Raw genomic sequence first — 72,089 nt, 5'->3', positions numbered from 1 at the left:
GAGGGATGAATGGAGAAAAACAACAGGGGGAGAAGATAGGGGAAGTGGTAAAACAGGGTTACGTCCAACACGAGGACCCACGGGCCCAGTGGCACTACAATATACCAGGATAGGTGTCGAGCAATGCATCTAGACACAGAGTTCAGGTACCCGGGGTAGAGTTCCAGTCTGGCAGGAAGGCTTGGGTGCTCCTGGTCATCTTCAGTGCTGTAAACTTTCCTGCTCCAGCTGCTCTCTGCAAATCCCCACAGAGCGACAGCCTCCCCACTTCACTAGCTACAACCTCCCTCCCTATTTCCAATGCAAAGTCCCAAGCCCCAGAACTCAGGGCCCCAGGCAGCTCTGGGATCCAGCTCCAGCTTGTTCTTCCCAGGTAATTCCTCCCTGGCACGGTGCTCCTCCTGGCTGCCATCCTGGGGCAGCCCCAGTCAACCGCTCTGTCCCTCCTGGGCTTTAGGCTTGTTCTTTGCTGCTGTGCTGCTAGAGGTCCCTGCTCACTGCAGGCCCTCTTGTGTGGATCTACAGACACTCACACACCCCTGTCGCTCTCACTACCTCGACTCTCCTCCCCCTGGAATAGCCAGCCCTTCCTCTGCCTTCTCATGAGTTCTGAAAGGGGCCGTGCTCTCTTAACCCCAAGGGCGGAGGTTACACGCTCCGCCCTGCCCCCAAAATAATTCTTGTTGTCTCCAACAAGGTGGTGAACTCTTGGCCATGGATCCCCAGCAGAAGACCCACGGCCTCCGTGGATTGGGAACTTCCCCAGCATCCTACCCACCACAGACCCCTGGGGCAACTCGCCTCTCATAGTACCCCAGAGTTCTGTAGATCACTGGGTTCCCCCACTGAGCATATGTCAGCACACACCTGCGCTTCCCTTCCCTGGAGGAACATCGAGGCTGGCTGTCGGGCATTGACTGAGGTGCCACCACTGAATATGGAGGTAAAATGATGGCTCCTTCAGGCATGAAACTGAGGGCGTCTGGGTTTAAAGTGGCCATTTGGGGTACAGGGTTCTCTTCCTGACGCTGTCCCTCTCTCTTTGGGAGGCCTCCGCAGCTTTGGCCAGTAGGGTCTCTGGGACGCTCAGTGTGGGTTCTCCCTCTTCAGCATCCCTTTGTGCAAAGAGAAGAGGGTCCAATACAGCGGGGGTCTCCCAAACTGCCATATGCCACTTCATCCTCACTCCCCAAGGAGCGGGGTGTCTGTGCAGAGGTAGATCTCCATCATCAGGACTGTGTCCGACTCGCTGGACGGGTAGATGCAGAATCTGTGGACACATCTTCATCAGGGAACAATACTTGTCCCACAAGTAACAGAGGATTCGGTGGAGAGTTTTGGTGGGGCCATGACTACCCGCCGGGTGTATCCTATATACTGGTAGGCCCCACACCGTCTCCTCTATAACGTACGGGTATGACTCCCAGTGATCAGCAATTTTGTTTTCCCTGTAATCCAAGGTTCTAGGCCAAAACTCGATCACCAATTGGGAGCTCCTGTTGCCTCACTCACCTGTCATATCGGGCTTTGTTCGGTTGATTCTGGTGACTCGAGACTTGCATTGCTATCTGATATGCCTCCTTCAGTTGATCCCTTAGGCGAGTCACATATCCCAAATATGTTTCCAGAAGCACCCCATCACTCTGAAACAGAGACCGACTGATAACTGGGCTTCTGCATGGTGCCAAGTGCACTTACAGGCATATATCAGGTGCTCCACATGCAAGCTCCAGTATTTCTTCTGCTGCTGAGGCATACCTCTTCAAGCCTCTGACAGCACCAGTGGCATGAGAAATCTGTAGTGTAGCTGTTGGTTCAGTATAAAAAAATGGTTACATTTTCCTTTCTTTCTTCAACTGCAGTTTTGCATCCCCTCAAGAGAGCAAGGGCTCAGTGTACCATTTTCACGGTTCTGGTCTAGTTAAAGCAGTACAGCCTTTGCCTAGTTGTGGTGGCAGTTATACCCGTATAAATGTTCCTATAGCAATATAGCTTATATGGTAAAAAAAGTCACACCCTTAAATGGCATAGTTATACCAGCACAAAAAGTGTTTTGACCAGACCTACGCTCATTCTTAAGAAACAATTATTTCCTCCCCCAGGCTACCACAAGTATATCATGGGACTTGGGGCTTTCCAAAGAATATCTCACAGATAGTCCTAGATCAAAACATATTCCTTTTTTTTTTTACTAATTTGTCTGATTTTTTTTGCGCTTTGATCAGCTCAATTTTTTTCAAGAAATTTAAAACACTGATGATGACTTTTTTCATGAAAACTCACTATTTTTCATGAAAACGTTCACAAGTTTTCTGATCTAATTTGTATCCTTTCTCCCCCATTTCCTCCAGCCAGTGGCATGTTTTGCACAAAAAACTGATGCCAGGTATAACCCTACTGCTAATAATAACCATAGCATCAGGATCTGTGAATAGTTTCTACAGTGCTTGAAAATTGACATGCCTTTGGGTGTACAAATATTTTATTTTTGATTGTGGCTGAGTCTTTAAATACTACTAATAGAATTTATTTAACTCTTTAGATCTTCAATGTGCTGTGGAAACATTAATTAATTAATGAAAGATCATTAAAGGGTATTAAATATGTCCTTTCAAGCATGGGAACCAACAAGCCTCCTTTGAAATGTTCTGAAATGTACTCTGCCCAGTGCAGGGATCTTAAGTATCTTTCTAATGTTAAATGATTTTTCTTTAACACTGATTGGGCAGTAGTCCACTTGTTACCAGCAGCTACAATCAAACTTCTCTTCCTGACATGTTATGGTGTGTGTCTAGTACACAGGAAATAGGGTTTGAAGCTCACAGCTAGGAGCAAAAGCTAAAATTGAGGATTTAATGAAGCTGGGATTGAGTGGCTAGGGTGGTTCAGTGAAGCAGTAAATGCAAACACATTATCACCTGAGAACTTGCTCCAATTTCACACCAATTAACTAGGAATGAGAGAGGAGGGCTTGTGCTGGATGCAGAGATGGCTGATAAGCTGAATGGGCAGAAATGGTTCATATGCAGAGCTCCTTGAGCCAAAATGAATAACACCAACTTCCAGCACTTTTCTGTCTTCAGAAGACAGCATGTAGCTGGAGCAGCTTTTATTAGCAGAATTTGCAGAAATAGGGCTGCCCTGTAAGAGACGGAAGGGGGGGAAATAATAAAGCATTTGCTGCTAATCTTAGTTCTCCGACAGAAGGGCATATGCCAGAGGCTGGGAAGTGGCAAAGAAAGCATCTGTGAAAAGCAGAGAAAAGAGCACAATGCAGAGAAACTTTTGCCTGAGCCTCTCTCTTGTCAGGCCCAAAAGTCCCTGTGCATTCTGCTCCAGGCCTTGTGACACATTTTGTCCCTGGTTCTAATACAGCCCAGTTCGGAGAGCACCCAAAGCTGTACTCAGGCTGTGTGACTTGCATTGGTCTCATTTCTGTCTCAGGTGCGACCACTTGGAAACCTTGTTTGACATTTCAGTAAAAAATGGATGGATTAAAGGCTAGTCTACACTTAAAACCTACAGCGGCACAGCTGTATCAGGACAGCTGTGCCGCTCTAGGAGTGCTTGTATAGCCGTGTGATGCCGACGTAATAAAACCACCGAAAACTCACCAGCCAACATAGCGCTATCCACATTAGCGCTTATGACAGCAAAAGTTTTGTCACTCAGGGGGGTGTTTTTTTCACACCCCTGAGTGACAAAGGTTTTGCCAGCATAAGTGCTAGTGTAGACAAGACCTAAGACAAAGTTGCCTGCTTATCGCTCGTAGGCGAGGCCCTATGGTGAGATGGGCCCAAATTCCATGGGAGGGGCCCTGGCTTTTAAAGGCAGCAGCAGGCTGGCAATTCATTCAGGTCAGTTCAAATATCCAGTGTACAGTATCACGGAACCACCCATCACTGTAGAATCTGTGGGTATGTCTACACTGCAAAAAACAAACCCTGCAGCAGCACGTCTCAGAGTCCAGGTCCCCCACCCCCACCGGGTTTCATGGTTTTTAAGGTATTCTTCATAATCACACGGGCTAGGAATACGCACACTATATATATTGTACAATTTTAAAATAGACTCTTAGCTTCTGAAGCTTAAATCAGTGCCAGGGAGGGATTCTGGAGCAAAGCCACAGAAAAAATACGTAGGGCAGTGCCAAGCGGTTGCGCCATGGATAAGGTCTGAGGCACAATAGCAAGACGTGTGGAGAAGTTTCCATTGTCTGATTTAATCTGTCTAGCCGGGTGTTGCTAGTGCACCCATCTGTGGTTTTTGAGCATCAGCACATTTACATACAGCAACCATTCAGCCATACGGCGCAAGGGAAGGGAATGCATCCTCCCCTTCCCGTTATACTGAGCAAGTGCGTGTGAATGTTTATTAGTCATTGTTATCATTGCTGTACCAGTCCCGCAAACAGAAGTTCATGTGATTCCATGTGGGTGCCAGGGGCTGTACTGTTTAGAACTGAGGCTTTAGTTGCTGTCTCAGGGAAGGCCATTACTATGGAAAGCTGTTGCAAAGAGATGAGCCTTTACAATGTGCTCTGATAGTTAAAATCAATGGTCTTGCTAGTGGATGACCCTGGAGGATTCCCCCTGGGCCTACAAGATTCACCCTTTGCACTGTCAAGTCTGGTGTGTCTGAGGAATGTGCTAGCTCATGGAGAGACAGGCAGCCCCCCCCATAGCCAGGGTCCAGCCAGGGAATCTCTGTAGACCTGTCCTGAGACTTCAGTTTCTAGGGCATTTGATATGGCTTTTACTCATGAATATTCACAAAAGGTGACAATCTTTCACAAATACCCCTGGGATGACTCAATGGAGAAACATGAGCCAACAAAGCGAGGCCAAGATCCACAAAACTATTTAGGCTCCATCCTAACTTCCATGGAAATCAATGCAAGTCAGGCACCTAAATACCTTTGTGGATCTGGGCCTAAATCCATTAGCTAGCAGCAGCAACAGACTCATAGACGTCTGATGTGAACCAACCACGAGAGGGGGACAAGCATCCATGCTGCATTCATGTGCGTTTCACTTCCCTGCCCATCCCAGCATGAGAAAGCTCATCCAGAGCTCCCCAGCAGTTCAGATCCTTTTAGGGGTCCTCTGTGGGAAATGAACCCAGAATTACAGGCTCTACAAGCATGAACCTCTGCTCTCTGGAGTGCCACGCTTAGCCGGCAGATTCTCGCATTCCAGTTGCTCAGGGCACAGTGGGGTTAGGAGGGAACGCGACCCTACCAATCGTATGAGTCTAGAAATAGCTACAAATACCCAGTAGCCTGCATATCCCATTACAAAAACAGTGGTAAATGTCCCATCTCATGTACTGTACCCAGCTCAGTACTCCAACACCTGTGCGAATCCACAGTGCCATTCCCATTGCAGTCTGCAGCCTGCAATTATCTTAATGGTAACAATTAAACTATTGAGATAAATGTGATGGGTTTACCGGGCATAGACAAGGCAACCTGCACGAACGTGCCGAGCCCGCTGGAGTGTGAAGCCTGGGAAGCTCAGTCGGAGCTGAGTGCAGCTTTCTGGCTGGCAGTTGTTACTAGGGCTGTGCTGAACGTTACACCTCTCTGCACAGAACAGGTACGGCAGGCGCTGGCTAAAGCTTCCCCATGTCACCCCTCTCACTGTGCCCTGGACGGGCTATCTTTCTGCGGAGGGGGGCGGGAAGGAGAGAGGAGATAACTCAGTCTCCAAACCTGTTCAGTCCTTGTCCGCTCTGCTAATTATTTATAGGCATTTGGTAAATTGCTCAAGCACCATTTTTAGTTCTGTTCTAATCCCTCCCCGCCAACCCTCGGTTTAAAACCCTGTGGAGTCTGCTAAATGACAGCTGTCACATTGCAGAGACCAGGTGGGTGAAGTAATCTCTTTTATTGGACCAGAGATGAGCTTTCGAGGACCTGAAGAAGAGCTCCATGTAAGCGTGATAGCGTCTCCCTCACCAAAACAAGCTGGTCCAATAGAAGCTGTTACCTCGCCCACCTTGTCTCGGATAATATCCTGGGCCCGACACAGCTACAACAACGCTGCACACAACTGTCGAAGTCTGTCTGCCTTACATGCTTCCGTGGCCCCAGTCACGGTGGGATCTTACGGTGGGATCCACAAAGGGGCTCAGGCATCACAATGCTGAATGTCACGGCACCTAACTCACAGGTGCTTAGAAAATCCCAGGAACAGCACTGTGATCCACAAACCCGAGTTAGGGGCCCAGGCTCACTGTGCAGTGAGTGGGGAGAGATAGACAGGGCGCCAAGGAGGCAATCCATAAAAGCCAGGACGCTAGGCGGGAGCCACCTAAGCTTGCCGATGGGAGCTCTCCACAACAGCAGGGATGATTGCTAAGCCCCGCCCCTCTCTTGGAAATAGGCAGGTGAATGCTCTAACCACCTGATCGGGCCCACACCTGACGTAAGCAGCCAAACACCTCTTTCCCTGGTTTGTGAATCCCAGCAGGGCTGAGGTGGGAGGTAGCCATCCACATGCATAGAGTGAGGTGGCAGTGAGCAGGGTCAGAGACCGCAACATAGGCGCCGAGGGAACTTTTATTTTGGAAACGTAGCACTGAGTGAGTTTAGGTGCATACAGCATGAGGCGGGAGATTTGTGGATCGCAGTGGAGCCAAAACTGACCTTAGGCACCTCCTCACCATCTTTATTGCATTGACCCTCACCACAGCCCTGTAGACAAGGCAGTGCAATTATCCCCATTTTACAGAAAGAGAACTGAGGTACAGAGAAGATAAGTGACTCACCTAAGGTCACACACAAAGTCTGTGGCAGAGCACAGAACTGAATGCAGGTCTCCTAAGTTCTAGGCTAGCACACGAACCAGTGGCCAGTCCTTCCTCTGCTATCTTAGCCTTTGATTGTAAGCTCTGTGGGACAGGGACCACCTTTTTGTTCTGCATTTGTACATCGCCTAGCACAATGGAGTCCTGGGTCCATGACTGGGGCTCCTAGGGGCTTGCACAATAATAATAATTTCTTTTCTGTTTAGGTTCTTATACCTTCGCTGTGCCAGTCCAGCACCTGATTATTATTTCATATTTTATCTTGCAGTACTGGCCAGAGAACCAACCAAGAGCAGGGTCCCACTGTGAACTGTGCTGTACAGACATATATGAAGACATGGCCTCTTCCCCAAAGAACTTTGCAACTAACAGTAAGGGAACTAATAGTTAAGGACATAAAAACATCTCACACAGTAATAAACTGGGGTTGTCAACTCTTGTGATTTTTTTGGGAGTCTTGCAACATTTAGTGTTTTTCTCAAAGTCCCAGTTCCGGGAATCATGTGAGAATCCCAGCTTTCATTTCTTTGTTGAAAAGAGCGTTTCTAGTTATCATGGTTGCTGAGAAAAGCTGGAAAATGTGATACTTGGAGGATCAAAAACTAGAAAGGAGGTAAAAAGACCCCAGAACACGTTATTTTTCAAAGCTCATGTGTTTAACGCCAATCTCATGATTTTTTAACATCGGGCATTACTGAGTCTGCTGACACAGAGAGCCAGTGTCTTTGCTCTGATCCAGTCCCTTTGCACTGCATCAGAGGGGCTGTAAAGCTGGCGGATCCTCCAGGCTGGAGGAGTGAAAGGGAGGTTCCAGCTAATGGAGAGCCAGCCAGTGCACGCATGATCTTTCATGAGTAGGACGTGGTGAGGGTAACTGCAGCCCTATGGTTCCATGACTATATTGAGCTGGTGTACAACTTGTGGCCTAGGCTCACAGCTGAGCAGTGTGCTTTAGAGCAGGCTTCAGGTGCAGAACCAACCAGGGAACTACTGCCAGTCTCCATATAGCTGCACCTGGTGAATGCTGGCTGAGAAGATCAGCTGTTATTCTTATCCTGTATAAAGAAATGAGTATTTCATCACAACGGCCACAACTCTGACGCCTGGATTGTCTGGGGTTCCATCTCAATTTATTGCCACTGTTATTAGTGGCAAATACCGGTCAATATATTTATGGATTGATGGAATTTTTTAATCAATTACCCATTACTGATGTTTGTTAAGAATAATGTTGTATGTGTAGTTTAACAGGGAAGGCGCACTGTTAAGCACGATGGATTTATGGTTAAATTACATCCATATGTGGAGTTGTGTTTGATCATGAGTCACTAATGTGCACCTACATTATTTTTTATATTAATTTCCGGAAGGTTTTTGTTCTGTGTGTATATTTTGAGATTGCTGATGAAAGATTTGTGATCAAATCTTCATTTCTTTGCAGTGATGAAGCACTGGAATGGGTTACCTAGGGAGGTGGTGGAACCACCATCTTTAGAGGTTTTTAAGCTGCGGCTTGACAAAACCTTCGCTGGGATTATTTAGCTGAGGTTAGTCCTGCTCTGAGCAGGGGGTTGGACTAGATGACCTCCTGAGGTCCCTTCCAACTCTATGATTCTATGATTCTATGAGTATGGTGAGCAGGGGAGGACTTAATTTAAGCACACATTTTTAACAGCGAAGGTGAGTAATCACTGGAGAAAACTACCAAGGAAAGTGGTGGATTCACCATCTCTTGAAGTCTCCATATCAAGACCTGATGCTTTTCTGGAAGAGATGCTTTAGTTAAACACAGGATACTGAGCTGTATACAGAGTGACTGAGTGAAATTGGATGTCCTGTGATACACAGGAGGTCAAACTAGATGATCTAAAGATCCCTTCTGGCCTTAAAAATCTATAAAACTATGAAAGAGTGAAATCTTAAAGTGGCACAAACGTAGTATAACGTGTATGGCTTGTATCTTAACAGTATCCTTTTAATTTTCTTTAGCTGGTTGCTTTCCCCACAAAGGATATCTACAGTGGTGAAACTGGCTTTGTCTCATGTTCCGCTTCTCCCCTGCTGTAAAAAGGGAAACATACAACTCCAAAGAGCTGCCTGCCTCTCTCTATGCAGACAGAAAGGGCTGGGTGTCTGTGCTTAATTACACCCTGAAAGAACTGCATTTAAAAGACAAGAGCCAGGTATTTAATAATACTTATCATTAGCATATGTAGGAATGCCTAGCAGCAAATTGCAACAACAAAGCAACTCCATTTTCTTTTATTCATTTGGGATAAATTAATTTAAAAAAATGAGTAAATAAAACCATTTGCACCAGATTCGTGAACATTTTATGCAGTGGCACCAGGCGGGATAGTAAGTGCTACGTGTGGATAGTAAGGATCTGTGGGACCAGGCCTCTAGATTGTCAGTTCTTGAGGACAAGAACCCTATCCTCATCTCTCTATTTATCTTTCTATCTAGGCAGTTATATTGTGTTCATCACCACCACAGCGTCTGAGCACCTACTTGTCTGTCAATTACCTAGTGCCCTGTGGGCATTATAAATGATAATTCCATTCCTAAAGCTTCAGAACAGTTTTAAAGAATTGGCCTGTAATCCACTGCCATATTGCTTCCTTCTCTCCAGCCCATAGGGACAATGTTACCTAAACAGGGTTAGGGTCAGAAGAACATAACTTCACAGTCAGCCTTGAAAAACCATGTGTTATGCCTTTAAAGACGGGTCTATGTACCCCCAAAGTGCATATAGCATGGGCCCAACCTTTTCTCTGCTGCGACACACCTTGATACCTTTGATTATTTTGAGGCATACCACCATATATCCCCAAATGAACTCACGAACATTCATGAGCCAATCCAGAACTCTTCAAGTCATTTTTCCAAATCTGCCGTGGCACGTCTGCTCAGGCCTGCCAGCACCCCAGTGTGCCACGGCATAGGCAGCGTGACCTGCCCAACCCACTGTCAGAAGGCAAGGATGGTCCGTTCTCCATGGCCCATTCAGTGCCTGGTCTCTGTACTAAGACAGGTCAACAGGAGGTGAGGAGAACACTAGGCATGCACCATTGTACAGCTCCACTGCACAGAAAAACCATGGCACCAAGTCGCAGAACCCAGGTCAATTGACTCAGGCTCATGGGGCTCAGGGGCTGTTTAATTGTGGTGTAGGCGTTGGAGCTTGGGCTGGAGCCCAAACTCTAGGACCCTGCAAAGTGGGAGGGTCCCAGAGCTCAGGCTACAGCCTGAGTCCGAACGTCTACACCCATGGGCGGTGGATATAATCGGCACAGCTGCTGCCGACCCACTGCTGGATGCCTGGGCCGTGGTGGCCCCGCCTCTTCCCCTCCCTGCTCCGCCTCTTCCCCAGGGCCCCGACCGCCTGCCACTGGCTGGCTGCTTCTCTCCTCCACTCCACCCTCCCTCTCTGGAGGTCCTCGCCACTCGCCGCATGTGTGGCCCCCCTCTTCTCCTCCATCCCCCTCCCCTGCAAGACCCTCCCCCACCCACCGCATCCCTCACCCGCAGCCCCCACGAGACCACCCCTGCTCGCTGCATCCCTCACCCCCACCTGCTGCATCCTTCCTCTCCTCCACGCTTCACCCCTCCCCGCCCTGAGACCCTTCCACCCGCCACTTGCAGAGTCCCTTCTAGCCCCTCGTCCTTGCCCTGTACACGTACTCTAAGCCTCAGCGCTCTGGGTTTTTCTTTGCAGTGTAGAGGTACCCTCAGTCCCAGAACTGGAGTGAGACCACCAGCTCACCGAATAGAAACCAACCAACCGCTCTCAGCTGGCAATGGCTTTTAGTCACAATTGACCTGGGCTGGATCCATAACTACAGCGGAAAAGCTCCGTATCCTATCACTGCCCCTTCACAATTTGCATCCCAATACTGAGCACATGCTTTTTATTCCGCTCTACTTGGTCCGTGTTGCCCCCTCTTGTTTTCACTGGTCGCTCTGCTTGAGAAGAGTTCCAGCCAGCAATTTGCTGCCAGCCCTCGGCTCCCATCCAAGTCAAAGGAGGCGTAAAGGCAATCAGCACCATGCAAGAAGTGATCAGTACCCCAGGGGATAAGGCTTTAGCTGCAAAGGGGTCCCCCCTTCCCTTGGATTTTTTTCAACCATGTTTTCAGTCAAATTAATATTGAGGTTTTTGTGACCCAGGTGAGTTATTACCAAATCCCTCCCTGCAGCATTTCAGTCTAAGAGCCAACGGCTGAAAGTTGAAGCCAGCATAGTTCAACCTGGAAACTAGATGGCACAGCCTGGCATTCTCTGGCTGTGTTAGGCAGGCACTATGACCAAATGACCACAACGGTGCCTTCTGGCCTTAAAATCAAATAAACTAAGAATAAGAATCCGGCCCATTGCCTCTGATAACAATATTCAACTAATACCAAGGCTGCCACCAAAATCCCTAGCATTCATTTGGTGGCTAGAGCCAAACAAATATTACAGACGACTGCCCTCTACTGCAAGGAAATATCACTGCAGTCATGTACGCTCTAGTTTGAGATTTAAGGCTTTTTCATTTTCAGCCTCAGTTAAATATCTTCAATCAAAATTATTTTCTCTACCCCTTCCTGCCACAAAATGCAAGAGGTTTCTTCCATATCCAGCATCTGGAAGGGACACTGTAACATTGCTACTTGTTTCTAGAACCTGTTGAATAATGGGGCGAAAAACAGCTGTGCAATTATATTTGTGAATAAGTGACTTGAATGATTCATGGCTATTTGTGTGTTTGTGCTAGTCGATAACTGTGCTATTTGGATGATTACTGGTATTCCTGAAAATATTTGCCCTGGAAGTTTACTGAGGGTCCTATTCATTTTAATAATTCATTACTGAATATTTATCATCATGTTTTCCAGTTAAAAAGTTTCCACCAACAGTCTGAAAATAATTCATCCAAACTATTAGGTGACTACTTCTAGCTATCTTAGATATTTATATGGCCCACAGTATCTGAGCACCTGACAGTCTTTAATGTATTTAACCTCACAACACTCCTCTGAGCTAGGGCAGTGCTGATATCCCCATTTCACAGATGGATAACTGAGGCACAGAGATGGCAAAACAACTGGGAGTAGAGACATCTGGATCCTGTTCCTGGCTGTTTCCCTGATTTGCTGTGTGATCAAGGACAAATTGAGGACCCAGATCCTCTAAGGTATTTAGGCTCCTAATGTTCATTGATTTCAGTGGAAGTGAGCAGCCTAAATGCCTTTGAGGCTCTGGACCTAAATGACTTTCCCAAGATCAAACAGGCAGCCTGAGACAGGGCAGGGAATTGAAGCCAGGTCTTCCAATTTGTTCACCTCTGCTACTGTCCTACCTGCTTAATTCGTTATCTTCACTGCATTATTTATTTTTATTTTTTGGTCACAGAAATGGACCAGATTTGCAAACTTTGCATTTGGATGCAAATCTGGGATAGATTTGATTAAATAAGGGTTTTATCCCCCTCATGAAATGAACCAAGATTAAGGACTAATTTATGACTTGAACTATATGCCCAAGCAGGAGAATAACGTGGAGAAATTCAAGAGGCTCTGCATTAAATTCAGTGGAGTAAAACTGGTGTGTTAAATGGGCATAAAGAGAGAGGAATCTGACTATAGATCTCAATGGAGTTATCAGGATTTTTCACCAGGAACATTGGTAGTATTAATAGTGAATTACCAGATAATACTTTTAGTGGAAAATAACAATTTAGAGTTAAACAAACTGCCAATGATGGAGGTTATTTTCAGTGGATATTTTGATGGATTAAAGAACAGAACAATAGTTCATTAGCTAATTCAGCACTGAGGGACAGATCCAAATTTGACATAATTTTATTGACTTCATCTGAAAGACGCTGATTTACACCAGCTGAGCATATGGCTCTACATTTTTATTTCAAAGTTGTTCTTGCATTGGAAGTGGGGCCTGCTTCTTCACGGCACCACTCTGGTTTCATGGAGTCATTCCAGCATCAAAGGGTAGTAACACAGCAGCAAATCAGCCCAGCTGTGCTGGATGCCAGATGTGTTCAAAGCCTGTTTGGCAAAGAGCTGGGTTTTTATGTGATTTTCAAAGGAATGGGCCAGAGCACACGTGCTTGATCATGAAAGGGACCAGGCAGACACACCCGTCACTGAACCCAGCTAGAATTGCAGAGGATATGTCAACACTTAAAAAGCTACAGCCGCACAGCTATAGCGCTTCAGTATAGACACTCACTAGGATGATGGGAGAACCTGTCCCATGGCTGTAGTTAATCTACCTTCCCGAGAGGCAGTAGTGAGATCGGAATTCTCTCATCAACCTATTGCGGCCTACGCTAGGATTTAGGTCTACTTCACTTTATCACTCCGGGGTATGGATTTTTCACATTCCTGACTGATGTCGCTGGATTTACCTAATTTTCCAGCATAGACCTGGCCAGAGCCTTGGGCCTAGTCTACACCTAAAACTTAGGTCAACCTATATATGTTGCTCAGGGGGTGTGAAAAATTCACACCCTGCACGATGTAGTTAAGCCAACGTAAACCCCAGTGTAAACAGTGCTAGGCTGACAGAAGAATTTTTCCATCGACTTCGCTACCGCCTCTTTAGGATGTGGATTAACTACAATGAGGGGAGAACGCTACGGTGCTACTGGGGCACAGAGGCAGTGCCACAGCTGTGCCGCTGGAGCATCTGTAGTGTACACATATCCTTGGGGAGAGAGAAAGGGAAAAGTCCTGTGTGGGCATTTATCAGCCAGGCAAAGGAAGCGAGTAAAAGGCTGCCAAAGAGTTAGAAAGCATGGATTTTCACCCAAGCAAAGCTCTCGTCCTCTGTTACATCCTAAAAAACTCCCATGCCTTTTCACTTCACAGCACTTCCTGTATCGGCCAAATGCCACTGAATCTTAAAATTAATCCTCCTACAATGAAACTTCTTTTGATGTTGAAAGGGGATATCCCTCCCCCCCAGTGTAATTATTCCTATTTTTTGTCTTTTTAGGCATATGATATTCTCCAAAATGTATGACTTGTGGAGGCAGATCACATACAAGTTGTGTTATTTTATAAATATATATATAAAGTGCTATCAAAAGAACTGAAACTGCAGTACCTAGGCAGAGGAAAATTTCCATTTCCCATTTCTTTCAGTGGGCAAAGAGGCTGCTGGGGAATTTGGTCAAATGCTGATGTGCAACTGACAATGCAGGATTGGAAACCAACTCAGATCAGTGCCACTGGGCAATGTACCACGTGCCAGTTCTAAAATCAGGCTAACGCTGGTTGAATATTATTTGACTAATAATGTATTTCCTAAGCTTTGCCATTATTAGTTGAACGCATTATTCAACCAACTGAACTTCAGTTAGGCCTTATCTATACCTAAAAGGTAGGTCGCCCTCACCACGCTGCTCAGGGGGGTTGAAAAATTCATGCCCCTGAGAGATGTAAATAAGTTGACCTTAGCCCCAAGGCAGACCTCACTAAATCGATGGATTAATTCTGCCTCTCAGAGGTGTGGATTAACTACAACAACGTAAAAAAACCTCTTTCACTGCAGCGAGTGTCTGCACAGTATGGTGCTACCAAAGCTGTGCTGCTGCAACGTCTGTAGTGTGGACCTAACCTCTGGCATTGATAAAAAATTCCTTGCCTTTCACTCAGCTTGGGCAATGAAAACAGACTAGTCAGTTTCACTTGTTTTTAGTTAATTTCACTTTCTGGTTCTCATGCATTAGCACAAAGCGGCAATCACTGGGCTGCAGATGCAGCAGGGGACTGTTTAAATAGACAACCCCTCCATTTCATCAGAACTTTTCAAAATAATGGGAGACACAAGGTGGCTGAGGCCATATCTTTTACTGGATCAACCTTTGTTGGTGAACAAGAAAAGCTTTCAACATGGCTCCACCACCACTGCAAACAAAAGTAATGGGAACATTCCTGCTGATTTAGGCTTTGTAAAACCTTACTTGTAACAATACCTAGGACAGATCCTCAGCTGGTGTAAGCTGCTGCATTGGTGTACAACAGCTGGGGCTCTGGTCCAAATAAGTTTTGGTCCTAAAGCAACCTGACAGTTTCCCAGAAGGACAGAGCAGCAGTCTGGTTTCCTTTCCGCTGGCCCCTCTGTTTCAGGCTGCAACCTGTTTTTTTAAAGAATCAGGAACTGAAACACCTCTTCCTAACACTGGCTTGTTGTCTTCCCCCGAAGACAGAGTAGAACCTCATGCTGCTGCCTCGTAACTGAGCTGAGGAATGAGTTCACATGACATTCATCCATCCTTCTTCACTAGGCTTGAGAGCCTCCAGCCGCCCAAGAGTCATGGCTCAGGCTACTTCCCCAGAGAATGGCATACCCTGAGGCTGTGCATACAAGGTGGCCTTAGGGGCAACGCACCTGGGATGTTCTACCACACAGAGGGCTCAGTTCAGGAAGGCATCCCACCTAGCACATGCTTAAGACCTACGGAAATCAATGGGAGTTAAGCATAGCACTTGCTTTCCTAAATTGGAGCCAGAGAGCAGACAAAATGGGCAGTGTTAGGGGTCCCTGCAAATTTATAAGGAAACCTGGGGTCGATCTAGGCCTGGGACAGGGGTGTTACTCTGTTAGCTATCTTGGTCACTCATAGAGCATTGGCCATGCTGTGCCTGGATACAAACTACGTTTAGAGCCAACAATACCTCCAACTCAGAAGATCTCAGAGACGACTGTGCCCTAGTCTGTTGAAACAAACTGGTTTGTTTGTATATGGTTTTCTATCAGTCCAGCTCACGGATCTAGGATAGGGGCTGACTGTGACTGCTTTAGGGCTAGAGAATTGTGTTTTGAAAGATGATGATCCTCTGCCATATTATTCCCCATGATGCACATATTCAGGCAGCTGAGGATCGTGGGAGCTTTGTACATAAACCGCCCTGGATTATTAGATTTCTTATAAATAAGATGCATTAACTAATAGGAGAGTTCTCTCGCTTCCAGTCTGGATTGAGAGGAACTGAGAAACCAGTTCTATAAACCAGGTCAAAAGCCAAAAGATCCATTTGTTCACTAATTCTAAAGGTCACCAAGATTATATTTATGAGATTTCTCCCTACCAAGAAACTGCTCAACCCTGAGACTTACCAAATGCGCCAGAGTTCCCAGAGTCATTACCCCAACAAGAATAGCTCAGTCAGGATGTACCGTGCCTTCAGGCGGTGGACAAACCATCTATCAAGTCAGACAGGAACGCAAGGTCCCCCCTACCTGCCCACGGCAGTGACAAGACCCCAAGTGCTGCACTCGCTTGTTTACACTTGGATACAGCAGCTGGGCCCAAACAAAAGGCTCCGGCCAGTGTTTTGCCATAATCCATCTTCATTAGGTGGACTGCTACGATGACTCTTCCTAAAGCAAGGCAGGATAGGAATGGGTGCGCTATCTGAGAGCTTCTTTTGCCTGGCCTGGCATCCCTGAAGTATGCGCATAAGTCATTTATCAAAGGTTAGGAGCAGTGACGATATTTCTGACATTGGTGGAGGTCACATTATTCTTGAGTAGTAGCTAAACTTACATTACTCTGCCATCGCCGCCTATTGAACTATGGTCACTTCTTCATACCAAATGACCGACAGGTGGCTTGGATCATGAGGAGCCAGTGCTGACTTTAAGCACAAGCCATGCAAGTGATTGCTAGGGCCCAAAGCTTTTGGGACCACACGCTTGCAACAAACAGGCTGGCCTGTTCTCCCCTTCCATGAGCGTGTGCAGACGGAACATCCCCACCAGGGCCCATTTCACTGAAGCAGCATGGAGCCCATGCAGGGTAAGGCCAATCCTGTGCAGATCTAAGGGGGTTCTTTTGAAAAACACTCAAATGTTTTAGTTCTGCAATGATAGCAGCAGCAGCCTGGTGGGTATCACTAGGAGACCCCCCATAACAAAGGAAGTCTTTGTTGTAAAGAGAGACTGGCTCTGCAGTTCTGGTTCTGATCTAACATTCCATACCTTTGGAGATAGTTGGGTCTGGCTTCAAGGTTTGAGCTGAATTCTGTCTTTTATAGTGGACAGAACCCAAACTAGGCCTTTTAATTAACATCTGAGAAGCTGGTACAGTTCAAGGACTTGGAAGGGAATCGTTAAGTCCAGTGGTTAGGATTGTAAATGTAGCTGGTCACACCGTGGAATTTCCGTTCTGTGGGAAATTGCAAATGTTCTTTTAACCCTCAATTGGAACAAAAGCAAAACATTTCAACATTTCCTGCGGCACAAAAAAATCTTTGGGCAAAAATTCATTTTGGGCCAATCAAGAACATTACATTTCAATACAATGTAAATGTTTCATTCCAATTTGTGAAGGTTTTGATTTTGACAAAACCACAGAAAATGTTCCGTTGGACAATGCTCAACCAGCTCTCACCCTAAATTTAAGGGAATAAGCTATATTGGTCTAAACGAGTCCACAGTGTGGGCTTGTAATGCTGTAACTAGCCTGGTTTTAAACTGATCTAGTTAAACTGGTGCAAATATTGTATTGCTGTGTGAACAAGCCCTCAGAAAGTCATGGGTCAGGGGGAAAGTAACAATAATTTGTATTTTCAAAGTGCTTTCTAACCTAACCTATCAAAGCATCTTACAAACATCAAGTGATTGAAGCGCAACTTCCCTGTGAGTTAGGGGAATATTGTCATACCTATTCTACTAATGAGGAAACAGAGGCCCAGAGAGGTGATGTGACTAGTCCAGGGTCACCCACAGATGTTACAGCTACAAGTTCCTTCCAGGATAATATTGCAGCCAGCTGGTCCTAAGCGAACATGCTTGACAGACATTTTCCAACGAGCACTATCAAAATACAGTGTTGGAGGGGGAAATGGAAAAGAAAAATCAGTGGATGTTTATTCCAGTTTTCCATCCGTCGCCATGGCGTAAGCAGATGTCAGAGCAGGCAATAACAACTGTTCCTTCTTTAAAGCTTAAAAACCCCCAGAAAAGGTGAGTGCCTGGGTGCCACCCCAAAGAAAAAAGGGAGAAACATCCAGCACCCCAGTCCCTGACCCATGCTGGATCTTTCATTTAACAGGCTCCAAGCTAAAGTCAGCAAGGTGACAAACCTAGGGAAAGCTGGTACTGACCAAGTCTTCCAAGACTCCATTCTATTTTCATTTCCAAGTCAAATAGGTGCTGCGTTCAGCTACTGAAGCACTGAGAAACATTCTTCCACAGCACGAGGTGGGCCAGGCCTGGCTTATATTGCAAGTCTTGCATTGGTGCAAACTCAGACCAATTAAAAAAAATCTTAGCAGTGCCACTAGAGGGATATGTGACCATTTAAATAGTGCTTAAACCAACTGAACATTAAACACAATCAACCGAAGCATGATTCAACTCTAGGTTAGGTGGGTCTCTATTAGGGCCTTGCACCTGTATAACTAGATCCATTTTAAAATTAGCTTACTTACACGGGAGGGGTTTTCTAGCTGTCAGGTCACCCAGTCAGTCATCAGTTGCTGCCCTTCACCATCAGTATTAGGCACCTAACTGTTTGCACGAAGCTTTGAAAAATGGAAACAATTATAAGTGTGGAACATGAGTATTGTGTCCCAGGTGCAAAGAGGTTCTCTATGATCCAACATATACTTGGTAAATAGGATCCAGTTTAGAAAGGCACAGTGCCAAGCAGTCTAGTGTCCATCATTTAGACCAATTTATAAATACAATGCGCTATAATGTGTATGTCATTTAAATCAAGGCCAAATGTCTTTCTAAAATACATACTCTAGTTCAGCCACAAGTTGTTGGGCCTGATGCAGGAACTAGCAAGGGGAATTCTATAGCCTGTGCTATACAGGAGGTCAGACTAGCTGACAACAATCGTCCCCCTGACCTTAAAATCTATGAATCAGTCATGGGAATTGTCAAGATATGGCCCTTCAGTTTTTGCTGATGTTTACCGAAAGAAAAGCTTTTATTTGGTTTTTACTTATTTTTTACCTGAATTTTGGACCACTCAAGTACTTGAAAATATTGATTATGTTAAGAAAATTCAGTACATTACAACAGAGAGACTAATTTATTATTAACATAAACACCTGGAAGTGTGAATGCAAGATTGTCTGTTACAGTAAGGCAATGTAGTAGAAAATATCCACACACACATGTGCATGCATATATGTACATACTGTTAAGGTAGAGTTCATAAAATATACCACAGTATTCAACTGCTTTTTCTTTCAGTCTTCTTTTTCTCCATGTGTTGGTTGTTTTTTTTCCTCCTGTCCCCCAATATTAATCCCGATATTTACCCAGAAAACGATGAAGGGGTTTTTTGCACCCATTCTCACCCATTTTCAAATCTTTGTAACAAACACGGATACATTCCAAGGGAAATTTTAAACAAAACCAAAACTGAAAACAAAGGGCCTTGTTTGTAGACGACAGTACGAGTCCTGCTAAAAATCTTCCTATTAGTAAAGAATGGCTCTGCGAGTGGCTCGGATATTGCACTTCTAGCACTGTCTTTCAGCGTCTGCTGTGCTTTTAAATGTACAGAATTAACAGGTAATTCGCCTTGACTGATTGACGCTCAGACTCAATCACCCCCAAAGAGCTCATTCTCGGCGTAAAGAATTCATGTCTGCTGCTTAATCCCTGCCCACGCAATCATCACAACCATCTCAACTGTCATTTACAGGAATGCCCGGGACAGTTACATGCATATTTGGCATTAAGTGCTAGACTCTGCCTCAGTTATGCCTATGCAGAGCATCAGAATCAGTTGAATTGAGCAGGTGTAAAATGAAGCCAGAATTTGGCCCCAAGAGTATGATACTGGGGTTTAATAATATTGCAAGTGTGTAGTGGTGTAAAATGTATCCATCTCCTTCCCCACAGTGGTTCAAATTTTCAACCCTTCCTCCCTGGCTCCTGGAGGTTTTAGCTCAACAAATGTTTGGCCATGCCCTGCACATCGCCCATCTGGATTACTCTGACCTCCTCCTCTCTCATGTTCCTGGCACTGTTACCTCCTATCCACCCAAAATGCACCTGCTAAAATCATCATCCTAACCTGTCATGCTGACTGGGTCACCCTATCTTTGACTCTCCCTTCCACACTTCAACCCCCGACATAACTTCTCGCCTACCTGGCCAACCAACTTCTTTTCTTAAGAAGCTCCCAGCCCCCCAAAACCACTCTGGATATCCCATTTGCGCACTTGGATCATGTCATTACCCCTGCATCCTAAAACCCCTTCCTATACCTGGTCCATCCTCTTTGCTTTACCTCTGATGTCACAATGGCCCAGCGTGACCCAAGTTGTTGATTTGACCGCCTCTATAAGCATAATAATTTGATACAACAATAGTTAATAACATAGCTTAATTACAACCTAATTTCGTCAAACGTTGCCCATGCACAAGCTTTCACTATATGTAAAAAAATGTTATAGTCTGTGGCCTGGTTTACACTACAAACTTAGATTGATGTAAGCCACCTTGCATCAACATAGCTGTGCATACGTCTACACTTAACTTTGTCCCCCACAGAAGTACGCTCTCCATTATGCCCACACAGTACCACTACCTCCCTGACTAGCATTGAGCGAGGGTCGACGTATGGAGGTCAACATAAAACGAATGTAGACACTGTTATCTATGTTCATCATAACAGTCCTCCAGTAGATGTCCTACAAACGCCCAACACTGCCTGCTCTGCTCTCAGTGGTGAGCTCCACTGCCCAGAGGTCATGGAGACTGGATTCCCCCCACCCCAATCCCCTATAAAACCGTGTGAATTCTTGAAATTCCTCTTCCTGATTGTCTGGCTTGGTGAGCACACTGAGCATCTCTCCACGCTCAGCTACCCACGCTGGCTACATGCTCCAGACGCACTCCGGAGACAGGAGATATTGGATCTCCCGGGCCTGTGGGGAGAAGAGGCATAGCTACGGGCCAGCTGCTGAAACACGGACATCTACAAGCAGATTGCGCAGGGAATTGCATCAGGTATATCAGAAGGCCAGCAGTTGATCTGGTGCAGAGCTGCAGACCTGCCACTTTTACAAAGAGTTGCATAGCATACGTGGCAGAAACCCCCCTACCCCCGTACGGCACCGTGGATAACTTCAAGGAACTCATGTCACAGAACCCTGGTGTGAACAGCAAAGACAAGGATGGGGGACATGCGACCAGAGGAACCGGCTATGCTGTGACCCAGATCCTGTTTGAGACTCTTCCACAGTCCAGACAATCAAGCAATGCCCAATGCAGAGGAAGGAACCTCAGATAAGTGTGTAAATGTATTCCTCCATTACAGTGACAGCATCCCCTACTGAGCAAGACATAGCTATACACTTTTCATTAATTTACTCATCGCAGAAGAGGTATCGGTACAACAAAGAAAGGTAGCCAGGTTATCAGCTTTTCATTCCCCTGTAGAGATAAAGAACCTGCTCCACACAGGCCCATTGCCTGTTTACACAGGGGCGTCCCTTGAATCCTCCTGAGAGAGAACACGCCTATGGGCAGGGGACTCAGAGGCTTTTTCTGACTCCAAAACACTTTCCCACTGACCGCTAGCAATCTGGAGTTGCAAGTTTCCACCGGGCAATCATCAGGTGCTTCTCCACTGTCAATGCAGCTCTTGTGCTGACGACCCTCTGCTGGAGGGCTGGGGCGAGCTGGCCACATGGATCCAGGTATGTGGATTTGCACATCTGAAGGTTCTGCAGCCACTGCTCATCATCCCAAGCCTGTATTATGGCGTGATCCCACCAGTCAGTGCTGGTTTCTCGGGCCCAGAAACCGCACTCCACTGTCTGCAGCTGTTATGTGAATGCTACCAACAATTTTGAATTGGTTCTTGCTATATCCCACAGCAAACTGCCCTCCAGGAAATCGTCATGTTCCTCAAAGGTCTTCTTGTAGCTCTGCAAATACTGGAGGCTAAGGCGTCCTTGACTTGCAACACTCATGACAATAACACAGAAGCTGGGAAGGCTCCATGCTTCTGTCCGAGATAGTGGACAGCGACAAATCCTGCACAGGCTCCTGGGATTTTCAAAATAGGAGTGAAAATTATGGGGTAGAGATGGCATTATGGGGTGGAGAAAGTTGCAGGATGGGAATTTAACCACCTACATCCCAGTCACACTGGTGCGACTCGTTTCTACCCCACCAGGCATTGCCAAAACTTCCCAAAAGTCAGTGCACTGGACGGTGGCGAGTTGCACCCTGGGATGCCTACCCATGGTGCACCATGCTGTGCATCGACGCAAGCACTCCTGGGGAGTATGCACAGTGCCAACGCAAGCGATATACTAACTGTGGCAGCCGTATGCCAAAGTTTGTACTATAGATGTGCCCTATGTTACTCTCGTATTACGATGCTTCAGAACAAAAGACTCCTAAATTACTGAAAGGACTAATTAATTTTAACTCAAGCTAATTAACAGATTTACTTGTCGAGTAAGGCTCTGAATTAAGAAAGCACTTAACATGTGTTTAAACATTAAGCATATATTTTTAAGTGCTTTCCTGAATTGGAGCCCAACCGCAGTAAACCAGGGAAGGATACACTGTATTAACAGAGGCGGAATTCCTGTTTTAGCTGCAAAACTCGACTAAATCTCAACTGGAGCCATAACCAAAATATCCCTGGTTTGGCCATCTAATCCCAAACCAACTCCGCAGCTTCCAACCTGAAATCTACAATGCACTTACACATTGTTAATACAAGAATCTGTGCTACATCTTCCCAAGCAAAAGAGTGATCAAGAGAGACCTTTGATACCAAAGGGAGAACCTGAGGTCTGCAAATGTACATTGCAGTTGCATTCCCACCTGGAGACACACCAGACTATAATTCCCATCATCAGGCTCTGGTGGCAGCAAACCCTGCTTGAGTTCATGACATTGCTACAAGCCTCACGTGTGCCAGAATTCAACATTTACCTGTTTGAGGCTGGGTTCGGTTTTGTTTCCGTTTGGTAGCACATGCATCCACAGCTTATGACAAAATACCTCTCCACAGCATCCACCTTCCCTTAACTGAAACAGCTCCTCCTCTTTGGATGCAGCGTTGCTTTGTCCCGCACATCCAGAGAGTTTTATTGTTTGGCTACTCCCTGTTATTCTCAGTGATGTGACTTCTTTGAAAGTTAGTTGCCCACATTCGGGGGGCTAAATTGCCTGCCTAACCCGTATGCTCTGTTACTCCAACTGCATGTGCAGGGCCACTATCTGTGCATGCAAATGGCCAACGAATGCATTACCGTCTGCGCAGATACCCCATTTGCATCAGACATCCACTGCAACATGCAAACAAGGTAAGCAATTGCCCGTGGAAAAAAATTCACATATTGAATGCGAAGATTAGTCCCTAGAAGTCTTGTTGAAGCATGAGCTGGCATTTTTTGCACACCTTCATAGAGATCCATGTGTCCAAAGACTAAGGCTGCTCAAACAGTTAAACACGGGTGACAACTCTTCACCACTCTTTCAATTTACGATCTAGTTTAAACGATGGGGAAAATTAGGTTGTAGTGCCCTCTGGTGGGCAGTTAAAGAAACTGATAAAATTCAGCATTAGCCATCAATCAAAAATGAATACAAACAGCCAGAATTCAGCGCTGATTTTATTGGACGTGCTTTGGAGAGTAGTTCATTTTTGTTACTCATACAACGTAACTGTTCAGAGGGGAAAAAAAAATCATTACAGCAATTTGTATGTTATTCCTTTAGGGATTTTTTTCTAGAGGAGAGCTATGGGTTTATAATAATTGTGCAAAGCCTTAGTCAGATAGCGATAAATGTTTGTAAAGCACTTTGAAGATACATTTGAAAGAACTTTTACATAAGGGTTAACAGGGATAAAAGTGGGTGTAGATAGTCTAAATAGGATTCTATCGAAGTTATGCTAAAAACCCTATAGAATTTGACAGACAGCTCCTTTCTATAAAATTTGATCAAGAATTATATTGCTGCTACAGAATTCCGTATCGTGGGTTACAGGTTATACGCAGACATTACAATCCTCCACTGAGTTCAGTGTCAGAAAGCTGAAGTATCATTAAGTCAGCCTTGTCTTTATAGCCTAAGCAATTGCCCAGTTATTGCGCTACTCAGGATCAGATTAACTGCACCTATGTGTGTCTGTGCTCGGCAACGGCTTCTATTCTGTCTCTTAGTGTTTTTGCCCAGTAGTCGTCTCTCGTCAGCGTTGTGGATCTGGTCTCCATCTCTTCTAAAGCTCGTATCTCAGGTGGAACTTCAGGAACAAGCTTTGCTCTGAGGACGGCATCCGGGAACTTGGCTGCTGAGGCAGGTGCTAAGCAGCACCTGAGTCTGCTGCAAAAAAAAAGAGATGGGGGATGTAAGTGTATGAGTCGTAGTTCTGGGGTCAGGCAGCTGTAGACCCACCCAAAACAAAAAGGCCCGCCTCCCTCAGTTAAAGAGGCGGAACCACTGAGCCTAGGCTACTAGCGATTTCTGGGGACAATGAAAGAGAACAGGATCGGGAGTGAGGTCAAAGGTTAACAGCGAGGGAGGCAGAGGGGGACAGCGAGCAGAGAACTCCAGACAGCGCCCACAGCTCCTCAAAAGTGTCTAAGAAGTCAATGGACACTGCCCAGAGGAATCTGCCTGGAGGCATGATCAGAGAAGAGAACGAACGAAGATAGGCCCCACATGGGCACAGAGCATCCACCTCCTGGGTATGATGGATGGCTGACATGGCCAGTGCCAGGAGGAGGTTGACAAGAAGGTCCTGTGACTTTGTGGGGCACAGATGGGGTGTGAGTGGATCAGGAGGCGCAGGGAAAAGTGCAGCCACAACCTCCATTCTGAAGGAGCTGGAAGAGAGACTGCATCCTGACGCACTCCACGCTGATGTGTGCCAGCATCCCCCTCTTGCCGCAGAAGGGACAGGTGTCAGGGGAGTTCAGGAACCACACCAGATACATGCCTGTGCTTATGGCTCCGTGAAGGAGCCACCCACTCACACCCCTGGAGGGCTGTGGGACCTGAGTGGAATACAGACTGATCCCCTGGAGTTCCTCACCTCGTCAGGTGGCAACAGGTGCCACCACTTGTACCGGGCAGGACATGAGGGCAAAGAAGTAAATAATATGAAGCACGTACAGGTGTTTCCTGGACGCAGTTCAAAGGCGAACAGGCTGGATGTCATGCAACCAATGAGGTCAGCCTAGCCCAAGTTTTAGCAACATACATGCGGGAGAGTAGCACCCATGGGGACACAGTAACTCCGGCATGGCTCTGCAGTGTAGTTGTCCTCACGGGTGCTGCCCTCTCGCGTGTGTGTTGCTCAAACTCCCATGGTTCCTTGTGCTGAAGTAAGCTGAGCCGCTCTATGGTTCTCTCTCAGGGAGAACTTGTCTGGGCCCACGAGGTGTGGGGACTGCGGGGGGAGGCACTGGAGGTCTATCAGCACTCAACTGGTCTAGCCTTCATCCTCCCTACAAAGTGGGCGGGATACTAGCCTGAGTGAAAGCGGCCCCTGAGGTCTAGCCCATAACCCCAGCCAGGCCAACTAGCCAAACGCCAGCCTGAAACATGCGTGTTCCATGTCTCCTTAAATACTGCCCGTCACTGAACAATTATAACCACAATTATACCGCTGCCAACTGCATGCGCATCCTCAGCGTCCCAGAGCCAGCTCAAAGAACCGGAGAGACGGGAGCAAAAGGCAGAATGGCAAAAGCTGGTACCAAAAATGACTGTCCTTTAAGGATGCCCCTCCCCCCCCAAGAAGCACAAGTGCTGGTCTCATAAAATCACCCGTGGTGTGAGTCACTTCCTGAAAGGAATCTGGCCTCTGTTAGCAGGTTCTTACTTGCTGAGATGGCCATCCAGCTGCTTATAATGGTAGTGAGCAGCCACAGCTGAGTGGGGACATAACAGATAGCGATTCTCTTCCCAACAGCGTCTCATTGCTTGAACGATATCTTCATCGGATGCTGAACATGAGCTCAGCACTTCAGAAAGCTGGAGATCAAGGGGGAGGGGGGGAGAAAACAGAAACAACCCCCGCAACAATCATACACAAAGCCAGCGGAATTTGCAAATCAATGTCAAATCATTTTTAAAAATTATTAAAAAGTTTATTCTAGGATGTTACTGCTTGTATTCAAGATACTAACAAATAAGATGGCCCTAGCTACAGGAGAGACAGACACTGCTGTCAGACACATTAAGCTCATCATCAAAGTCAATCCAGCCTATCTAGGGTTTGTGCACATCCACATCAGTTCATAACTGCATTTCATTGGGGGACATGATACAACTGATCCCAATGTTTGAGGATATCGATCCCAAACAATCTGAAGAACACCCTGATATATGTGATGGGTGCAATAATACATATCTTTTACTATTTAACCAGGAGTCTGTTAGTGTTTCTTTTCCATGGAGATAATAAAAACTGAAACCATTAGTTCACTTTTCACCTTTTATTTTTCTCCTTCTGTATGTCTCCCAACCTCATGCCTGATTCACCAAAGCTCTTGCTTAAAAAGTTAAGCATGCATGTAGCCCCGCAGAAATCAATACAGCCACTCACAAATTTAAAGTTATACGCTTGATTAAAAGCTTTACTGGATCATGGTCTTGGTCAGTGAAATTACTTTGATTTGGTCCAATGTACAAATAATGCACATGCTACTGGACTGAGGTGTCTAGGACTGCAGGGGAATGTTTAAATCCCAACAAAATAATTGTAATTTTAAAAAAGGATAATTTGACAAGGTTTTGTAAAATCCTGTGTTCCACCACCGTCACCTTTAGATACCTACATTTTAGGTTTGAGACCACATGGCATGATCCCTTCAATACACTTGCGACATTCATCTTTATTTTGAAAACAATTGATTTTTAAATAAAATTGGGATGGAAAAATATTTTCTACACACACATAAGGGGACCAACCTTTCTGTGCAATTCTTCTGGGAGCGCAAGGTTTTTCGATGTATAAAACTCTTCCATCAGAGTTTTAATCAAGCTGCTATCAGAGTCAGAAAGCAGCCAGAAGATCCTCTCCATATTGTAAGGTTCCTATAAAAAAAACAAAAAAAAAAACAAAAAAAACAAAAAAAACCACACACACATTACACCTGTAAGCCTCCATCTACAGAGGATTAAATTCAGAACCCGAAGCACCACTAATCTCTAGTTGTATACTTAGTGCTATAGATGAGACCGTATCTCAAGGTTGAGCATCTCTTGTGTGCTCAACGGGAATTGAAGATGCTCAGCTCCTTGCAGATCAGGCCTCGTATATTTGAATCAAAATAACCAGGGCTGGAAAATATCCAGCTATTCTGGCTCCAGTCCAAGCTATTTATAAGGTACATCTGCACACTTGGGCTGTACCTTGTGGTTTCTATTTTCCTGGAATAGCTCCTCCTAGAAAACAATTCACAGCTCGTTTCACATTTAAAGGGGTTGTCTACAGGAGAGACTTTTCTGATATAACTTCAATTTTGTCAGCCTTATCTTTTTCACCACGGGGCTCCGGCCTCATTCGGTGCAAACGATGCACAGCGCTCTCTAAATAAGCAGACATTCGATATTTCACTCGATCCTCATTTGTACATGGAGAAACATAATGAAATCGGTTCAGTGACTGGTCTCAATCCAGTTGCTGATCGAGACCTAGTAAACCACACCATGAAAAACACCAACACAATGGGAAATTTTGTAGGTGGTATTATTACGATAGGTTCCAGGAATGCTAGTCAGAGATTAGGGCCCTTTTATTCCAGGCATTGAATGGACAAAGAAAAAAGACAGTCCCGACCCAAGACAGCTCAGAGTTTAAGCGTTTATCTACACTCGAAACACTGCAGTGGCACAGCTGCAGCTGCGCTGCTGTAGCACTTCAGTGTAGACGCTATCTACACTGAGGGGAGGGTTCTCCCCATCGGCATTGGCAATCCACTTCCCTTAGAAATGGTCGGTAGATTGACGAAGAATTTAGTGCTGTGGATTTTTCACACCCCTGAACAATGTAGCTGGGTCAGCCTAACTTTTTAGTGTTGGCCAGCCCTAAGATACAACCGGAGGACAAAACAGACAAAAGGACCCCACTTTATGGCCCTGAGACGGAGTGTGTACCCAACATAGGCCCTGAAGGGATTAAGGTGGGCCTGAGAGGCCAATTATGGTACCTGGCTGCACCTGGAGGGAGAGCCAGGCTTAGCTGATCATGAACCCTGGTGGGCAGAAGCAGGCTGGTTAGTATAAAGCCAGGAAGTTGAGAGCAGAAGACAGCTGCAGGGAGATCTGCAATCACTCCCTAGAGAAAGGGATTTGGCCAGGGACAAGGAGAAGATCCGGGGGGCGGGGAGAGTAAGCCTGGGGTCCTGCCCTAGACAGGGGATTCCGGCAAGAGGCTAAGAAGGATGAAATAGCCATGGGGAGCACAGGAACCCTTGGTGGTAAACCAGAGATAGACAAGGAGATAGGCAGATGGAGTAGGAGCCCTGGGAAACAGCAACAGTGTCTGAGACTCAGAAGACCTAGGTTCCTAGTCACAGGGTCCCTGGGCTGCAACCCAGAGGAGCGGCTGGGCTGTGGCTCCCCTACCAACCACTGGCAAAGTGGCACAGGACCTGTAACTGGAAGAGAAGACTGCTTGAGACAACATATGAACAGCTTGTCTGGAGGGACTTTTTTACTGAAGAACAGGGACACTATGTAGTGACCTGGCTAGAGGTCAGGAAGAAGTTTAGCAGAAAAACTAACATCTTGGCAGAGACCCAGGCTTTTTTTAATTAAGCTCCAAGATGGAGAACACGTTCGACAACTTCACTTCTCAGGCACTTTCTACCACAGGGGAAAAGCTCGTCTGTACAGGAGACAGAGCTTCTCTCGAGGGTACTCAGCCTGTGGAATGACCTCTTTCAGGATCTACAGACCATCACAATCCTCCACACCTTCTCCAAATGCCAAGGGCACTTCTCCGACCCACCGCTGGTACTATAAACACAGAGCAACACGTAAACAAAACACAAAATCCCTACCAAAACACCACACTGCACATGTAATTCTCCCACTAGGGAGACAATCAGAGGGAGAAAGAAGGTCATGTTAGTCACATCACTTAATGCACTACAGGAAGGCACTCACACACTCTGCAGTGATAAGAGTGGTATAAGAACTTTTGTAGAACAAAATATGGAGAGCATAATAATGTTAGTAGATGCATCATTCAACGTAGTATATATGATCTCTCCTTCTTAACCAGACACATACCTGAATATCCATTGCGGAAGCTAAAGTTGACTTAACGCGCCCTGACAATGAGAAATCTCCATGCTGAATTGCCCTGTGGATAATGTCGTTATTATTTACCACAGCAACAAGCTGGATTGGAAGTCCCATTTTCTGTGCGATATATCCAGCTAGGAAAGAAAAATTTCAAAGACATGGTCTTCAGCCCCGTGAGGAAACACTTAGAAATCAGATTTATCAGTGAAATTATTGTTCCTCCATTTGTGCAAATGTATCAGGAGGGGTCAAACTTTATGTTCCGTAATGCAGCACTCTCTTTAATATACGGGGATAGTCCAAAGAAACTACAGCGCCCAGTATGCAATGCCCATTTGAGCAGCCTCACAGAAAGAGAAACCACTGCATGCTTGGTCCTGGAGTCTCTGTGGACCCCACCATCATATTAACAGATGTAGTGAAGAGAGGGGCTCTGGCATATGCTTTTCATTCAAATGGGATGTGGCCTTTGAACTCTCAGCAACATGCTAATGCAGCTTCAGATAGATAGCCCTGAAACAGCATGAATGCAACTTTGTACATCAACCCCTTGTATGACTTTTCCAATAGATCGGATTCTCCTAAAGTTAAAAAAGACAATTGTAAAGCTAGGAGAGGGCTGTTCCCATGAGTGCCCACAAAAAACAGGATAAAGTTCATGTGCCAATGGATGTATAATGAGCCATGGATACATACAGGCCAGACTAGCTGTACTACTACACATGTATTCATATCTAATTTAGAAAATCAGATACTCAATATTTTCTCTCTTCAGTGTTCAACTCCTTCTGTCCATGTGTATTTCTAACATGTTCATCCCCCTATCACCTATATAAGGCAGCATAGCAGAGTTTTGGATTAACTGTGCGTTGCATGGCACCGACAATACGGTTGGTACTTAAATATTACTAATCATGATTTAAGTGGTTCAGAAAAAAAAATACAACCTCCCTCTTTAGTATATTTTTTTGTTTTTAAGATCCAAAAAATGTTTTTTTCCCCCCACCTAACCTGTGACATTTCCTCCACCCCCCGTTGGCACAACGATTTCCACAGCTGGCAGTGGAGTCACGTCCATAGATGGAGTGCATTGAAAGTAAGCATAGAAGTAGTGAGCGATCTGCACCATAATCCTAGACCAGTTGATCGAGTTCAAACTCATCAGATTGTGTTTTCTGGAAAAATCTGCATCAGCAAACAATTCTTTGATCGACTCGTCAATTTCATCGCTATTTCCGTGAGCTGTTGAAAAGAGGAAGGACAATAGGGAGTATTAATTGCAGTGTTGCTGAAATTAGTGAATTAGGCATAAAATATTTGTTTTCACCTACCAACTAGGATTCAAGTCTGATAAGTTATGCTAGCCATCGAACTGGAGTTGTGGAGCTGGGGTTTTGGTGCAGCCATTACATATACAGAGGTCCAACAGCAATATTTTGGGTTCCAATTCTGAATTATTCAGAATTCCCAGCTTTTAAGGGTATTTGGATCTTGGCTTTTGCTTTGGGTTATTCTCTAGGTTATTCCAAGGTCATAATATGAACCAGTGACAGAGTCAGTATTTGAACCCATGTCTTCTGGCTTCCAGTCCTATTCAGTAACTCAGAGAGCTGCCTGGGCCAAAGTGAGACATGAGAGAGCTTTCTAAGAAGAAAACTCACCAGAACAGCTCAAACTATTTACAAGGGAGGGGAAGCCTGAGCAGCAAGGAGGATAAATTACCTCTGAAGGGAGATCTCAAGTCTTTTAGTGCAAACCAACGGTCTATATAAATACCATCCAGCCGCAGGGGAATGGCTTTCAACCTATGACTAGAAAAACGGGAAACCTGGCCAGCTCTGAGTCAGCTGGTGGGCAGTCAAGAGAATAAAACAACCTTCCTTATGGGCTCCTACTAGCCTCCCATTAGTCAGAGGCATGGGGTGCTGAAAAACGAAACACTGAAGTAACAGTTATACTGGTTAGAGAGATGGGGGCCGGGGGAGCGTGAGGTAATGAACCAACTTCTGTTGGTGAGAAAGACAAGTTTTCAAGCTTACACACAGCTCTTCTTCAGATCTGGGAAACCTACTCAGACCTGAAGAAAAGCTCTGTATAAATTCGAAAGTTTTTCTCTCTCACCAACAGCAGTTGGTCCAATAAAAGGTATTACCTCAGCCAGCTTGTCCCTCTCATATCCGGGGACCCACAGGGCTACAACACCACCGCATACCAGACATGCTGATTGATAGCCCAACATGGTACAGCCACAGTGGGAGCAGTTTGTAACACAATTCTCCCAAAGCTCTCTCGAATTAATGGCCAGTTCACATTGGGATTGATATTAACGCCAACCCAGCAATAGCAGAAAGCAGATCATCCAACAAAATGCAAACCAATAAACACGTGGACATTCTCTTCGATCACCGTCGTCATCTGCAGTTCTTGTGTCTGGCTGCAGAGATCTTTGGGTAACAGAACAAAGATATCCATATTGTTTTCCCCTCGCACACTTTCAATTGCCGAGCTACCGGTGTCTCCCGAAGTTCCTGTTTCACATTAAAATAATCAAGGAGAAAATAGTGATATCTATTAATTCAGAGTTAATTAAAGACTGAAAGATCAGTCAAATTTGTGTTTTCACACAGAAGAAGGTTGCAGTTGTCAGTTTGGGATATTTTTGGTGTGTGCCAGATATATGGCATTTAATACTGGGAAATGAACATTTCCCAGTTACTCCCCAGTGAACCCTTCCGCATCAGAAACCACCACTACAAATGGCACCTTTGGAGGTGGTCTCAACAGAGGCACCAAGGAATGAATGGGAGGCTGAACCAGTAAAAATGCCCTCTCTAGATCAAGTGAGGCAATACTGGACAGAGAAGGGGGAAACTTGTAATGCCCCTGCCCATACTGATCCTGTTCTGGAGATAGCCCTGGAGACTTACATCCAAGTTATCAATCCACTCATGAGCACTACTATGAGTGTAGAGTATACATAGTATATAGTGGACCCACATAAGGCCCTTGGCACCATCTCGGTAGCGTTTGCACCAGGGTAAATGCCAAATACATTGCTTGCAGCCATCTGTTTAGCGGTAACCTACCTACTAGGATAGTGATGTGCTTCTTCCTTTTCTTCAGGAAATACTGTAAAAACTGTCCTGTGCAGGACATGGACAAGTCCTTAAAGGCATAAGTTACACCATGCCAGAGCTCCAAAACATTTAACCCATTCTTCAGGCTGGCCAGATGCACAACATTTTTGTGTCTGAACCTCCTGAAGGCTTTGTCAATCAGATCTAGAGGGAAGCAGTTGAAAGGGACTATTAGAATCGGTACCAGGAATAAATCTCCAACAGATCATCTGCATGATCATCGTTTGCCAAGCTCATCAGACGCTTTACTGAAAAACTGAAGACGTTCCAATACCGCAGAGGTAGGGAAGTGACAGACAGAAGCACAATACATTATTCTCTTACAAATTAAGAGTCTGCTCCTCAATGTAAATTGGACACCTCCACTGACCTTAACAGAGCTACGCTGATTTGACCCAATCAGAACTATTTTAACAATTAAAACAAAGAATCAACCCACATTGTAATGAACTGGCTTGGGTGGATGGTCACCGCTGCCCTCTAGTTGATGCAATGAGACTTAGATAGGTGCTATATTAAAATCTAACTGTGTAAACAGAACTGCGCAACAGTGTGTCATAGGCCCTTTACAGCTGACAGCTAAGGAGATTCTGCTTTTAGAGCAAGAGAATCCAAAATCTTTCCCCACTGTTGGAGGGAAGTTTGAGCATCCATGAAGTGCAGTATAGTGAAAACTATGAAGCACCATCAGACCATGGATTTGTTACAAGATTTCTTTACCAAAAACAGCACCTGGCTTCATGTCATACATTTTGTGATACATTTTGTCAGGGGAAAATATAGAACCAGGAACTCCTGGCAGAAGGAGGAATCAATTGGCCATATTTTCTTGTACATCCATTTATAAATATATGTTACTTCTGTTACCCAAACAGTCTCGGCCAAATTCTGACAGGATGCTACCCAAAGGCAGGGAAAAACCACACACACACAACAAGAAAGCAAATTTCCTCCTTAATCCTGTCTCTTCTTAAAACCCACATAGGGCTCCACAGGTCTTCTATGATAGGAGCCACAAAGGTGACAGAGCCTGTTTATCTTTTCCATGCACGCCCTCTGATACAGCAAATGCCCCCATCGGATACTCTCCCATGTTCCTAGAAAGAATATTCTACATGGAACAGCAGTGTGGGCTGGAGCTGCTGCCAGCAGCACACAGGTGCCTAATACCACTGATTTTGTAGCGTTGTACATACTGTATTTGCACCCACTTGCAGCAGAAATTTGCTTTCCTACAGCAAGCTGGGAAACCGCATTCGCTCTTTAAGAGAATGACATTTATAGACAGTGACAGAATTTGGCCGTGTTTGTTTACAGAGAATCTTCTGCTAATCTTCAGAAGAGGAGCAGATCTCCAGCAATCTAGTTTAACAACAAGCCGCAGCAAGTGGATGAAACAAACAGGGGAGAGAAAGGACAGGGCCACATTATATTAACTATTGAGATTCTGCTCACTAAGGGCCTTCATAGATCCAGTGAGGATCAGAGTTATTAGCTTGATGCGTTATTACAGGGTAAAATAATAGTCTCATCTGAAAGCTTTAGGGGTTTTTAAGCTGCGGCTTGACAAAGCCCTGGCTGGGATGATTTAGCTGAGGTTAGTCCTGCTTTGAGCAGGGGGTTGGACTAGATGACCTCCTGAGGTCCCTTCCCTCTCTAATCTTCTATGATTCTATGAAATAGAGCGAACCCTACGGCATGCTGCTTGGATTGCTGTCTGGTTTCCGTTTACCGTTCAGTTCTTTCCGGGGAATTAGTTCAGACGAGATGAAGAGGGAACTCAGCTCTTTCACCAGCTCCGGGTAGGAGAAGGCACTCCATGTCCGCAGGGTGTTATAGTCGAGGGTAGGGATTTCCTTGGGCATGTAAAGGCCACCATCCGGCGCATAGCCAGAAAAGAGAGCGCCTTCAAAGTCAACGCTCCTGGTGTCTCCTCGAGTGCTGACGTACCTCATGTTTCCGGTGCCGCTGCAAGAGATATGACAGTTACACCAGGGTCCTCTGGGGGGAGGTCTGGGATATCACATGACAGACAGACAGACAGACGTGTTGTGGATGCTGCTGTGCCCTTTACTGACCGGTGTCATGGAAACTAGGAACAGGACTGGCTTCGAGACTGATTCACCAAGGCACCTGGTTCTGTGGAAGTGCAAGGGGGTGTTCTCAAGCCAGCACTCTCGGAGGAGATTAGAGGGACCCTGCATGTTCCCTGGGGACTGGGCAATTTATTTGGGGAAGGAGAGAACTGATTTCTCTGTGGAAACTCTTCTCTTGGTATTGGTCCTGCCAACAGAGCACAACCGCAGCGCCTACTGAGGTGAGAGGGAGCTGTGGGGGGTCAGCACTTCCAGGATAAGTTAGGGGCCTAATTCTCAGAGGTTAGGCCTCTATAACTTTAGCACAGCTAAAAGGGAAGATGGCACCACACCAGAGACCTGGGCTTCTGGATTGCCTAGTGTAATGTTTGGTATAATATTTTGGTGGCGGGATGGAGCAAATGGATAAAATGATTTTAAATTTAGCTTATTTATTAAGTAAGATAGTGAAGAAGAAAAGTTACTGGAAACCTTTTGCAATAGTATATTAGATGTTTTAGTACAAGGCCCAATACAAGAAGTAAAATACAGGCATAATTAACCATAAGGGTAAGGAGTAGATTATGACACATAGGAGTGGGCATTTTTACCCCTGGGCAGCCTTATTGAGGTTGCAACAGTGCCACAGAATTTTTAGCACTATTGCCCACACCAGGAAAAGTATGAAGAGGCTATTATTTATGTAAAAGGTAAGGAGTAACAATTTGCAGGTGGATATATGCATTTTATACCAGGGGAAAGTGCCCACAATCGTTATTATTGTTGGTTGTTAGTAAACAGTGAAGTGAACCATAAAGCACAGAAGAGACCCACCAAGAAGATACCCATGGCAATATACTTTTGGGGGCCCATTAATTTAGGAGAGGTAGAGCTATTTAACCGGGAAAGAGGGCGCTTACCAATACAAGAACGAGGAGACCCATGTTTTGTTTTGATAAGCGAGTGGCGACCAGGGAACCGTTTTGCCTGAGGCATTTGCTAGCGCTTTTGCGGATTTACGGAGAGTTTTTGGAGGAGGCGGCTTTTAGGCCTTTTTATACCCTTTTTGCTATTACTGGGGTAGGTGACGTTTGTTTTAATTTTTATAGGGATTGGGCCTTATTTTATGTTTTATTAGTTTATTGGTGGTTAATTAGGGACTTTTTGGAATAAGGTGACATTAGTTGTTTATTTTAGAAGAATGTAATTATAGTGCTGATACTGCTTAATTTATTGCTAAAACGGTGATTATTTTGCTGACCGAGCATTAGCAGGTTTATATTTTTATCTCGGGATTTTCCAGGCCCCATGGCATTTCCTCTTTCGGGCTAAGGCTTATCAAAAAACAGTGTCTGGGTCCTGCTCCCAAAAGGCCTAACTCTTATTATACTTGCTATAAAAGCTTAGCATTGCCTTCAGGGCCTTGCTCTTATCAAGCTACGCTAATTTCGCGTCACAAAGTCTCACGCACCCTAACACCTAGTAAGTCAAGTTCACAAGCCAGTGGAAACCAAGTGCATCAGAGAGACCCTGCTTACAGCAAGCTGGGAAGCCACATTAGCATTGTAAGAGACCGACACTGAAACACAGCACCTGCTAAAAAATGATGCTACACAAGGCCCACCTCCACTCTCTGAAGCCAATGGCCAGACTCCCATTGAATTCGATGGAAGGAGAATTCAACGGCTTCCGAATGCAGGGCCTGATCCCAGGAAGCGCTGATCACCCACCCCTCAGAATCAGACCCAAAATGCAGACAGGGATTTCAAGCCTCAGTGTGTCCTTAACCAGCAGGGCAGGGAGAGTCTTACACACCTAACCGTGGGAAACCAAGAGCCCAGGGGATTCTCCTCTTATCCCAGTTAGTTCTCTGCAAGTTGAACAGCTCCTTCCACCACCCCCCTCCCCAACAAATATATTTAAAGTGTACTTCTTTTCAAATCAGAAAAATAAACGTATGCCCATCTTAACAAAGGATACAGGCAACAACAGGGCCAGCCTGCCTGGGCAGGACCCATCTCTCCAATCTCTTCAAAGCAGCACCTCGGGCAGCAACAGCTGCAATGCAGCCGAAACACGTACAGGTTTGGAAGCGGTTCAGGATGGCCTGAGTAATGGTCGCCAAAGCCTCTGCTGAGACTCCCCCGCCTCCCTCCCGGCTGATGCAATGCTACTGGCAACTCCCATCCAAAACATTCCCTCCCTGCCCAGAGCAAATACTTCCCAGTTCCGTCTCCCTGTGTCCAGTTCTTTCCAGCAGTAGAAGCCCAACTGCTGATCATCCTTTGAGAGGTGACCGAGCAGTATTACTTGCTGTGTGTGGGCTGACGGCGTATTTTGGACGCTGACAAGGCAGAAGTGGGTTCGACTTTTCAGTGTAAACAAGACCCCTGAGTGTGCAGATTCTCTTGTGCAAGTTGATACAAAGGACATGATGGTCCCACCAACACAACCATTGACCCTGCATGGCAGAAAACTATTCGCAGGGGTGACTAGATTTCTGAACGGCATCGGTGCTGTTCAAAGAGCAGACTTTCTGAACAGCAAAACTACAGAAAATGTTCATTGAATTAAAAAAAAAAAAATGAGTTAAAAAATTCTAAATGGACATTTTAATTTAATTTCAAATGTAAATGGTTTGGTTTTGTTTCATTTTCAAAAACATTTTTTTAAATAAACTTTTCCTCCTTTTCAGAGGGCAGAGGAGTGGGAATAAAAAAAAACAAACAAAACCCAACAGTTTTTCAGTGTTCATTTTTATTTTTGAAAACTAAAATAAAACAAAACTTCAAACAAAAATGAACAGTCTTGTTTCACTCAAAAGTTCCAAGTTTTTTTTGGAAGGGCTTTTTGGTTGAAAAACATAAGTTAATTTCAATTAGCCCTTATTATTAGGTTATTTTCAACTTCCTGCCATCTCCCTACACTCTGTTGCCAACTCAAGTCCTGGAGTCACATGAATAACAAAAGGGGAGGGTAAAAAGAGAGAAGCTAGAATTTTTGGCCTGCTTGAAAGCTGTGGTTTTTTGGGATGCATATGTAAACAAAGAACAGAACAAAGACATTGTGTGTTACTTTTGCCTACCCACAACCAGACAGGTTTTCTTTATTACTGTGAGAAAAGATAAGGGCCATAGTTAAAATGTTGCAACGTGTAGTGGGGACTTGATATGGAAATGTACAAATGAAAGCTAGCTCTGACTCCTCTTCAAGACAGGGGACACAGGAGCAAGGCTGAGCGACCGGTTGGAAGGCGCAAGGGGGGTAAAGGGAGGTGTGAGAAAGAAACACTAAAGAGCCATAAAAATGACCATGGCCAAAATATAACCTTGCTCCCTGCCCCTCCCGAGGGATACAAAAGAGGTGGTACTGAAGCTCCCAGACTCAAGACCCTCTAAAACAGAATATGACCAGAATTGTGTAATTGAGGTGGGCACTACAGGTTTAATTAAGCCCACCCAGCAGAAGGAGGCGGAAGGAAGCTCTGTGAGCGTATAGACTAGCACTTTGGTTATGGGGAAGAAAGCTCTACTGGTGTGAAGTGTTATGGTTTTATGCTTGTTTGTTTAGCTCCAATAAACTCATCACATGGCCTGCATTTTGGCCTCTGGCCTGCTGCTTTCTGCTGGGAACTGAGAAAGACAGGGCAGGGGGGCCCTAACAGTGGCAGCATTGCCTTCAGAGCTGGGTGGCCAGAGAATGGTAGCTGCTGGTCGGGTGCCTAGCTCTCAAGACAGCACCGTGAAATTTCAGCTAAGATGGGCCTACTTATAAAATTAAACTACCAAATTAATAAGTGCATATTGCAGAGTATGTGAAATGGTGGCTGGAGTCCCTTTTGAAAAGAGGTGATTGTTTCTCATTGCAACACACCCATGCTGTCTTTCTATTCTCAAAGTATGTCTGTTATTTCATTAAGATAACTGTTTATTAATTGCCTCTCTGTCTGGACCATTTTCCCTAATGAATTTATCCTCTGGGAGTAACTCATCTATGCAGTAAACAGAAATGTGTTAAATGCAGGGCGTGCTAGACCTCCATGGCTCCAGACCTCTCAAAATACCTTGTGATCAAAGCTAATGGCTGGATACCATCCCAGGTGTTGCTCAATTTAATCACAACAACCCCAATACCCCTTTGTTTGAAGGGTGGAACACTGAAACTAAAGAACAAATCTAGGTGGCTAGCACCTTTTCACTAATTAAAGCACATGGGTCTCTCCCTCTTGTATTGTTTTCTGGAATTCCTGTGTTTACTCATGTAAATTAGCAAAATGCTTTGAAAAACATTGGATTGAAGAATATAAAAGAGAAGCAATGGAAATAAGCAAGCAGGCAAGCTTCAAGAGAAGAGAATCACTCTTGACAAGAAACTGAGAAGAACTACCATCTTGCCCAGCTGCCTTCTGAGACCACGGATCCAGGCTCTCGGGGGAAGCTGCTAAGAAACCATCACCGCCTCTTGCCTGCATTGGTGAGGATAATTGCTTTTGCAGCTAAAATATACTGGACTTTTGGTTTGGGGGCTCATTTTATATGTTTATAAGTATAGTAATTAAAGCCTTTCTGTCATTATCGAACGAGAGTCGTGTCAATTCCTGAGCACACTAATAGCAGATCCCAGTCTGTGAGGTAACAAATTGGAGGCACCACTGGGAGAGTGTGCGAATTGACGACAGAAACGCTTGGGAAAAAGTTGTTGCTGTTTGTTGTTGTGAGCCAGTATCTGAGCAGGCGTGGGGTAGCTCCCCACACTCAGATACAGTCCGAGTATTTAGACCTGAGGGGAAAGGTTCGCAACCTACACTCAGGGGCCCTACCTAGCCTCCGCAGGGGGTGAAGGATAGGTGTAACCAGGGAAGGTTACTAAAGAGGCTGATACATTTGCTTAACAATGTCAGCACAGGTCGATTCATTCATGGGAACTGTGATGAAACAATTTGTACAGAAAGAAAATTTGGATAAAGGTCTTTGGGGGACTGACCAATTCACTGGCCCCATGGCATGGAGAGATCTGTGTTCGCAATGGGAAGTCCTTGCCACGGAAATTAAGCCAAAGGTTGGCAAAAAGGACAAGAAAAAGGCTTTGATACAGGGAATGTTCCAAGTGTGTCAGGCATTGCATAAAGAAGTTGTTCGGTTGCAGACTGAGGTTGAAAACCGTGAACTAGAGGTTGTGGTTGTGAAAAAAGAGGCAGAAAATTGGAAAACTAATGCTCAAATGCTTACTGCCCAGAACCTTGGGTTGATTAACACTGCTAAAGAGGAGGGAGAAAAACGAAAGGAGGTAGAAAGACAGGCTGAGGAAATGAAAGTGGAGATAGATCATTGGAAATCTAAAACAGAGGAAGCAGAAGGGGGAATTAGGCAAGTGCTAGAGCAAAACCGTCAGGCACAGCATCAGGGTTCTGATCATTCCAAGTGCAATCAACAGATTGCTGCCCTTAAGGAGGAATTAAAAGCCTCTAGAGGTATCATTTCAGCAGTCCATCCTGAAATAATTCAAGGCTCCTTTAACAAGGATGCAGAACTATACCCACCCCCGTACAGCCCAGATCCTCCAGCCACTATGCGTCTGATAAACACAGATCACAATTCCCCGCCGCTGCCAATGTGCCCTGCGTTAATATCCAATAATGTACCTATGGCACCTGTCACTGCCCATACCACGCAAATTCTAAATGCCCAAAATGAAATTACTGGCACCCATACACGGATAGAGAATACCCCAATGACACCTGCACAAGCAGCTGCACTTGCTAAAACTCTCGGACCCTTAAATAGCTCCACTGTTTTGGACTGGATTACAGCAGTCCATAATATGCCCACTTTTCATTACCAGTTCGACCTGCCAGCTTTATTTAGGGAAACCATGCACCCTTCTAACTATGCTGGACTCCCTAATGACCTTAAACTCGGAGCCATCACCACTCACATGGACGCTTTAAAGCGACTCATCCAGTATCTCCGCCCAGGAGATAATATGTTGGGCTTATTTTACTCCGAAAAACAAAATCTTGGAGAGCCTCCAGAGTTTTTCATTGAAAAGAAAAAACTTTTAGGTCGCCTGTCAGGAATTATTCCTACCCCAGCTCAGGGACAGCAGTTTAACTACGATACCCCTGATTTTAAAACAGCAGTGTTGCAGGCTTTAAATCATGAAATGCGGCTAGTGGCAGTTAACTTTCCAGCCCAAATCACCCTAGCCGAAATAAAGACACGACTTTGTGATGCGTATAATGCAACCTCTGCAATGGCTCTTAGTCAAAAGCCTAAAGGGAAGGTTGCTGCCTATCGCGGTGGCCGTGGGCGAGGATATCCCCGCACAGCCGACCGAGACGGATCAAGAATTAACACTCTTGACCCTGTCAGAACAGAGGTATGGCGACAGCTAGTCCAATATGAACCCCGAGACGCCATCCATGGGTTACCCACGCATGAACTCCTCCGCCGCCTGGCTGGACACCAAGAGCGAGAGCACAGCCTACAGGGCAGTGCTGATGGTACCCCACCAAATGCCCCTACTCATACTGAGTATTAGGCCAGCCCGGTTTCCCTGGTCCGTCTCTCAAATATCCTTGCACCCATAACATACGATCAGTGGGGACGGCCTGAGGTACAGGTCTTTTGGAAAGACCCAAGCTCTCTAGGGAAACTGAGGCAGCAACAGATGTTATTGGATTCGGGTGCATCTCTCTCCATTTTAAGCTGTGAGGGACTCCAAACTTCCCGACTTCAAAGCCCCCGAGTCATAACTCTCGAGGGATTTAATGGCCAGGCAACCACTGCTCACATTTCCCACCCTCTGCAATTTTGGGTCGGAGAGCCGACCCCTATGGCTGTAAACAGAGCCGAGTTTGCCCTAACCCCATTAGGAGGAACAGGGATTCTAGGGACAAATGTATTAAGAGACCTTTGTGCCATTGTAGACTTCTCCAATTCAACCTTATATGTACAGCCTGGATACAGCATTAAAGAACAAGAGCCAGAAACTGTTTTTATCCATGCAGTACATCGCTGCTCAGCCCTTAAAGCTCCTGAAATTTTAAAACAACCTGAATGGCCCGCTGATGTCCGTGATATGGCCAACACTGTCCAAGGGGTCTGGGCTCAATCAAAATTAGCTTGTGGGAAAATTAATGCCCTAGAAAAAGTAACAGGATTGGACCCCCCACCTCAGCGGCAGTACCGCTTCCCAGCGGCAGCTGAGCCCAGCATAGAAGAGACTGTCAATAGTTTGCTTAAGCAAGGAGTTCTAGTAGAAAAAGCCAGCTCTAATAACAGCCCTATCTGGCCAGTTCAAAAGGCAGATGGGAAAACCTGGCGCTTGACTGTTGATTTCCGAGCTCTTAATAAATCCACCCCTAATCGAGCACCGGTAGTAGCCAAATACCCAGAGGTTATGGCTTCCATAGCTGGTGGTGCAAAATGGTTTTCTGTTTTAGACTTATCCAATGCATTTTTCGCAATTCCCTTAGATCCTGACTCCTGGTATAAATTTGCCTTCACCTTCAAAGGAAGACAATTTAATTTTACCCGGGTTCCACAGGGTTTTAAAAATTCTCCTGCCATCTGCCATGCCCATGTCATCAAAATGTGGGACCACCTTCCTCCTGAGGATCAGCCTCACGTTATTTCCTATGTTGATGACATACTAGTCACAGCATACTCACGTTCTGAGTGTTTAAACAGAACTCAGAAGGTGTTGCAAATTATTCATGACACTGGTTTCAAAGTAAACCCTGAAAAGGCACAGTTAGTTCTCCAGCAGGTCCAGTATCTTGGGGTTTGTTTAGGTCAGGACGGTAGGAGCCCAGACCATCAACGCATTGAGCTAATTAATAAACTCCCAGCTCCGACTGATGTCACCACCCTCCGTTCATTTCTGGGACTCACAGGTTTTTCCCGAGACTTCATTGAAAACTATGCAGAATTGGCCTCTCCCCTATATCATTTGCTTAAAAACAGGGAGGAATGGAAGTGGGGTCCAGAGCAGCAGTCGGCCTTTAACGCACTACGACAAGCCTTAACTCAGGCCCCAGCGCTGGCATATCCACGGCCAGAGTTACCTTTCGAGCTGCGACTTGCTGTCACTGACCACAGCTTAGGTGCAGTACTCCTGCAAGATCACGGCACAAAACCCCGACCAGTGGCTTATGCCTCCCGAGTGCTGACAAATACAGAAAAATCTTACACCCTTTGTGAAAAGGAAGTGCTCGCTCTAGTATGGGCACTACAGCATTGGGAGTATCTCGTAGGATCCAGCCCAATAGTGCTGCGTACCAGTCATACACCCATCAAATTTGTTCTGTCTGGAAAGGTTAATGAGGGTCGCATTTCCAATCCACGCTTAGCACACTGGATGCTAACGCTGGTAAATAAAAACATACTGCTGAAAAAATCCCTCACCCTTGCCTTGTTCCTTTTGCCCTTACGGCACAACCCATAGAAAGAGGGGATAATGAGGGGGACAAGAGCGATAAAACTGCAGGCAACCACGAATGCCCTATGCCCTTGATAACAGTGGAGAAATTGACTCCCTTTGTCAATTGCATGTATCGGCCAGACCAGGTGCCAGAGCATTTCTGGGTTTGGTTCGTAGATGGATCTTGCTTTTATGATAAGGGCCAGCCATACACAGGATTTGGAGCCATAAACCCTAAAACAAATCAAAAGATACAGGGCAAATGTGAACCCCACTCAGCTCAGGCTGCAGAAGTAGTGGCTGTGGCGGCTGCATTAGAGCACACTGAACAATCACAGGATGTGGTTATATTTTCAGACTCAGATTGGGTTATAAGGGCATTGCTAGACTGGATCCCTTTATGGGAGACACGAGGCTGGAAAACTTCAGATGGTAAACCAGTTGTGCACGCAAGGAAATTACATTATGTTTGGAAGCTGGCAGAGCAGAGAACCAGGCGTACAGAGCTTGGAAAGGTAAAAGGGCACCAGAAAGACCAAAGTTTCAGTGCCCGATATAATGCACAAGCAGATGAATTGGCAAAGGTGGGAGCCAAGACGGGCTCAATATGGACTGTCCCAAGCGATTGTCCACCTGTGGCTGCTATTCGCAACCAGAATGTAAAGGCTCCTGACTTAAAAACATTGCAGGACGCTGATGCCCAAATTCAAAAATTGGCAAAGCAGGGCAAGCACAGAAATTGGGAAATTTGGAGGGATACTATGGGCCTGGTATTAGCTAAAAAGGAAAAAGAGAATAATGCTGTGTGGGTAGTTCCTCAGGGAGTACGGAAAGAAATGATTGAACTAGCTCATCAGGATGGGCACTTTGGGGTCGAAAAGATGCTCGAACGATTAGAGGCAGCAGGATGGTGGCCTAGCATAAGAGAAGATGTGGAGCATTTTATCTATAACTGTTTACCGTGCGTTGCAAACAACCCAGACACACAGGTGACAAAAGGGCCACTAGGACACCAGCCTATTAAAGGACCTTGGCATAGATTGCAAATTGATTACATAGAACTGCCCCGCAGTAAAAAAGGATTCAAATACTGCCTTGTGATTGTGGATGCTTTCACTAAATGGGTTGAGGCAATCCCCACTCGGAAAAATGATGCCATGACTACTGTCAAGGTATTAATAAATGAAATATTTTCCCGATTCGGCTTACCTGATGAAATTGACTCTGACCAGGGTTCCCACTTTACTGGTAAATGTGTTCAAATTCTATGTGAAACCCTGAAGATCAAGCAGCGATTTCATATCGCACACCACCCACAGTCCTCAGGACAGGTAGAAAGAACTAACCGGACACTAAAATTAGCACTGAAAAAGGTGTCCGAGCAGCAAGGAAAAGACTGGGATGAAAAACTCCCTCTCATATTAATGGCTGTGCGAGGCTCTGTAGCTGCTCATGGTTTCTCCCCGCATGAAGCCTTCACCGGTCGAAAAATGAAAATGCCTGAACAGTGGTGGTTGGGAGACACGATCCCGGACTCACTGCAGCCACACGTCTTAAATGACACGTGGATCAGGGATCTGTTACAAACAATTTCTGCAACTCACAAGCAGATTGCAGTGGCTTTAAAGCAGAATCAACAAAAAATGGACAAGCAATTAGGCCCGCTACTGAGACCTAAAGAGTGGAGTGTTGGGGATAGAGTCATGTACCGGTCCCCAGATACGGTCACCTTCGCTCCCATCTGGAAAGGTCCAGTGTACATCATCAACAAAGCTAGCCCCACTGTGTACCAAGTGGAAATACGAACTGCAAAAAAGAAATTTCAGAAGTGGTTCCACTCCTCACAGCTAAAGGAATGGAAAGGCAGTTAAAATTGTTTTCTTTATTTTGTTTACTAATCGGGTCTGTTAGGCCCCGTGCTGTATGTTGTGTTTTTCAGGTGCTGCCAAGATGTTGTGTTTCATTATTATCGTGTTGCTGGCGACACATATATCCACCATACAGAGAATATCCAGAAGGGACAATGCAGAGGAGCAGTTTTTAGCCAGGGTCTACCCTTCAATTACCAAGAATGTCAGTGCTGTGCTGTACTTCCACCACCCAAATATAAAGTCTTGCCATCCTTGAATATAAGCCACAGCAAGTCTTGATAGCTAGCCCACTAGTGCCCCTGGGTATTACCATTAATCAAACTGTCCTCATGCCTATTATATCTTCCCAATGGGCAGTTAAAGTACAAGATCACTGGGGGAAAAAAAAAAAAATAACCAACATGCGTATGTGTGTCCTGGTTATGTTTTGTATTATAAAGATGTATGCTTAAGTAATGATCAAGCAGAATGTCAATAATCTATGTATAAGGAGTATTCAAATCAAAGTGTTATCATTGATATTGGGGGAAGGGTGTGTGTGTGTGTGAACTACATGTAATGTATTAATAATCAATTCACAAAATGTTGTTTTAAATGAAAGTTCTAACTGTTTTTGTAATGTTGTAGAAATTTTAGGATGTGATTTTAACTTTAATAGACAAACGCTTGACCAACAATCTTTCACTTGGGGATTTCATATTTTTTTTAATAAGACTGATTTAAATGATGTCCAATTAGGAATGTCTTCAGATGAGCTGCAGAAACTAATTCACCACCCAGATTTATATAAAAAGGTTCAAGAAGTTCAAACTTCAGCAAACCACACTGTTATTACTGTGCAACACATGAGCAAATCCATTATCCATTTATTAGACGAAGCAAAAAAAACCCACAGCACCGCATGTGGAAAACCCTTTTCGGATGGTCTCCAACTGCCACTAGCATTCTAAATTTGGCTTTACACCCCATTGTGGTGGTTTTGAGGATTGGCGTATTGTTCACGATAATACAATGTATTCTCGTATGTAGGACCCGATAGCTGTTCTTACGGATCGAGTCCCGTGCCCGTGAAGAAGAGCTACGTGCTCTCTTAACTCGAATATAAATGCAGGCACCCAAGCATGTCCAGTGAGAAGATGTAACCTCGGAGGTAGTGGCTCTACCTGCCTTGATGGTAATGCTGGAATGTCTAGGTGATGCCACATAAATGCCTTATGGGCATCAAGCCGGGGACTGTAGACCGTGAAATTTCAGCTAAGATGGGCCTACTTATAAAATTAAACTACCAAATTAATAAGTGCATATTGCAGAATATGTGAAATGGTGGCTGGAGTCCCTTTTGAAAAGGGGTGATTGTTTCTCATTGCAACACACCCATGCTGTCTTTCTATTCTCAAAGTATGTCTGGTATTTCATTAAGATAACTGTTTATTAATTGCCTCTCTGTCTGGACCATTTTCCCTAATGAATTTATCCTCTGGGAGTAACTCATCTATGCAGTAAACAGAAATGTGTTAAATGCAGGGCGTGCTAGACCTCCACGGCTCCAGACCTCTCAAAATACCTTGTGATCAAAGCTAATGGCTGGATGCCACCCCAGGTATTGCTCAATTTAATCACAACAACCCCAATACCCCTTTGTTTGAAGGGTGGAACACTGAAACTAAAGAACAAATCTAGGTGGCTAGCACCTTTTCACTAATTAAAGCACATGGGTCTCTCCCTCTTGTATTGTTTTCTGGAATTCCTGTGTTTACTCATGTAAATTACCAAAATGCTTTGAAAAACATTGGATTGAAGAATATAAAAGAGAAGCAATGGAAATAAGCAAGCAGGCAAGCTTCAAGAGAAGAAGAATCACTCTTGACAAGAAACTGAGAAGAACTACCATCTTGCCCAGCTGCCTTCTGAGACCACGGATCCAGGCTCTCGGGGAAGCTGCTAAGAAACCATCACCGCCTCTTGCCTGCATTGGTGAGGATAATTGCTTTTGCAGCTAAAATATACTGGACTTTTGGTTTGGGGGCTCATTTTATATGTTTATAAGTATAGTAATTAAAGCCTTTCTGTCATTATCGAACGAGAGTCGTGTCAATTCCTGAGCACACTAATAGCAGATCCCAGTCTGTGGGACACAAGGAAAAATCTATGGTCAGGAGAGTCAAGGACAATAAGAAGGAGTTTTAAAATGTATTAGGAACAAAAAGAATCCTGACAATGTTATTGGTCCATTGATAGACATAAAAGGTAGAATTAGCAATAACAATGCAGAAAAGGCTGATGTGTTCAATAAATATTTGTTTATATTGGGGGGAAAAAACAGATGTGTTCTCATCATATAATTATGATAACATTCTTTCCATTCCACTAATACCTCAGGAGGATGTTAAATAGCAGCTACTGAAGTTAGACATTTTAAAATCAGCAGGCCCAGGTAACTTCATCCAAGAGTTTAAAAGAGCTGGCTGAGGAGTTTGCTAGACCATTAATGTCTCTTTTCAATAAGTCTTGGTACATGGGGGACTTCCAGAAGACTGAAAGAAAGCTAAAGTTATGCCAATATTTAAAAAAAGGTAGACAGAATGATCCAGGTAATTATAGGCCTGTAAGTCTGACATCATCCCAGCCAAGATAATGGAGCAGCTGACACAGAAGTTTATTAATTAAGAATGAAAGGAAAGTTATATAATTAATGCCAATCAATATGGGTGTAAGGAAAATGGATCCTATAAAATTAACATGATTTTTTTCATGAGATTACAAATTGGGCTGATAAAAGTAATGGTGTTGATGTAATACACTTCGAATTAAGGCATTTGACTCGGTACTGCATGACTTTTTGATTAAAAAACTAGAATGGTATAAAATTGAGATAGCACACATTAAATGGATTAAAAACTGACTAACTGATAGGTCTCAATATGTAATTGTAAATGGGGAATCATCATAGAGCAGGTGCATTTCTAGTGTGGTTCTGCAGGAATCAGTTCTTGGTCCTGCTTTATCTAATGTTTTAAACAATGGAAGAAAACATAAAATCATTGACAAAGTTGTGCTAAATTATAAATAGGACAGGTCAATGATGTAGAGCAATCTGGATCGCCTGGTAAACTGGGTGCAATCAAACAATACCTGTTTTAACATGGCTAACAGTAACAAAGAACGTAGGCCATACTTCCAGGATGGGGGAACTCTATGCTGGGAGTAGCGACTCAAAGAGATCTGGGAGTCGGTGGTGGCTAATCCGCTGACCATGAGCTCCCAAGGTGACTCTGGGGTCAAAAGAGCTAATGTAATCCTGAGATATATAAACAGAGGAATCTCATGTAGGAGAGAGGTTATTTTACCTCTATATTTGGCATTAATCTGATTGCAGCTGGAATACTGCATCCACTTCTATGCTCACAATGCAAGAAGGCAGTTGATAAACTGGAAAGGGTTCAGAAAAGAGCCACGCATATGATTAAAGGAAAGAAAACATGCCTTAAAGTGATAGACTGAGACCTCCATCTATTTAGTTTAACAAAGAGAAGATTAAGGGGTGACTAGATTATAGTCTGGAGTGCCCGCATGGGGAACAAATATTTACTCTTCCGTCTAGGAGAGAAAGATATAACGTGATCCAATGGCTGGTAGCTGAAGCTGGAAAAATTCAGACTGGAAATAAGGTATAAATTTTAAACAGTGAGAGTAATTAAGCATTGAAACAATTTAGCAAGGGTCCTGAATCGTGATTTTTCAACTTGGGAGGATTGAGGATATTGTATACAGTATTGGACTGTACGCAATTTGGTACAGGGCCCATCCGTGTCTGCACTGAGACAAACACAATGGGTCCATGACTGGGGCTCCTAACGACATTACTGCAATACAAATAAATCACAATACAGTGTAGGAAAGCCAAAGGTTTTCTGATTCACACATGCAACAGTGGATGAACGAGGTATTCCTCCACCAGCCGCACAGCTCGCAGCCAGAAACAAGGGAAGTTTTTCAGCTGAAACTTTTTTTTTTTTTGGTAAAAAAAATGCAGATTTGGGTCGACCAAAGCATTTCCAAATTCATGTTCAATTCACCAGATTGGTGCAGTTGGAAAAAAAATTTGGACATTTCCAAAACAAAAATTATTTGATTTTTTTATTCAAAATTACATTTAATTTCAATCTACTTCAATTTGGTGTGTGGGGGAAAGAAAAGAAAGAAAAGAAGAGTTTAAACAGCTCAAGAACACATGTCGGACCCAAAACGAACATGGCCAGCACTGAACTGAAAAATCAATTAGCCCAGCGCTGTTATCAGCTTGCTCTTGTAATGTTTGTTTGCCGCAGGTTGCTGGAACAGTGTGTGTGTGTGTGGGGGGGGAGGGGGGGGGTGCAGAGAACCACTGAACCAAACTGTGCACCCTGTCTGTAATGGAAACCACTTCAAGCCAACAGGTGCCACAGCTCCTCCAGTTCCAGCACCTATGTCTGCAGCGTTGGGGCAGCATTTTGCAATCGGTTCAAGCCAGAAGCAGCAGCCCTGCAGCGCAATGCACAATCCAAAGCTTATTGCCAGAGGTAGCGTTTGTCTGGAAAACACACCTGTCTGCAAGTCACCACCCCACAAGGAGACGCCCTGCAAACACTCAGGAGGCACTGAGTGCAACTGGCCCAGGGGCCCAGCTGGCAGTCCGTCCGGTGCAGGAGCCCAAGCAAATACACAAAGCCCCCCTCCCCGCCTCCAAAGTCAGTTACCAGCTTCTGACCCCTGGAGCTTTGGGTGCGGTAGCAGCTTTAGCCCAGAGGCTCAGCTGATCCAGCTCACCCCCAGACTGTGAGTGGGGAAGGCTGGCCAGCTAGCTGCAAGGATGTCCCAGCAGAAGAAATCAGGGCCCTCTCTCCTACAGGCAGGGCTGAAACCAGCTCCCAACCCTCGAGCCGTCCTTGCTCCACCCCCCCAAAGCAGCTGGGATTCACTTACTTAAATTAGCAAGGCATGCACAATCCGACTACCCTGAGTCCAGGGGCCTCCAACAAGCCAGCTGAGCTTTGCTTTATTTATCAGCCAGCAACAAACCGCCCCCAAGGCAGCAAGCCAGCCTTCGCCTGTGTGTGCTCCCTGGAAACACTCCCTACTTCAACTCACATGGGCACTGGAGGTTCCTCTGTAAATAGGACTCAATCCGGTTGTCTAAACCAAAAACAGTGGGAGGCATTATCAGAGGCATTATCAGAAGTCCTAATACTTTAGCTGTTACTTCAGGCATCACTAGATGATAAGTACTTTGGAGCAGGGATCTTGTCAATTTCTGGTGAAGCACTCTGAACAATAATATATTTGTAACTAAGGGAATCCACATGTTTTGAACTGGTGAATCATAAACTCTGCTTAAGGGAACGAGAAGTGCTGCTTACAGTATTTATTTAGCTGATTGTTCAGCTGTCCTACAGGAATAACTCAGATAGGGACATCCTCCGTACATACAAACACAGTTCTGTATCACCCAAGGTTTCACCAGAGAGAATCTCCAACAGTCTATTTGCAAGAGCTCATATAATTGACTGTAGAAACCACTTTACATATAGTTGACTTTTTAGGCTGAGATTCAGTGTAATATCAGCTGAACATGTTATATGTCTTCCGTCTGTGACCCTGTGCTTCCCTGATTGGTCTTAACAGATAGTTTCCATTTCGAACTTCTATTATTCTATGTTTTTTAAAATAATGCTCCCTCTTTTCTGTAGGCTCAAGAATCATTTTCTCACAATGGATAATGCCACCTTGTTGTGAGCAGCACATGCTGATCTGTGTCACCATATATCAGTCCAAGCTCTGCTATGACATTTAAGGGGACTTTGACCCAGAAAAATTGGATCCAAAGGTACAGAGCCGTGCTGATATACCACCTACAATTGCATCTAAAGCCTCAGTCCTGCAAACTCATATGCATGTGCTTCATTCAGGCACATGAGTAAAATTCAGCACATGCACAAAAGTTTACAGGATTAAAGTCTAAAAGAGCAACAGGGTTCATCTAGCTGTCTTGGTCATTAGTGCTGTGTTCTCACAAAATAATTAGACCCGCAAAAAAGTTCTGCTCTAATGGGTTGTCTAGTCCTTCCCCTGTACATTGTGGTAGAGATGATTTTCTAGATATCATAAATCTTAAGGCCAGAGGAGACCACTTTGATCATCTAGTCCTGCATAACACAGACCAGAGAATTTCACCCAGGAATTCCTGCCTGGAGCCCAACAATTTGTGGTTAAACTAGAGCATCTCTCTTAGAAACACATCCAATCCTAATTGAAGAGACTCCAGAGATACAGCGAATTTACCGCATCCCTTGGTAAGCTGTTCCAATGGTTAATTGCCCTTAATGTTAAAAATGTGTGTCTTATTTCATTACTCCTGAACCATCCTTTGGAGATGTATGTCAAGTTCAGCTTTGGATTTGCATTACTTAGATTTATAACGCACCAAAAAGAGGCACCGTTCTCAAACTAGAGATGCTTTTGACCATCATTTAAAAGAACTGCTAAACTGTCCAGCCTAGATACACTAGTGGGCCCCATCACCATAATATCTGAGCAGTTCACAACATCCCTGTGACAAAAGGAAATGCTACTACCCCCATTTTACAGATGGGCAAACTGAGGCACAGCAAGGCTAAGTGACTGGCCCACAGTCACACAGGAAATCTGTTGTAGAGCAGAAGCTGAACTGTAGTTTCCCATGGTCCAGTCTACTACCCTAACTATTGGACCATCCTTCCTCTCTAAGCAACAGCAGCCACAATCTCCTCCATATACAGCAGTAGTCATTCATGCCTATTAAATGAGATGTATCCTGCCCTTTTCAACAGGGAGTTTGACATGGCTAAAATCTGCAGTACTGGGCCCATTATTATGATTCTTTTTCACTGTTACAGCTTTCTGGCTTTGGGCAGTTCTTAGGTTGCTGCGTACACTCCTAGAGACGTTATCTATTAGATTTTTAGCTGATTTTATACTTTAGTCTGCCCCCACAGAGAAAACAAAAGTTCCTTTAGCCCCCTCATGAAGATAAGCTTGCAGGGCACTTTGGGAGCTCCTTGTACAGAAAGCGTGGCGAGAGGCGGTATGGTCCAGTGGTTAGGGCACTGGGCTGGGTCGGGAGACTTGAGTTCTCTAACTGGCTCTACCAGTGACCTGCTGTATGATCTTGGGTAAGTCACTTCACCTCTTTGTGCTTCTGTTTCGCCTCCCAATCTCTTGTCTCATTAGATAGCACACTCTTCGGGGCAGGGACATGTGTATGCACAGTTCCCAACACAGGGAGAGGGGGCCAATTTCATTAAGGGCGTCTAGGTAGGACTGTGATACAAATGATGAATAGTAATAAAGGCATCTGCAGCGAGGTTACCGCATTCTGAATAATCTCTGCTTCTGGCCCATACGAGAAATGATTCTTCAGATCCTTTTCCTTGCATGACAGCAGAAGCCTCTACAGCGATAGTGGGGGAAAGGGGTCCGAACCTGTTCCCACTGAAACCTAGGGAAGCTTTGCTGTGGACTGGAAGAAGAAAAGGATGGGGGGGGGAAGAATTGTTCTCATTATTCAAAGCTTCTAGGACAGAGTTGTGCTGATGAGGATTCATGACTAATATTACAGTTTCTTTGAAGTCTTTCTGACTGCCTCCAAAGCATGCTAGGCGCTTCGCAGAAACACAGAACAACATGTGGGGCCTGATCCTCCGCTGGTGAAAATCAGCATCGCTTCACTGACCTCAGTGGCTCTATGTTGATCTACACCACCTGCCAATCTGACGCAGGCTTCCTGCCCTCAGACATTTGTTAAATGTACAGCTGAAAATCGGACGTGAAACAAGAAGTCGGGATAAAAATATTACAACGTTTAAAAAGGGATTTTCAAGTCTATGCAATGCCGTCAGCAGACACGACAGCAAGCAAACGTCAGGAAGCAATGAAAAGGCTGCCCAGCATTGGCTGACAAACACCTGAATGCACCGACTGGTGATGCTGCATTTATCTGGGGCCTTTCATCCAGCTGTGCACCACACATGCAGCTAAGGGCTTGTCTTCACTCAAGTTAATTCCACTTGGGGTCGCCTGGCTCGAGTCAGAGCTCACACAACAAAACAACACTCGAGCTGCACAGATTAGCCGCGGAGTGTTTGCATTAGCAGCACCATGTTGCTGCATCCCCAGTGCATGATTAGCTGGGGCTGCTCCCTGTGAACTTCAACCTCTACCCCCTCACAGGCCAGCTAGCACGCACAGGAGTCAGGTTAGGGGTAACACTCGAGCTATACCTGGAGCGAACAAACACTGAAGTGAAGGCAAGCCGTAGTGACTGTGCAAATGATCAGCCAAATTCTGCTCTTGCTTATACCCCTGCAACCCCATGGACAGCAGACCGTGGGCTATTGAATGCAAAAGCAGTGATAATGCAACATTAAGGGCTGGTCTACACACAGTTGTATATCACTTTAACTATAGAAAAACCACTGTAGTTAAAGCAGAACCTCCTAGTGTGGATGGAGTTACACCAGTATAACTTATTCCCCTTAATTTATTCCACAGTAGGGTTTGTACTGCTTTCACTGTAGCACTATGAAACCAGCCCCCTAACCAAATCGGTACAAACACTGTGTGCAGACCAGGTCTCTAAGTTGCACAATTAAGCTTGCAAAAGTGAGGAACTGCAGGAGCTAGGGCTGTTCTCACAGCTTTGCTGTCCTTGGGCCTATACATGATGATGGTAGTCTCTGATTATGTGATTGCATGCTCATAGACTCATAGACTATACGGTCAGAAGGGACCAGTATGATCATCTAGTCTGACCTCCTGCATAATGCAGGCCACAGAACCTCACCCACCCTCTCCCGTAATAGACCCCTGACCTATGACTGAGTTATTGAAGTCCTCAAATAATGATTTAAAGACTTCAAGCTACAGAGAATCCACCAGCAGTGACCTGTATCCCATGCTGCAGAGGAAGGCAAAAAAAAAAACAACAAAAAAACCCCCTGGCCTATGTCAATCTGCCCTGGGGGAAAATTCCTTCCTGACCCCAAATATGGTGATCAGTTAAACCCTGAGCATGTGGGCAAGACTCACCAGCCAGACTCCCAGAAAGAATTCTCCATGGTAGTAGTAGCTGCTCAGAACTCAGTGACACAGTAGTAATTCAGAACCCACCCCATCTAACATCCCTTCACAGGCCATTGGGCATATTTGCCACTCGTAGTCAAAGATCGGTCAATTGCCAAATTAGGCTGTCCCATCATACCATCCCCGCCATAAATTTATCAAGCTCAGTCTTGAAGCCAGCTAGGATTTCTTGCCCCCCGTGCTCCCTTTGGAAGGCTGTTCCAGAACTTCACTCCTCTGGTGATTAGTGTCTAATTTCAAGTCTAAACTTCCTGATGGTCAGTTTATATCCATTAGTTCTTGTGTCCACATTGGTGCTGAACTTAAATAATTCCTCTCGCTCCCTGGCATTTATCCCTCTGATGTATTTATAGAGAGCAATCGTATCTCTCCATGCTGCTTCTCTGATAACTGTATAATATAATACACCCTTGACTAAACCTTAGATACTCCCCAAGAAATTCATATAACCAGTGATCATATATGTAAAGGTTGTATCATAAAGCCTATGCACAAGAGGCAGTGGTTTGTGCACTAACCCATCAGCCTTCTTGTTGTATTAATGTGTTTTTTGCACTTAATTTTCTAGGTTGTTAGGTGTTTTTCTTTAAAAAAAAAAAGTGTGTGCACAGGGGGTGTGGTGGTGGGAAGTGCTCAGTTCTCTGAGTATATTAGCTGGCTGGTGTCTATCAATCTCATTAGTAAATAACAAGCTTGGAAACTAACTGAACAGCAAGATATTGGCTAGGGGTCCCAGCCTTCAGGCTGAATCTGCATTTCCATGCCAGTGCAGATACTACTACTTGCCATTAAAAGTACACAGGAATTAAATTGATCGCAGTGCTTACTGGTTACAATCTTCTGAAGTACAGAGCATCAATCACAGTAGCATTTAGCCACTCTTAGACATCCATAGCTTTTTAAAACACTGCACTGGTTTTCATTAAGGTGGATTTGATTTGTTAGGTCCCTCCACCCTCCAGAATCCTCTAAAGATAAGGTCTCGGGGCGGGGAAGGAAGGAGCAAGATTGAGGATAGCTAACGCAGGGGGGACTTTCCCGTTGGAGATTTAGGTTGAGAGGAACCAGAAACTCCAAGCAAACCAGCAGTCTGCCAATCCCAAACAACAGATGCTGCAGGGATCACATAATTTAACCCACAAGAACCAAACCTTGCAGGACTCCCATGTTCTTTATTCCACCAGATCAGCTTGTACTATTCTTCTTCAACACTGGATGGCAGAAACCTCCACTTCTATAGAGAGTGGCGTGAGGCATTAGCATTTTGTTACGCCTATTGTGCAAATTGCAAACAATGAAATACAAGGGCAGAGGTCTGGCCAGCTGTTTGATTGTACAGATCCTTTCCTCCCCCTAAGCAGATTCTGTTAAAATGTTGCACGGCATTTCTTTGGCCAGAGATGGTTTATTCACCACCCTGTAAATGGTAAAATTTGGAGGAGCAGGGAGGGATTCTGCCCAGATTTCTCCCCCTTCCCTTTTAATTCTCCTACACCTACCTTCAAATTCCCTGTATTTGAAGGTGCTGACCCTACCTGCAAGAGTCCTGTCTTTTGTATCATTTATAGAGTGCACTGAGGGTACGCAGCACGTACAGAACACAGATGGGTGCCTGCATACACATTTAATCTTAATGTTCATGCTGATCTCTGACATAGCATATTCAAAAGGAGGTAAGTATCATTATCCTCATTTCTACAGCTGGGGAAACTGGGGCACAGGAGGTCACAAAGCAGCGCCTTCAATAAAGCTCAGCTCTCCCATAAGTCTAGGTTCCTTGCCACTAGGCCATGCTGTCCCAGCTTTCGCCCACACGCTCGGCTTCTCAGAGATTTCTCAAGCCGGCCTCCAAATTCCTAGGCCTGTTAGAGCTCCCTGAGAGGAAGGTGGGTGGGGAAAGGGAGCCCGGGAATGAATTATGAGGGCTCGAGCACTAGCAGCCTGAATGTTGGAGGTGGCAATGACTTGCAAGGGCTCAGCCCTCAGTGGAACGACACCAGCTTATGCCAGCTGCAGAGCTGGCCCTCCATGTTCTGCTGCACCTCCTCACCGCGCCTTATGACTGGCAATTGCCCTTCTCAGGCGCTAGTTAGTTTGAAGAGAGCAACCAGAACTCCTTGTTCTCCGCCTGGGTTGGAATATGCTGTTCTAGTTAGTTTTAATCTGCCAGCTGCACGTGACATGGCAGGCTCCTGCACCCCCGGCTAGAGAGAGGGCCATCTGGTGTGCTAACCTAGGCAGGCTGATGTTTGCAAACCGCACACAAGCACCTGTTGCTAGATGGTGACTGCACCATCCCCGGGCAGGTCTTATAAGCGCCTCCACCCAAACTGGTTCGGTTCAAACCATTCCAGGGCTAGGGAGGCTGGGAAGGTGTCACAGTTGCATCACTGCAGTTCTCTGGCACAATCCCTCAGTGCTCCTGCCTCATCCTGCCTGACCTTCCTGGACTTTGTGCTCACTGCCTAGATCGTTTGCAGTAAATGAACTGCCTTGTACCGGTCCATGAAGGGCCTGCACTCATCTAGGGCTGCCCTAGTGCACCCAGCAGGAGGGGTTGTAGGATGTTCACCCTGTTTCTCAGAATACCCTTCCGCTTCCGCAATGCTTTTCAGGTTCTCCCACAACCCAACGGTTGAGCAGTGAGGGCTGGGAACTGGAATGGGAAACCCACAATGCACTGTGACAGCCTGGGGGCGCTGTGTACTATTTGCAGATGCTAGGCTGGGCGCGCCTGGGCCCACCCAAAACTAAAGGCCTGTCCCCACAACTAGGGGGTTGGAACCACTAAGCCCAGGCCAAGGAGTGCAGCGTGTGGACGCACTGAACTGCTTTACAGAGCCAAGCTAGTAATGCAAGAGCGATGGGTGTTAGAAACCCTTACCTGTAACATTTAGCCTTGAAAACACAGCCATTTTTCAGCGTGGACAGGGCTGGAAGGAGCAGATGGAAAGGAAAGCAGGATCCTAACAGCTGTGTCTTTCTAGGCATACTCAATGTTACCAACTCCCCTTGCTGGGATAACACAGACATTGCCTTTTCCCCCTCTTCAATTCCTCACTCCAGTAGAGTCTGGGGATCCTGGGAACTGAGAATGAAGGAGACCATTCAGCAGCAGCTTCACTTCACTTGTATCTTTGTTTTAACCCAGCCTTTGTTCCCCTGTTCCTCTTTCTTATAGCTGAAACATAAAGCCAGGTCCTGACTACTTGTGGTGCTAAAGTTCTTATGGCCCTTTTTCCAAAATAAGCAGTATCACCTCGATTATTCTGGCTAAATTGCAACTCAGGTAACTACATTTTCCTTACCTCAGTTCCCCCATCGGTTTTGACTGGAAAAAAGATATTCTCTACTTCCTGTCCTAATTTGTGGTGTAATGTTGCTGTGAAGTGCATAGCTTCTGCATTCCCGCCCCTCCCCAGAGGTGGCTGCATTTCATTGGTGGGAGAAAGCAATCCCAGCAAAGCCAATACCCTTTCCTGTTGTGAGGTCTAACGTGGTGTTGTTTAAAGCCTTCCGTTAACATTTCTGTAGATGTGTAAAAATCAGAGTGGCCTAATTTTCAGCAGTGATGAGCACCTGCCACAATTCCAGGGGAAACTGCAGGCGCTAGAAAAATTAGGTCCTAGATTCATTCTTAACACAGAAGAAGACGAGGTCCCTGTCCCAAAAAGCTTGCAATGTTTTCCCCTTTGTGGAAGAAAACAATTAATAACTCATCCATCAGGAGAAGATTATTATTGTAGGTTAAATATTAATTTTCTGTGCAGTCATCCATCAATATGATATTCAACTCAAATGTATTTATAAACCTTCATGTCATATTTTAAATTCTTCTACAGTTCACACATTATAAATAAATTCTACAGGAATGCCTCAGTACAGCAACTACGAACCACGAACCCCAACCTTCCCATCAGCTAAGCGCTATCCAGTTAGAAGCTAATCCCCCAAACTGAAATCAAACAGATGTAAATATTAAGTAAATAAATAAATGAATCACTGGTCTAATCTGGCATGGTATTTCCTCTGTTTCTGTCTGAGAAGTAAGACAACACTGGAAGATTCTGTGTGTTTCTTCTAAGGCTATAGGGAAACAGAGATTCACTGATTTTAAGGTCAAAATCTATAATATACAGTATTTTCCCACGGCTTTAGATTCAGGTATGTAGTACCTTGCATTGCTGTCTACTGCTGGATGTATGCATAAGAGACAGGGTCAATTTATACTGTATTGTCTGAGAAACAAGTCTATATATATTGTATTGTAAACATGTAATCAGAACCAGATCTGATGAAAAAATTATTTTCCCACCACAAAATTTTGAGAAAAATAAAAATTTGAAAAATTTGAAAAATAAAAAGTTGAAATATTTCAGAGAAAAACTACTACTTTGGCCCAAAGCTGAAATACTTTGATTCTAAAATGCCACTATGGTGCCTCATGGGAGATGTAGTTTGGGAGCCTCATGCTCCTATTCTCCTCTATAGACCAGGCTCCTTAGTTGGACTGCATCTCCCATGATGCAGTATAGTTCTCCCTTTTGGTGAGGGGAGGCTAGCATCAGGACAATCACTTGGCTGTGGTGCATCATGGGAGATGTAGTTTGGCTGCGGATCACAGCCCATGTGGATTCTGAACCAGCATCATTTCAAAATCAAAATATTTTGATTTTCCGCTGACACATTTAGGTTTCAGGTATTCTGTTTTTTTATGAAAAATCTATATTTTCTGCAGAAAGCAGACACTTTTTGGAAAAAAAAATTCCTTTTGACAATAATCCAATTTTCTTTAAAAAAACCAGTTTCAGCATAAATTTTTCAACCAGTTCTATTAGAGACTGTGGGTCTGGTTCTCATTACCACTAAGGGTTTTTTACATTCCTCTAGCTTGCATTCACCCCCACTTGCAATCTCTTTTCACTGCCAAATGAAAGGCCCTAGTGTACTGAAACTTCAGGCCTGTAGTGTAACCAAGGCTTATGTATTCTGTGGCAAGCTGGAACTAAACTCTGCTGTGAGATCCCTGGAGTCACAATACATACAGACAAGGGGCCGTAAAAACATCTGCACATGCATCCTCTGGCATTCCCTAACTTGGGGTACGTCTACCGGGTGTGATTGCAGCTTGTGTAGACATTTCCTGAGCTAACTTTAATTTATCTAACTTGGTACTGGAGCAGTAAAGCTATGGCACCATGGTCTTCTGTGTAAACTGTACAAGCCTTCCCACAACCTTAGATAGTTACTGTGCTAGCTGGATTAAATGTCTAGATGAGATGCAATCACATCACTGTGATTGTAGTGTAGATATACCTTCTGGATCATGTAACCATGCACCCGTAATCTTTTTTTATGCCTTTTTATTGATATATTTATATGGATATATTATTAAATCTGCAAACAATCCAAAGTGCACAAAAGTGCCCTTTTGGCATGACAAATATAAATTTTCCCTTTTAGATACAGTGTGTATTAAAGAATGATTATCTCCTGGCATGGACTCATAGATAACATTTCCACATGGGTGGTTTTTTCCCCACTTCCTCCCAAGCTTCCCCAGGTAGTCTGTATTTTGTAGGGCAATAGTTAATAAGGCTAAAGTTCACCGTGGGAAAAAAGACAAGCTGGCAGAATTTGAAAGAGGATTTGAGTCCTTCCATCGCAGCTTCACACTGCAGTCTATCACAGAAGCAACAAGTTACACAATAGGTTATAAGGACACCACTGCCTCAGATGTTGTGCTGTAGAGCAAAGTGCAAGACACAGTTGTGAAGACAGAGATCACAGGAAGATTAAGGGCGAGATTGTGCAACTCATACTCCCATCTGTGAGATTGTTTGAGTGACCAATGGAAGGGTTGCACAATCCAGCCCTAAAAGTCTGGCAACTGAATTAAATGGAAGGGCCAAATTTTACCTCGAGCTGCACATACATGTGAACGAAAATGGGGAAGACCTCTTGGGCCCTGTGCCCCAAACCAGAGAGAAAGGCGGGTCCAGTGGCTATTACAAGAGTCTAACCCTAGTTTGATTCCTTGCTCTGCCATAGACTTCTTTAATGACCTTGGGCAAGTTACTTAATCTCTGTGTGTGTCAGTTTCCTATCTGCAAAATGGGGATAGTAGCACTTTACTATCTCAGAGAGGTGTTTTGAGGATAAATACATTAAATAGTGTGGGATGCTCAGAGCCTAGGGTGATAGGGTCCATAGATAGACCACAGAGCAGGGTTTGGGGTAGGAAATGTGGTGGTCCTATTTAAAGAGGGGACATGGTGGAAGTCACCTTTTTCCACACTGTCTCCCAAGTGACATCCAGAAGGAAAAATAACTTAATCAATAACTCTCATACATTTAATTATAGTGATTAATAAGCAACAGTAACTTCTTAATAATAGTTAATGGATATACATAAGCAAGGCTGAAGAGCAAAACTTTATATATACCAGCCCTGATTCAGATCTGACTTGCAGCATTGCAAATGAGGAGTGACTCTGCTGCGGTTACTGCAGTTGCATTGGTGTCAAACTGGTGTAAGTGAGATTACAATCAAGCAAATGACTTGGGGTGGGCACAAACTGTAGCCCCCAGATCTGACCATCTGGAATTGGGGGGGGGTCGATATAAATCAGAACCAATTATTATTTATTATATCGTATTGTGGTAGAGACCAGGAGTCCCAGATGTGGCCCAGGACCCCATTGTGCTAGGCACTGTACAAATACAGAACGAAAAGGCGGTCCCTGCTTAGATCCCTACTGATGACAGCAGTAATTCACCCCACACATGAAGTCTCGGAGTCACCAAGCTTCAATGAATAACTGGTAGTACATGAGATCTTAACAGCTCCACAGCCATGCCCAGTGCATAGCAGGGAAGAGGCTAATTTAGAGCTAGATCATATCTGGGTGCACAGAGCGAGCAGCTTCTGTGTTTCCCAAAGAGCAGAGATTGCACTTGTCCCTGACCCTTGCTCATAGAATTCAAGAAGCAACAAGTCTTCTTATGCCCACACCGTCTTTTGCACACCCATTAAGGACCAGCGGCAATCTGGCCCTTCCCGACTAGCCATGCATCATGACAATTCATTAAGTGACACTGATATGATCCAGCTTCTCCAAGACCCTATGGAAATGTCACAGGGTGCTTCATAGATAAGAGCTTCTCACAAGGAAAATGCCACTGTGCTGTGCCAAGGCTGATTTCACATAGAGTGTGTCTCCCAATGTCACTCTATGATCAGATTCCACATTAGGAATAAGGGGGGGGTGTCCAACAAGGGCAGATTTGGGGAGGGGGACCCTTCCAAACCCATCTCACTCAAACAGGAGACTGTATAATGGTTCAGTGCATTTCCCATCGATTTGTGGAACCAAACAACCATGTGAAGCTGTGCCACAAAGTCATGATGTTCTCCTCCTGCCATCAGGAGTGCGGCCTCCGGGCGTGGTGCCCTCATGTCATGTCACTGCACCACAGTCCCAGCATTCGCAAAATGAATGAAAGGCTCTCACTACAGAATAAGGGACAGACCCATGGAAGTCAGAACAGGTCTGTGAATTTCAGAACGCAGGGCATCTCACCCCAACTGCAGCATCAGTGGCTTCCCACCACCGCAGATGCTAAAACCAGCAAAGCAAATCTATAGGACGCTGGTAGGTACAGGAGAATAACCAACTCATTTGAATGCAAACATTTATCCATTGTTGTATGTAATGTTATTGTAGCCATGTCAGTCCTAGGATATTACAGAGACAAGGTGGGTGAGGTAATGTCTTTTATTGGACCAACTTCTTTTGGTGAGACAGACAAGTTTTCTAGTTTACACAGAGCTCTTCTTCAGGTCTGAGAATGAGGCCTGGTCTACCCTGACAGTGGAGGTCGACGTAACGCCACTTGTAACATTTCTTACTCCATGGGGTCAGCTAACAGTGGCAACTTTGTGTTTTGCTTGCCTTACAGTGGACATGTTGGCCTTCATCCCATCTTGTACTCCCGCAGAGCGCTTTTCCCAGATTAGGAAGCGGGGGTAAAAACTCGGGATGACATGTTCAGTGAATTAATGAACACCTCCACAGCTGCTGACACAGATCTTAGAGCCTGGAGGATGTCCTTGTCAGAAAAACTAGACATGGACATGAAGCACAGAAAATCAGCACAGGAGCAGAAGCATGCAATGCAACAGGCGATGTTGCATATTATGACGGATCAATCTGACATGCTGAGGCATCTGGTAGAGCTCCAGGAAGAGCAGTAGCAGGACAGATTCCCTCTGCAGTCCTTCCAAAATGCTCTGCCGCCTACCGCTTTGTTATCAGCCCCCACCCCCCCAAGCACTGTAGGAGGAGTTTGAACAGGGTGCGGTATGTGCTCCACTCCATGCTGATGAAGGCGAGCAGAAAGAGGTGACGGCCTCTTTAAGAAGTGCACGCAACCATTGCTGTTTGCATAGTCACAGTTTGCTCCGGATGGGTAAGTGGCCTGATGACAATGTTTAACATACCTTCCTTCCCCCCACTGAAACGGGTGACGGATAAAACTGATCTGCTTTAAAAAATGGCAGTCTTTATTCATTTATAGCTTGGGGATTGTTGGTGAGGAATGAAGAGGAAAGGGCCAATGGTGCGAGGGTGGGGGATGGGAAGGGAAGGCACAGCACTGACAGAGACATACATTACTGTGGTTAGTTCCAAAAACAGTTTTTCAATGCTTCCCTGAGGTGCAGCGCTCTGCAGTTAGCTCTCAGCATAGCATTGGAATCTGGCTGCTCAAAATCTGTGGCCAGCCTATCAGCCTCCACGACCCTGGGATGTTTTTTTCACTGAGGTCAAGCCTAGTGAGTAGACATCTCCATCTTGCTTTTAAATGGCCAAATGCACATTCCACCACCATTCTGCACTTGCTGAGCTCCTTCTCACTGTCCAGGTGCCCGGTGTACAGCTTCATTAACCAGGGGGACAAGGGGTTGGCAGGATCCCCCAGGATTACTATTGGCATTTCAACATCACCAATATTTATTTTTTGGTAAAGGAAGAAAGTGCCCACCTGCATTTTTTTGAACAGACCTGAGTTCCTAAAGATGTACGCGTCATGCCCCTTTCCAGACCACCCCACGCTGAAGTCAGTGCAACACCATTGAGAAGTATCCCTTCCGGTTTATGTATTCTGTGACAAGGTGGTCCGGTGCTAAGTGTGATCGGACAGATTTGAGATCCCAGCACCAGCCTGGAATCACCTATCTAATTCTCATGGGAGAATTTGAACAAACTCTGCACATAGACTATTTAGTCTTCATTCCTCTGGATCAATTCATCTACAACTGAAGCTGTGAATCAAAGGACTGAGGCCCATCCCGGTACTGGATGTACACCAGAGGGACTATACAAGCCTGCAAATTCCACATTTCTACTGGAAACCTGATGTATATGGACTTTCCAATCATTTGTATGTATGTGATTGCTTTGATCATTTAACATTTCTCTTATAGTTTGTTTCTCTCCTTTTACAATAAACCTTTAGTTTTAGTTACTAGAGGATTGGCTGGCAGCGTGGTATTTTGGGTAAGATCCAAACTTATATTGATCTGGTGCTGTGGCTGACCCTTTGAGGTCAGGAGAACCTTTTTGGTAAAGAGCATAGAGTTTTAAATAACTTATCTCTTTACTGGACCTAGTGGCTGATTGGGAGCCAGAAACTGAAGTGCAGTAAAGGGGTCTGTGTATATTTTTGTTTTAGCTTCTTGATAACCAGTGTGGGGAGATCAGAAGCACTGTTTGCGGCTGGTTGGGAAGTCTGACTTCTGTGTCATCCACCAGTATTGGAAGAATCTGCTCTCCTTTTGCAGCCTGCCCTGACCTTGGCATTTTCAAATGGTTACCCTAGGCACGGACGGGTCACAGTTAGCTAGGGATATTCGTGCCATTTATTGCCCCCCCAACATTTGGGAACCCCATTGCGGCAAACCTATGTCCATTATGTCCTGCATGTTTTCCAAAGTCACTATTCTTTGTAGCAGAAGTCTATTAATGGCCCTACACACTTGTATCACAGCAGTTCCCACGGAGGATTTACCAACTCCGAACTGATTCCCAACTGACCAGTAGCAGTCTGGGATTGCTAGCTTCCACAGATAAATTGACACTCTCTTCTCCACTGTCACAGCAGGTCTCAAGCGAGTATTCATGCGCTTCAGGGCTGAGGACAGCTCCGCGCAAAGTTCAGGGAAAGTGACCTTTCACATACAAAAGTTCTGCAGCCACTGCTCATCATCCCACACCTTCATAACGATGCGATCCCACCAGTCTGTGCTTGTTTCTTGGAACCAGAACCGGCGCTCCACCAACTGTAGATGGTGTCTGACAGCCTGCAGCAAATGGGAATTGTTTTGTTCTATGGCTTGTAGCAGGACAGCCTCAGTAACACAATTTTCCAGGCTGTGGTTCTTGTCTCACCCTTGAAAATACTTCAGTATAAATCAAGAGGTATTTGTGCTGCAATAATAGTGCAGAGCTGAGCCATGCCTCTCTGGTAACAGCGTGTGCGTGGCAGAGAAAAATGGCATGAAAAAGCATTTGCCATTTGTTTGGGACAAGAAGGGAGATGGAGGGAGCACGTTGCATCATGGGAGGATGACAACCTTCCCAAAAGCTTACCCATGGTGCACTTCGTTGATTGTCGACCCAAGCATGGTGAGTGGGGACGCAAGACCCCAACGCAATGAGTGTGGTGTGATCACGCTCCTGCGACTTCTAAAAATAGGTGGGTAAAAGTCGATTTAAAATAAATCGACTTCACTCCACAGTGTAAACATACCCTGGGAAACATACTCAGTGTCACAGGTGGAACAGATCGATTAGCATACAGAGTTAACTGGCCACTTCCCTTTGACTGGTTCCTTGAAATGTGTGTTACCTACTTCTTTTAACAATCTGTTCCAGGTTGTGTTTAGCTGTGAGACTCTCTGAGTATGTTTCCCAGACCTGAAGAAGAGCTCTGTGTAAGCTCGAAAACTTGTCTCTTTCACTAACAACAATTGGTCCAATAAAAGATATTACCTCACCCACCTTGTCACATTCATCCATTGTAAGAGATAAGATTCTCGGGAGCCCTCGTATTCTCATTATAAGAGGAGGACCTGCTGTTTGAGGTCATTGACTCTATATCTTCTGCTTTCAAGCCCTGGGTAGACAAAAGCTAAGACAATAATTTAAGGTTTGGTGTGACATGCTGTTTGGGTGAAATTCAGCCCTGTTCAGTGTGAGCCAGCCCGAGGGTTATACACAGCATAAATCCCCTTTAAGCCTTCAAAATAGGAACCTACACAGTACGTAAGGCTTGGGCTGGCCTTTTGCACAGCAGTGAATTTCACCCCTTCTGAGCATTAACCATAGAAGTAAATCATGTTGCAGCCTTCTGAACAATCTGCTTCCCTTGCAAGAATTTATCAGGTATCTGATAATTATGTAATTTAATCTAGGAAATATACATCAAAGACTAGTACTTGGTAATTACCACTGGGTGAAATCAAACAAGATATTGATACAAGAAACCTCTTATTAAGTGCGTGTTTATTCCTGAATAACACCGTGTGTGGGAAGCCTTTTCTTCCAGAATCAGACTGTTCACACATGGAGTTATTCAGGAATACCTGTTCTGCTTTAAGTTCACACTCTACCTTCTTCCGGAATAACTTTCATATGTAGTTACTAGGCCCTAAAACAGATGTAACTCTAAAAGACACCTGCAAAGAAAAAGAATTTTTAAAAAATTAGACTTGTGCCCATTTGTGCTTCTGTATCAAACTGGTAATGAGATCCAAGTCAGGAATATTTCAGCGGGTCTGGAGGTCTGCTCTTTAAATGTCTCACAAATCCACTGGTGACATCCTCTAAAACATGGGGAGGCAGCATGAGCTAGTGGCCAGAGCACTGGCCTGGGTCTCAGGAGTTTTTAGTTGTAATCCTGGGTTTGCCACTGACCTGCTGGATAATTTTGGGCAAGTCACTTTGCCACTCTCTGCCTCAGTTTCCCCATCAGTAAAGTGGGGATAATCAGAAATGTAGGGCTGGAAGGGACCTTGGGAAGTCATTTTATTCATCCACCTGTGCTGAGTCGGGATTAAGTATACCTAGACCATCCCTGACAGATGTTTGGCTAACCTGTTCTTAAAAACCTCTGCTTTGAAGTGTCCCTTGATGATTACCTGTTCTTTTCATTCCCTCTGAAGCACCTGGATGCTGTGCTAAACGGACGTTGGTCTGACCCTGTATGGTCGTTCTTATGTTCCCAACCTCCAGTGTTGGGGATTCCACAACCTGTTCCACTGCTTAACTAACCTTCTCATTAAAACATTGTTCCAAATATCTAACCTAACCCTCCCTTACTGCACACTACACCGATCATTTCTTGTCATACTTTCAGTGAACACAGAGCACAATTGATCACCGCTCCTTTACATCCTTTTCCATATTTGAAGACTGTTATCCTGGCCCCCGGCAGCCTTCTCTAAACTAACCATGCCCAGTTCTTTCAACCTTTCCTCACAGGGCAGGGTTTCTAAACAGTTTATCAGTTTTGTTGCTCCCCGGTGGACTCCCTCTAATTTTTTTAGCACACTAGTTCGAGGAGAACTAGCTCGTGTCTGTCTACTCAAGGTAGGACGTATGCACCCAGTTGCAGTGTAGATGTACCCTCAGCGTGTGCCCAAAACTGACCAAAGTACTCCAGCTGAAGCCTCACCCGTGCTGAGTAGAGCAAGACAATTACACCCCGTGTTTTACACTTGTTAATACACCCTAGCATGGCATTTGCCTTTTTCACTGCAGTGGCACATTGCTGACTAGTTCAATCTGTCATCCACTCTGACCCCCAGATCCCTTTCAGCAGTATACCACCTAGCCAGTTATTCTCTGTGTTGTACTTGTGCATTTGGTTTTCCCTTCCTGGGCGTAGTATTTTGCAGTTGTCTTTACTGAATTTCGTTACATTGATTCCAGACCAACTCTCCTATTTATCAAGGTCATTTTGAATTGTTATCCTCTCCTCCAAAGTGCTAGCAACCGCCTCCCCCAGCAACCCCTGAAGGCCACCACTAAACACTACCTCCCTGTGTGACAGGAAACCAATGATAACCAGGCTTTGAGTGCAGTTTTTCAACCAGTTGTACACCCACCTTTCAGTAATTTCTTCTAGACTCTATTTCCCTCGTTTGTTTATGAGAATGTCATGAGAGTCAGTATCAAAAGTCTTCCTAAGTCCAAGTATATCCAAAGCTTGTCTCTCTAATATCCTGGGACCGACACAGCTACAACTACACTACACACAGCATTAGGCACTTTTGAAAATGTTCCTCATCATCTTCAGAAAGGGCTGAGCACCCGCCATCCGAAGATCAGACCACTTTAGAGAGTCTGAAGGTGGGCACCCAAAAATGGAGGCTTCCAGGATCAATAGTCACTCTTGAAAATCTTGGCCTACCTGTCTCTCAATATCCCTTCTCCTCCCACCTCCCCCTTCCCAAAAAAACTGGGAGCCTGTCCTTGAGATTTCAGGTTTAGGGAGCAATGAATTAATTTTAACCCAGCAATCAATTGATTCAATATGGATCCCATAATAATGCAGCTCAGGACACTCTTTCTTGGGCTAGTGAGGTTAAACTGACCTCATGTTTCAAAATAATCCACGTTTCAATAGGGAGAAATTGTCTGAACTTTGCTACTGAGATTACCTTTATCTCACTTATCAGCCAGCCTGTCTAGGTAATAATTACCCGAGCCAAAATTCATTCAATGAGGTCTTCTTTTCTTTTTTTAAAAAATGCTCCTCTGTATTGTACATCTGAGTGTAATAAAAGATCCTAAAGCCCCCAAAGGATTTTCAAACAAAGGGTGTAAGCCCCCAATAGCGGGGTGGAGGAGTTAGCATTGTGATCAATCAATTATTGTAAACAACTTATAACAAATATGAATAGAGTTTTGGGGTTTGGTTTTCCAGACTCATGAACAGCAATTTATTTGAACACCCTTGAGATAATCAGGTTAGAGTGAAATCCATTGTAGTAAATACCAAGACGAGACAAAAGGGCTTCTTTGACACCTGGTCTGTGCTAGGAAAGCTCCCAGTTGTTGATGATGGGGCCTACCCTAGGGAAATTTCACCCAAACTTTAACTGGTTTAAAACTGGTTCAGCTAACCTGACTTTAAGGCTATGTCTACATTACACACCATTGGTGGTGGCTTGTAGGGATGTCAAGCTACACGCCGCAGTGGAAACCTTCTACGTCCACACTGTGGCATGCAGCTATATGGGACAGTGAAAGGTTCTGGCAGGGGAAGACAGCAAGGAAAAGCTTCAGCAGCTCCCCACTGCTGGAACTGGAGTCTTTTCCCACTGCCAGAGTCTTTCCCTGTAGTGGGCCCGGGAAAGACTCTGACAATGAGGCTCAGCTTTTCCCCGCTGCGACCCCACTTCCAGAGCCTTTCTTCACTGGGGGAGTCTTTTCCTGCAGAGGGAAAAGGCTCCAGAGTCCAGGAGCAGGGCAGAAGCAGGACACTACGCTGCTAAAAATATCAGTACAGACAGGGAGACACGGCCTGAGCGAGTAGAGAGCGTGCAGGGTATATACCCGCATATATACCCACACCTTTCGGGTGTGTTTTTACTTGCGTAAGCCATGCCTCATTGGCTATCCTGCTATTTATAACCATGCTAGAGACCTACACTGGCAAGCATTCTACACGCTGCTGAAAGAAACATGCAGTGCAGACGTAGCTTAAAAGTGGCTGGAGCCATAATGCAGACTGGAAGCATTTTTGCTGAACCAGTTATGAAATCATTCAACTTTTGCTATACTAGTCACTTAGCTCATTCTATAACCAGTAAACCTGATCACCAGCCTATTTATCAGACCTGCTTATTTTAATGCAGAGAAAGGTATCTTGCCCCAAGTGTTTTTTGTAACTGGGTCAGCAATAAAGGTTCAAATAGCCTACACCTGATTTACACTACAGCACCAATGGTTTTAACACCAGCTGGAATTTTGGGGCATCACGTATGTCTTCATTACAAGTAACGGCGGGATTGTAGCATAGGTAGGCTTTAATCCAGCAAGCACGGGTAACAAAAGTAGTGAAGATGAGATGACATGGGTGTCAGCATAGGCTAGTCACCTGAGTACAAGGTCACTGGGGATCCTGGGTACATACTCCGGTTGCTAAGTTAATGCCCCCATATCTTTGTTGCTATTGCTAGATTAAAGATAGCACAGGCATGCGTACCCAGTCCCCACACTACAATCAGGCCTTAACTTTGCAGTGAAGACATACCCATAGACAGACCAGGACTGAATGAAACTGAAATGGGGATGTCCACTGTCTAAATGCAAGATGAGAGCAGGCTTTAACCAGGGTTTCAGCAATCTGTGTTCAGCTCCACTTGCAGTTCGACTGATTCACTAGGATTTGTACCTGTCACAATTTAAAGCACTATCAGTCAGATGCTGGTGTTTTTACATGGCCCTTTCTCGGGCAATAGAGGCTTGGGCTTCATTTGGCCCAGCACTGCTGTCTCACCGGGATCTGCCCATTGGTTAATGAAGCCCAAATCTCCCAGGGAACGGTGCACTCACACAAGGTCCCTGAGTGCAGGATGTTGCAGATCGCAGATTGACTGAGAAGCTCGTTGAAGCTCCTGCCTCTGGGCAACTAACTCCCTTTTGACTCAAAATCCACCTTTTGTCTTGCACCCACCCGCAGAAGCGGAGCTTGGTATCAAAATCAGAGGCGGGGCCTGGCCAAAAACTGTTCAAAGGCCCGGGAATACTAGTCCTTCCTGCAAAAGGGAGTGATAAATTACACCCGTGAGACAGCCTGTTTCTGATAGCAGCCTCACAATAACATATGCAGAGCTGGAAGCCTCTTGCTTCACAGTCCATTTGGGAGATCCTCTCTCACAAAGGAAACAGACGCATAAATATTAGCAGCGTTTCTTATCTACCAAGCTTTCTTGGTGTGCTCACCTCCATGCAGTTCAACATGGTCCCTACCATAAGGGGCTCATCATCTGAATTATCCAGAGGGCAAGATACCTGCTGAAGGGGGTGTAAATGGGTCCCGGCACCAGTGAGGTCCTTTGTGAACAAGGGGGTCATTCCCCCCCAAAGCTGTTGTCACCTGCTCTGCCACTGGGTTTCCTCTCCCTGGGAAGATTTAATTCCCTTTGGCAAGTGGATTCCATAGGGAGCCTGCCTATGAAGGTGTTGATTTTTAGGAGATTATTATTATTAGTTATATAATATGGGTGATAAACTCGCCAATAATCTGATCAGAAATAATAAGGTTTTTGTCCCAGAATCAGGCTACACAGAGTTTGCAAGGACCCTCGGGCTGCATGACACGGACACGCATGCCGAGAACAAGATACAGCCTTGAAGACTTTTCCTGAGATAAAATGGAATAATAATCAAATGGATAATAAGCTATTAGAATTACACAGGAAATAATATTGTTCCAGAGGTACACGTGGTATTACGTACTATAAAGCTTTCAGATTAACAGGCTCACACCCTTCCTTGATAACCTGCTGGTAAGAGACAAAGGACCAGCCTTGCCTCTGCCGTGCCAAAAGAGTCTGATGGTTCAAGTTGTTGAGTGGGAGGTGAAGAGTTTAGGAGACGCTAGAGAGCTAAAAGGTGTAGAAAAACTGTAGAATCTAACTTAGAGTTTGACTCAGCTGAGAACTAAGAAAGAGCTACGAAACGAAGAGCTAAGAAACTACGAAAAACCTAAGAGCATGTGGTTGCCCCTTGTGCCCTCCTTCCACATCCAAACTTAATTTTCTTACGCAAAAAATATCAGGGTACACTTACTCTATAGGCTGGGATGTTCATGCGTATTAATGACATATTCAGACCCATCAATGACCATGAGCTCATTCTTACGTCTGTTATTTCTGGCCTAACCAGTTATTTCCATGTGCTCTCTGCTAAGTTCAGAGGCTATGATCTTAGACAGCCCCCTCCCTATCTTTAACGCATCCTCGCTTATCTATGCTAAACGTGGCAAACCTATGTATGCTGACTTGCCTTAGTTCAGCATACAGCATGTGGCTTGTGGGTTTCTTGCGTCACAGCCAGAAAAACTCCGGTACAAATCTATAAACCTATTATAATAAAACAAACACTCGCACTCATAAAGATATGTATATAAACCAGCGGACAGACTAGTGCCACGAGCTACAAAGATTGCAGGGAGAATGTGCTGAATGAGCCCAGGCCTGACTAATGCTCTCTTCCCAACCAGCACTGTCTATTGGGGCTTCTCTGGCCGTGCACAGCCAGCCCATCCTCCAGCAAAGAGGCCACCGCTATCTTCCACTCCTGCAGCCTCCCCAGCGGCAGAGTTTCTGCTGCCATGACTGTGTGTTAACTATGTGTTGAGGGCTGGGTTAAACCACTCTCAAACTGGGGGAGGAGGGAAGGAGGAAATACTTCCTTTAACATAGATGTAAGAAGCCATTACGCTCCTTTATGTAACCACCTGGCCAAAACAATGGCAGCCTCCTCCCCAAACACATGTCAGGGGCCAAAACAAAGGCACCTGTGGGAAGAGAGGGTTCTCTGGCTATTGTTTTGTGAAGATGTGTGTGTCTGAGAAACAGCAGAAAGACCAGAGAAGCTGAGAGAGAAGGCAGCAAGGAAGCAACAGACAAAGCCTCAACAAGAACTGGGAACATGGCCTTCAGAAAGCCTAAAGAGAGGGGTTTTGGGGCTGAGTGAGGGCTCAGGGTTTTTGGGGCTGGCTGAAAGAGGCTTGGAGCTGAGAGAAAAACAACTGGCTCCTGTGGTTGGATTCCTCCTGTGTTCAGGGAAACAGGACTTTGTGCATTCTTTGTACATAAACAAGATTGCATCAAAGATACCTGGCCCCATCATCAATTTCCTCTCATAACTGGAACTGCCTGCGAGACCCCAGATTTTCAACTAACTGTTCGGATCTAAAGGGGTAACACAAAGTTTACCTGGCAGATGCTAACTGGATTAATTAGCTAGCCAGCTGGGCTACCTATAGCCCAGACAATGCAGCTCAGACATACGCTGTGATAAGCCAGCAGAGCAAAGAAAAGTCTTGTCTCAGACAGTGAAGAGTTATGTATTTCTTTAGTGGGTCATCCCTGAAAGGCTGAGGGAATCTGTGAGGTTTAAGGAGGGACTTGGATGAAACGAATTTGGTAATTAGAGCTGGTTGGAAAATGGGGTTGTTTTCTGTGGAAATTTTTGACTTTTCATTGAAAAGTTTTGGTTTTGGTTTTGGTTTTGGTTTTCTGATCAAAAAAAAAAAAAAAAATG

At 45.0% G+C, this 72,089-nt stretch overlaps 1 protein-coding gene across 3 annotated transcripts; it reads right to left on the bottom strand.

Moving 5' to 3' along the window:
* Positions 1 to 23,414: 23,414 nt before the first annotated feature.
* THNSL2 (threonine synthase like 2) lies at positions 23,415 to 49,669 on the bottom strand. Of its 3 annotated transcripts, none has more exons than XM_067567676.1 (9): positions 49,552 to 49,669; positions 33,952 to 34,187; positions 32,169 to 32,363; positions 31,458 to 31,610; positions 30,094 to 30,324; positions 29,068 to 29,216; positions 26,740 to 26,865; positions 25,649 to 25,800; positions 23,415 to 24,144 (listed from the first exon to the last, which is right to left on the bottom strand). In XM_067567676.1, exons 2-9 carry the CDS (start codon positions 34,172 to 34,174, stop codon positions 23,940 to 23,942), a joined length of 1,434 nt encoding a protein of 477 aa, XP_067423777.1. In that variant the 5' UTR covers positions 34,175 to 34,187; positions 49,552 to 49,669; the 3' UTR covers positions 23,415 to 23,939. The 3 variants fall into 3 exon arrangements, with proteins under 3 accessions (XP_067423777.1, XP_067423778.1, XP_067423779.1); XM_067567677.1 differs by lacking the exon at positions 49,552 to 49,669 and adding an exon at positions 49,326 to 49,443; XM_067567678.1 differs by lacking the exon at positions 49,552 to 49,669 and adding an exon at positions 49,173 to 49,181.
* Positions 49,670 to 72,089: the final 22,420 nt, after the last annotated feature.

Source organism: Emydura macquarii, unplaced genomic scaffold (genome assembly GCF_026122565.2).
Source record: "Emydura macquarii macquarii isolate MOO-44397 ecotype Brisbane River unplaced genomic scaffold, CSIRO-AGI_Emac_v2 contig_2795, whole genome shotgun sequence".
Classification (NCBI taxonomy): Eukaryota; Metazoa; Chordata; order Testudines; family Chelidae; genus Emydura; species Emydura macquarii.
This window is presented reverse-complemented; position numbering and strand designations above follow the sequence as displayed.

Excerpts from the sequence above, each read along its gene's own strand:
- THNSL2 (XM_067567676.1), bottom strand. The coding sequence starts at position 34,174 with ATGAGGTACGTCAGCACTCGAGGAGACACCAGGAGCGTTGACTTTGAA. Across the intron at positions 32,364-33,951 it reads TCCCCGGAAAGAACTGAACG|ATCTGATTGACAAAGCCTTC; the intron begins GTAAACGGAAAC and ends GCTTCCCTCTAG. Across the intron at positions 29,217-30,093 it reads GGGTGGAGGAAATGTCACAG|CTGGATATATCGCACAGAAA; the intron begins GTTAGGTGGGGG and ends TTTCTTTCCTAG.